The 71,764-nt window shown below is 37.1% G+C and overlaps 6 protein-coding genes across 6 annotated transcripts in view; 3 read left to right on the forward strand and 3 right to left on the reverse strand.

The window, feature by feature from the left end:
• Positions 1-7,487: 7,487 nt before the first annotated feature.
• On the forward strand, positions 7,488-15,816 carry LOC107802842 (uncharacterized). The gene is made up of 18 exons (XM_016626418.2): positions 7,488-7,890; positions 8,054-8,155; positions 9,421-9,503; positions 9,670-9,754; positions 9,844-9,930; positions 10,305-10,366; positions 10,496-10,677; positions 10,794-10,854; positions 11,216-11,393; positions 11,882-11,920; positions 12,013-12,074; positions 12,192-12,228; positions 12,755-12,804; positions 13,639-13,708; positions 14,173-14,245; positions 14,726-14,802; positions 14,887-14,955; positions 15,483-15,816. Exons 1-18 carry the CDS (start codon positions 7,804-7,806, stop codon positions 15,540-15,542), a joined length of 1,464 nt encoding a protein of 487 aa, XP_016481904.1. The 5' UTR covers positions 7,488-7,803; the 3' UTR covers positions 15,543-15,816.
• Positions 15,817-17,335: 1,519 nt separating this feature from the next.
• On the forward strand, positions 17,336-20,151 carry LOC107802828 (putative receptor-like protein kinase At5g61350). Its single transcript, XM_016626407.2, has one exon. It carries the CDS (start codon positions 17,475-17,477, stop codon positions 20,025-20,027), a length of 2,553 nt encoding a protein of 850 aa, XP_016481893.2. The 5' UTR covers positions 17,336-17,474; the 3' UTR covers positions 20,028-20,151.
• Positions 20,152-20,795: 644 nt separating this feature from the next.
• Positions 20,796-25,634, reverse strand: LOC107802840 (SNF1-related protein kinase catalytic subunit alpha KIN10). Its single transcript, XM_016626417.2, has 11 exons — positions 25,489-25,634; positions 24,849-25,036; positions 24,475-24,659; positions 24,155-24,337; positions 23,934-24,065; positions 23,647-23,832; positions 23,093-23,182; positions 22,685-22,768; positions 21,810-21,935; positions 21,507-21,734; positions 20,796-21,203 (listed from the first exon to the last, which is right to left on the reverse strand). The coding sequence occupies exons 2-11, from the start codon at positions 25,030-25,032 to the stop codon at positions 21,087-21,089; spliced, it is 1,515 nt and encodes a 504-aa protein (XP_016481903.2). The 5' UTR covers positions 25,033-25,036; positions 25,489-25,634; the 3' UTR covers positions 20,796-21,086.
• Positions 25,635-34,961: 9,327 nt separating this feature from the next.
• LOC107802827 (uncharacterized) lies at positions 34,962-35,948 on the forward strand. Its single transcript, XM_016626406.2, has one exon. It carries the CDS (start codon positions 34,962-34,964, stop codon positions 35,946-35,948), a length of 987 nt encoding a protein of 328 aa, XP_016481892.1.
• A 2,628-nt stretch (positions 35,949-38,576) lies between these two features.
• Positions 38,577-60,201, reverse strand: LOC107802831 (formin-like protein 20). The gene is given in 18 exon segments (XM_075251564.1): positions 38,577-39,503; positions 40,379-40,445; positions 40,546-40,614; positions 41,292-41,408; positions 41,485-41,556; positions 43,739-43,833; positions 52,158-52,239; positions 52,314-52,364; positions 52,434-52,514; positions 54,644-54,685; positions 54,815-54,913; positions 55,585-55,656; positions 55,945-56,074; positions 56,153-57,546; positions 57,548-58,489; positions 58,586-58,807; positions 58,890-59,596; positions 59,993-60,201. Coding segments are annotated over 18 exon segments (4,467 nt in total). The 5' UTR covers positions 60,066-60,201; the 3' UTR covers positions 38,577-39,351.
• Positions 60,202-68,161: 7,960 nt separating this feature from the next.
• The window catches only part of LOC107802839 (protein IMPAIRED IN BABA-INDUCED STERILITY 1), a 6,578-nt gene continuing 2,975 nt past the window's right edge, over positions 68,162-71,764 (reverse strand). The window contains exons 4-9 of the mRNA XM_016626416.2: positions 71,295-71,522; positions 70,787-70,884; positions 70,253-70,343; positions 69,530-70,054; positions 69,153-69,282; positions 68,162-68,814 (exon numbers count right to left, since the gene is read on the reverse strand). Coding sequence (XP_016481902.1) covers positions 68,795-68,814; positions 69,153-69,282; positions 69,530-70,054; positions 70,253-70,343; positions 70,787-70,884; positions 71,295-71,522 — 1,092 coding nt within the window. The 3' untranslated portion in view covers positions 68,162-68,794. The remainder of the gene's footprint in view (positions 68,815-69,152; positions 69,283-69,529; positions 70,055-70,252; positions 70,344-70,786; positions 70,885-71,294; positions 71,523-71,764) is intronic.

Here is a 71,764-nt window from a genome sequence, read left to right on the forward strand (position 1 = left end):
ATAGAAAACTCAGTATAGCCTGAATGAGCTCAAATGAGTCTAAGATTAGTAGCGTTTAAAAGAGTTGGAATGCTGCCTTGGTAATAGAATAAAAGCGTAATTATAATAGATAAAGGATGACGTTTGGGCCTTCGAAAGGGGAGATTTAATGAATTGTAAAATATTAGAATAACCATGTAAGTTGACTCAGAAGGGAGCTAAATTTCAGAAGACTGATGCTTGCGAACGGAGTTTCCAGGCATTGAAGGATAGACTAACTTTAGCACCAGTTCTAACACTCCCATAGGGAACCGATGGTTATGCTATCTATTGTGATGCTTCAGGCGTTGGATTGGATTGTGTACTGATGTGGCATGGTAAAGTTATAGCTTATGCTTCTAGACAACTAAGAAAGCACGAGAAGAATTATCCGACCCACGATTTAGAGTTGGCCGCGGTGATTCATGCATTTAAGATATGGAGACACTACTTATATGACATTCATGTTGATATATATACGGATCATAAGAGCCTTCAGTATATCTTTAAGAAAAAGGAACTGAATTTGCGCCAAAGGAGATGGTTGGAGCTACTTAAAGACTATGACGTTGATATTTGATACCATCCGGGAAAAGCGAACGTAGTAGCCGACGCCCTCAGCCGTAGATCTATGGGTAGCTTGTCATATACACAGCCGAGAAAAGAGGAGAATAGCCCATGAGATTCATCAACTAGCTAGTCTTAGAGTTCGGTTACTAGGCTCAGGTGATATTGGAATTACTATTCAGGATACGGCAACATCCTCTTTAGAAACTGAAGTAAAAAAATGCCAGTACGAGGATCCTGTGTTAGTTCATTATAGGGATACCACCCCTTAGAAGGAGAAGACACCATTTGAAATTACAGGAGATGGGGTCCTCATATATCGAGGGCGATTTTGTGTCCCTAATGTTGCAGGGCTGCGCCGGCAAGTTATGGGAGAAACTCACTATTCTCGTTATTCTATCCATCCAGGAGCAATAAAGATGTATCATGATATCAGGAAAATATATTAGTGGGACAGTATGAAAAAGGATATAGCAGAGTTTGTTGCTTAGTGCCATAACTGTCAGCAGGTTAAGATTGAGCATCAAAAACCAGGTAGATTATTGCAGGCTATAGAGATTCCGACTTGGAAGTGGGAAGTAATCAATATGCATTTCATCGTAGGCTTACCTCGTACCCAACGTAAGTTCGATTCTATATGGGTGACTGTTGATAGACATACAAAATCAGCCCATTTCGGCCTGTTAGAACTACATACTCCGCAGAGGATTATGCAAGGCTTTACATTAAAGATATAGTACGACTTCATGGTGTCCCTATATCTATTATCTCGGATAGAGGGGCTGAGTTTACAGCTAATTTCTGGAGGTCCTTCCAAAAAGGATTGGGGACTTAGGTAAGTCTTAGTACAACATTTCATCCCCAGACAGACGGACATGCTGAGTGTACTATTCAGACACTTGAGGATATGTTACGGGCTTATGTGATAGACTTCAAGGGTAGCTGGGATGATCATTTTCCGCTTATTGAGTTCGCGTATAATAATAGCTATCATTCCAGTATTTAGATGGCTCCATATGAAGCTCTTTATGGACGGAAGTGTATGTCACTTATAGGGTGGTTCGATGTTGGGTAAACTATGTTAGTAGGACCAGAATTGGTACAATAGGCAATCGAGAAAATTAAGCTTATACAGGAAAAGCTATTAGCAGCTCAAAGCCGTCAGAAGTCTTATGCGGATAATCGACAGCGAGACTTGAAATTTCAGGTTGACAATTGGGTATTACTAAAGGTATCACCGATGAAAGGCGTTATGAGGTTCGGAAAGAAAGGAAAACTCATCCCTCAGTACATTGGACCATATAAGATCATACGCAAGGTAGGCCAGGTAGCATATGAGTTAGACTTGCCTTCTGACTTGGAATCTGTACATCCAGTCTTTCATGTGTCTATGCTCCGTAAATGTATTGGAGATCCTTCCAGAGTTGTGTCAGTTGACGATGTTCAGGTCACAGAACAACTATCATATGAGAAAATTCCCATTGCTATACAAGATAGACAGGTTTGGAGATTGAGGACTAAAGACGTAGCTTCGGTGAAAGTACTTTGGAGATACAACAATGTGGAAGAAATAACTTGGGAGGCCGAAGAAGACATGAAATATAGATATCCTCACTTATTTCCTCTTCCAGAGAAGGATCCGACTGAGACATCACAACATTAAGGTACGTGTATGGATTCTTGTGTTAGTTATTACCATTGGTCTTATGTGACATTGAATTATTGGGTTTTCTACAGAAAAGGTTGACAGTAGTACTGTTACAAAGGAGACCCTGCCAAATTTATATGGATCCCGAGAAGTTAAACATTCGAGGATGAATGCTTCTAAGGGGGGAAGGATGTTACATCTCGCATTTTCTTACGTTAAAGTTTCCTCTTCAGATAATCAACGTAGACTCGAGGATGAGATTATCTTGAGGTTATAAGCATTTATGCTATTCATAATAGGCGATAAGTAAAGTGCCGTGAAGGTTAAAGGGTAAACGAATCAAATAAAATGAGTTTCGTTGAAGATTGTCGATTTGAGATAAAATACGGTGCGAGCTATAGTACCCGATATTTATAGACTAGTGCCATACAAGGTACTACATGACCATGATAGTAGGGTACATAAAGTGTATTAAAAGTAAGTAGTATTTTAAGTAATTTAAGATAATTCTTAATTATATGAATTATTGGTTAATGGGGGAATTAGAAAGTTAATTAAAATTAGTGAGTAATTAATTAACAACCTTGGATAAGACCAAGGAACCCAATGTGCCAGCCCCAAGTAATGAATAAGATTCATTACATTTAGGTGGCCAAATTAGAAGCCTTTAGGAAAGGTTAGTCATCCTAAGTAGGGCATACCTAAAGGATAAAAGTAACATTTCTAGTTCAAAATCAATTGCTAAGGAAAGAGTTTTCAGTAAATATTTCTTTGCATAGCAACGTTACATCTCTTAAGAAAGTGTTTCATCAAAGATGATTTTGCAATAAGCAATGTTATTGCTTTGAACATTTCATACGCAGACTACTTAATGTTATAGCAACGTGGGGTTTGCGATTCTAAGAGAATACGGTACAATCTTTCTCAAGAATATCATACGAATTGTTCCCTATTTCGATCCCGCTGTCACGAGTTTTGTTGCAATTATCGTGTGTTAGAAGGATTGTCTAAAGAACCGACTCAGGTATGTTAAGGTTATCCCTTCTTTCTTTTTGGCATGATCCAAATGATACAAACGAAATGAGCAAACAGACAGCTTTCATAAATAACTCTACTCATAGAAGTACTAGGGGTGTCTATATTCTTGATTCCCCACGTGACATATTATTATATCTTCTGTTCATGGGTCTCAGAAAAATACGTAGTTGATAAAATTTATCCGAAAGGTATATTGATCTTATTAACATATTTTTTTATGCATTTCATCCATTTATACATGCACATTGACCCATGACTAGATGACATTATATAGGAATATATTATATATATGTATATGGGATATGGGAAAAGGTTATGGCGTTATATACGCACCACCACCTGATCAGCTGGTACATGTTGATGATTTTGCCCACAGTGGCCGAGATGATATGATGGGATGCCCTCAGAGGCTTGATAATATTATGTACACCTATACCTATGCATGACACGACATTTATACGCACGTGCATAATATTACAAATGTTTCAGGATTTACAAAGTGATTTAGACTTACAGACGGAATTTTTTATTCCATGTTTCATCTATGTCTGTTATGTACGGATATTTATGCCTTACATACTCAGTACATTATTCGTACTAACACCCTATTTCCCGGGGCCTGCGTTTCATGCCCGTAGGTACATGTGGACGAGCTAACGGTCCCTCTTCTTAGGATCCTTGATCAGCGAGAGTTGGCATGCTCCACTTGATCTGGAACTGCTTTTGATTTTGGTACGATATGCTTATATACACATATGGGTATGACGGAGCCCAGTCCCGTCCTTGTACAGTTGTATATTCTATTAGAGATTTGTAGACAGTATGTATAGTTGGATAGTATGTGGCCTTGCCGGCTTTAGAGATCTGTAGACAGTATGTATAGTTGGATAGTATGTGGCCTTGCCGGCTTCCAGTTTTGGATATGTAGTTGTCTATAGCAGCCTTGTCGGCTCGCTCTACGTATTCCGCATGTATATGTACATATGTCTTTTGGACAGGTTTTTCTCACGCATGTTATTCTCGTAATTCAGCGGATATTATTCATATTTATATCTTAGACGCATGCTTAAGGGTGTTCGACAGGTAGGACTCGGGCACCCGTCGTGGCCCATTGGTTTGGGTCGTGATAATAACCAGTAACTGACCTTCTTGTGTTGGGACATGTTGCCATGTCTGAATCACACCAATAACATGCTAACTCCCATGTGTGATCAGAAGCCATTAAGATTCCCTGTCCCAATGCACCCTTTAAGTACATTACAACTCTAACTGCAATATCCCAATAAGACTTCTTGGGCCTTTGCATGAACTGACTTAAGGTTTTCACAACATAATTGATGCTAGGTCTTGCAATGGTGACATACAGCAGCTTGCCAACTAGCCTTTGTTTGGCACTGATGTCCTGTAATAGGGAATCATCCTTGACTCCATTTGCTTGATCATATTCCACTGAAGTGAGTTTTGCATTAGCCTCCAAGGGCGTGCAAGCAGGCTTAGCCCCACTTAACCCCATCTTTAAGATGAGCTGTAGTACATACTTCCTCTGGTTCAACAAAATGCCAGCCTTGGATCTTAGTACTTCAATTCTCAGGAAGTACTTAAGTTCTCCTAAGTCCTTGACTTTGAACTTTTGGTGTAGGATATCCTTGGCATGTTTAATCAAGCTTGCACTGCTTCCTGTGATAAGAAGATCATCCACATAGACTAAGACAATCACTACCTCTTCCTTGCTACTCAGAGTGAATAGGGAACAATCATTATTGCTTTGAACAAAACCTGCACTTAGGAGTGCTTCTGTTAGCTTGATGTTCCACTGTTTTGAGGCTTGTTTAAGCCCATATAAGGACTTCATCAATTTGCAAACTTTCCTGTCACCTTGTTGTCTAAATCCCTTAGGCAATTCCATATAAACTTCCTCATATAAATCACATTGCAAGAAGTCATTGTATGCATCCATTTGGAACATGTTTCACCCTTTTGAAGTAGCAAGTGCTATGATTGACCTCATAGTGACCATCTTTGCCACCGGAGAGAAAGTGTCATGATAGTCCAATCTTTCTCTTTGACTATACCCCTTTGCCACTAGCCTTGCCTTATATCTCTCAATGTCCGCATCTGCTTTATACTTAATCTTATATACCCATTTTGAGCCTACTACCCTCTGGTAAATCAACTATGCACCATATTTTGTTATTTTCCAAAGCCTTTATCTCCTACTTCATAGCCTCAATCCACCTATTGTCCTTGACAGCTTCTTTGAAGGACTGTGGCTTAACCTGTTGAGAGAACATGACCAAATAACATTGATAACTGGAGGACGTTTTGTCATAAGACAAATAGTTTGAAATTGGATAATTACAGGTAACAACCTTTTTTGTAGTGATGAAATCTTTCATCCATAGTGGCTCTTTGGTCTGTCTTGAATATTTCCTGCCTATGTTTGGTGGTACATTTTCATTTTCGTCTTCAAGTGATTGCTGCATTTCATTGTGCAACTCATTCTGAGCCTCTGCATCCTGGAATGTTGCATTGAAACTTTGAGCTTCTGCATCCTGAAAACCTGTTGCATCAGAACTATTAGAACTTGCCCTCTCAACTTCATGTTGTATATCATCTTCAACATCTGTGTGAGCTACACCTCCTGCTGTTTCTGGTAAGTTTGACCCACAATGAGTATTACTGTAATCTGATATCTTCATATGTAAAGGAGAAGACATAGACAATTCAGATTCCTTGCTCATATTAGTGCTTCCTTTGGCAAAAGGAAACTCAGACTCTTTGAAAACAACATCCTTGCTAGTAAAGAAGTATCTAGTTTGTAAATCCATAAGTATATATCCCTTATGCGTTTCAGAGTATCCCATCAAAACTGCTGCTTTGGCTCTCTCAGCAAATTTGTCTTCCTTGGGCAGATTTGTTGCACAACTATTGGACAACTCACTAACAATTGTCACATAACAAAAAGACACGTGACTAGTATATGTGCTATTTTATAAAATCCCATGCCTATACTTCGGAAGCTTCGCTTGCCTACATCTTATCCATGCCCTCTATCAATATGAGAAAGTAAATATCCAACAATAATAAATCCAGTATAATTTTACAAGTGAGATTTGAGGAAGAACCTTAGTCCTACTTTGTGAAGGTATATATGTTGTTTTTGATAGACGAAGAAGCGGTGGAAAACAAAAAGTAAATATCCATACTAATTCTTTTTATTCAAGAAAATATTTAGTACAATTAATATTATTTGTAAAGTTTTTTATGTTCATTTTAAAAGTTTTAATATCTTAAAAATATGCATAAAATGTATCTAATTTAAATAATTTATAGATGATATGAACTTAAACAGATGATTTCTAATTATAAAACAACCGGAAATGTTTACTTAACGATATTCTTTATCGCGTTCAAAAGGTAAATGAAATATACTAGTAATAGTAATAGGATGGCAAGTTTGCTATATTTTTCGAAATACTTTTGATTCCTACTCCAAGGAGAAAATTACATGGCAATTTCAATTGGCCACTTAAAAAGAGTTGTAGTTTCGATTTTCCAAGGTTATTTCCGATGACATGTTTGGTTGATTGCTTCCAAGAGAAAAAACAAAAAGCAAACAACACAAACATGAATTAATTCTCTAATATTTACATCATGCGCTTGTCATATATCAATCACCTACTGATGATTTCTCCCTCTAACAAATTTTACAGTATATTACAACTACTCAGGTACGTAAATAAATTAATGATTATTATTTTATACATTTAAAAATATAAACGTGGTTTATAATATTTAATATTTCAAGAAAATTATAATATTATATTTAAGCTCAAAATGAAACTTACACTATTTTACTCTTTCCATTTCAATTCATGTAAAGTAAGATGACTAGAGACACTTTAAGAAAGTAATTTTTTTTTTTAAAAAAAATTGCAATTGTCAACACGCCATTAAATTTGTGTGCCTATAATTTTTCTTATTATAATAAAAAAACAAACTATTTTTAAATATAATAAGAATATATTATCCTTTTCGAAACAGTTAATGAAAAAAATATACATAATCAAGATGGAGAAAGTAATATTTTATTGTGGATAAAATCATTTATTTTGAAAGGATAGAGTAGTTTCATTGTCTTTTATTACACGGCTGGCAGGTGCGGCTTTTGTGCAATTTGTGTCCTATAAATATGAATGGAAGACTTTACCCCTGAATCGTTTTTCCCCAAGTGAAAAGATTGGGCGTCCTTTATTCTTGAGAACGAAAGCTGTCTGAATAACGCCAAATCGTATACGATTGAAAAAGTTTCGTTTCTAGAGAGAGAGAGAGATAGAAGAGCAAGAAGAGGAAAGAGAGAGTGAAGGACCACGTAAACGAATACAGTCCATGTATGTAATGAAGGATTCTTGGGAGAACACGATACAACTACTTCAGTTCGCCTTTATACCCTTCTTCACCTGCAAATAAGTTTCTTCAGTTCAGTACTAGTACTTCTTCTTTTACAGCTCTCTTAGTTTTTCTTGCTTACAATGTCCGGCGACGCTTCTGCTTCTGTTTCTGTTTCTTCTTCTGGGTTTTGTTTAGAGGGGCTTGATGATGTTCAAGATTATCCATGGGTCAGTATTTCTCTCTCTCTCTCTCTCTCTCTCTCTCTCTCTCTCTCTCTCTCTCTCAATCCCAATTACAAGTCCATCGTTCTTGGGCTTTATTTCTTTTTGGTCTATTTGGTTGAGTCACTTAGATTCAGATACTTGTTCTGGAATTTTCTGATGAATGTAGGCGAATGAAGGAGAGCCATCTATGTCGTGGGATAGGTATAGTCATCTATACGATATTGTGCAAACGGGCAACAAAGCATACCGTGAGAACAGATGGGACGAGGTAAATTTTCATTTTCTTGATAAATATATTTTCTTTAGTCAATGTAGCTGTCCATTAAAGAATTGAGAACTGAAGATTTAGAACCAAAGAAATAAAAAAAGAAAGAGTTGTGCAATTTAACTGCCTTTGTTTTGATCGCCTTTCCGAAATATTGGAATTGGTGAATCCGAATAACATGACTTGTTTCCGTGGCGTAACATTAAATGGAATTGATTGATCACATAAACTATTCATCTCTAGTAATCTTGCCTATGTTAGTAGTGATCTCATGAATCTTGCCTGTATCTTCTCATTGCTGGAGGAAGTTTTCTGCTTTTCGTACCATACCCCCCCAAGGGCGGTTTGATATGGAGGAACATGTTTACCCTGAAAAATGTATTCACCTTGGAAGATCATCTTATGAACCATTTCTATCATTTGGTTGGGTATAAGTTGGTGGCATATGTTAATCATACAAGGTGGATGATAGGGCATGAGAATAGTATTTTGGTGATATTTTTAGCATAAAGGATCGAAACAGTGTTTATGTGTTGGTTGAAGCAAGTAATATGGACTTATGGAGTATGAGTGAGTGATACTTGGAAAGGAAACTGACCTCCGTCCATGATTTTGTGAAAATATTGTTTGGTAACTGAACACTAGAAAATGGTTCATCGTGGAAAATATTTTTCTCCATAGCAAAACACACCCTTGTCCTTTCATTTTTCATCTTCTTTTTATGAGGTATGGTACCTTTCTGTATTCTGTAACTCAAGATATTTATTTTGTTAGCAATCAAAACTTTTATGTTAGGCATTTGAAAGATGCATAAGATGTAAGCCGAAGTGTTTATGAACTCTCTTTCTCATGGTTTGTGAAGAATGGACTAGCTCTTTTTTTTTCTTTTTTTTTTTGCTGTGTTTCTTGAGGGTGTGAAGTTTCTCTGGCAGTTTGATATTCTAAAGATATGGATAAAATCTTGAGACTTAGGGATCTGAATTTAGTGCATGTGGTCCAATATCCTTCTATAACTACATGGCACAGGTAATTCAAGGTGGTTGAGGGGCTCTGGTTTGAAGTAATGTTCTTGATGTTGTTCTGACAACATACCAGTGCCTAGTCTATTGATCAAAATTTTTCGTTAATGTTTACCTCAAAAACTAGCTCCTTCCCAAGAATGATTTTCAGGCTATAATGTGTTAGTTGATCATGATAAAAAGGGCTTGTGTTCTTGCATAATTGCACTTCTTTTCTTGTGTTCTCAATAAGTTTATTTCCTTGGTCAGGCTATCAATTGTTACACAAGAGCTAACAACACTAGGCCAAATGACCCTATCATTCTTAGCAACAGATGCGCTTCGTACCTCAGGTAAAGTTTATTTTATGCTTGGTATTTCTGATGCATATTGAATGTTTAACTTCCATTTTGATTTGTCTCTGTTGACTTTGCCATCTGTATTCTGTGTTCTCTATTTGACTGCTTGCTAGTTCCCAAGTAGCTGAACTTAGTTTTTTTATAACTGAATTTCGTCCAGGTTTAGCCAATTTCTGAAAAGTAGAACTGCATCAGATTCAGAATACAGGCCATTGAGTGGGTTGGATCCTACAACACTTGCTGGGGTATGTCTGATTTTTGCTATAGTTTATGATTTCTACCTTCTCAGTACGAGGTTTTGCAGCAAATTTAAATTGTTTTACTTCAATGTCAGCTTGCGTTAAAGGATGCTGAGAAGGTGATGCATCCACAGAACAATTCAGTAAACTCATATATTCTGAAGGCAAACTCACTCATTTTGGTAAGGACATTATATGTGGTGCATCATTAACTTGAAAGCACATGGTTTCAACATGGGTGGACTTTGGAACATAGCCTAATTTTCTATTTCCTTATTTTGTTGTTTCCTAAACTCTTTATACTTTGAGGTGGGGGAAATAACTAATTTGGGTTTGTCCTAGTGTGTTAGGACCACATAATATTTGTTGTTCTATCATGAGAGCGGCAGATGCTTCAATTGTTATCTCATCAAATGCTTATTTCTTTACTTGTGAACTAGTTTGTTGTAACTGTTTGAATGTAGTGAAGGAGATTGCCATACTTCCAATCTCTTGTTAAATATTTGGTTGGCTGACAATCTTTTTGACACTCATCTCAAATTTCTTGAGTTGCCAGTTAGAAAAAAATGAGCTAGCCCAAGATGTAATCCGTTCAGGCCTTCAAGTGAATCCTTTAAGGTAAAGCAAATTATGGTAATAAGCATAACTACAGCATGCTTTCTCATGTTAGTTTCTGTTTCCCAGAAGCATTTTGATAAAGTTTGATTATGTGGTGAGTTCTTAATCGCTGTTTCTTCTGCGATGTAGCAATCCCCTTCTAAATTTGGAGAAATGGATCAAAGCTACACTTGGAACGAGAATCCACGGGAGACCACAGCGCAGTGATGATTTTGACTGTACTCTGTGCTTAAAGCTATTATATGAACCTATAACAACTCCTTGCGGACATTCTTTTTGCCGTGCATGCCTCTTCCAATCAATGGACCGATGTAAGTTTTAGATTTGCCTGCCTATCTACCTTGGCTTCTTTTTATATATTGAATTACGACCATCGTATTCTCATCTCCTTACTCTTGTTTTACCCTTTTGATGAATTTTTTTCTAGATAACAGATGCCCATTGTGCCGAACAGTTCTTTTCATTAGTCCCAGAACATGTGCAATCAGGTTAGTTGCTTATGGTACATCCTCCCATTGTACTTGTTTTACACTTTACTGCTGAGACTACAGCTTCTCTATTTTTCTTTTTCTTTTTAGGATAGTAATTGATCCTACTGGTATTTGTCATTCAGTCACATGCTTTGTTGCTTCCTCTCTTTTAATGCTATAAAAGAGACTGATTGTCTGGACCAAAAATCTTCTTGCAAAAGGAATAAAATATCGTGTCTGTACCTTTACACTCCTTGATGACTGTTCTCACTAATATTAATGAGTATTAGAACACATTTTGTCTCATGTGGCTAAGATTGCTTTATCTCTATTTTGTCTTGTGTGGCTACTGCCTCATTCTTATTTTGAACTTTTTCAGTGTAACATTGAATAACATAATAGAAAAGACTTTTCCTGAGGAATATGTTGAAAGGAAGGCTGAGAATGACAGTCTGATAAACCTTGGTGTTGACTTGCTGCCTCTTTTTGTCATGGACGTTATTCTACCATGCGAGAAGCTTGCACTTAACATTTTTGAACCTCGTTACAGACTTATGGTGAGTGCTACTTAACTATTATGTTCTTGAGTATTAGTGTAGAATGCAGTTTTGCCTCTTTCGCATGGTTGTCACGACCTAGATGAACCATCATTATTGTATTTCTAGATCTTTTCTTCTCAAAAAAAAAAAAGAATTTTATTGCCTATGGCCTCAATTATTGTGTCTTAGTTTACTAGATATATAGATTGAGAAGAGAACAAGGTTTGAAAGAAAATTTACTTTTGTGCTACTTTGACAAAATGATAAGATGAGGTAAAAAATGTGTGGATGATTGAACTTATCACCAATAGAAGTTCTAATTATTATAAAAAAGAAGTAGGATTATCCTATTTAGTTAATTCTCCCCCCCAAAAAAAAACAACGGTACTGCTCAATCTGTGAGGCCTGCTTACTTTTGCAAGAGATGGCCTCCTATTTTAGGCAACAGAGATGGCTTCTATTTTAGCTCTTCTTGCAGAAGTTTACAAATTGTTTTGTTGAAACAGGTTAGGAGGATAATGGAAGGAAATCGTCGAATGGGAATGGTAGTTTCCTTTGATTTCTCCTCAGTTGTTATTATTGCCTATTGGTTTTGCAGTCTTCACTTTTGGCTGAGGCTTCACCGTTAATCATGCAGGCTGTTGTTGATCCTACGACTGGTTCGATAGCTGATTGTGCTTGTGAAGTGGAGATTATAGAGTAGGTGTTTTGCGGGCTGTTCAGATTTTGGGGATATCTTTTACGTTTATTCTTCTAAAGATTCCATCATTTTATTCTTGTTTTATAGAAACTGATAACCTGCATCTCTTCGTGTAGATGTGAGCCACTTCCAGACGGGCGTTTCTATCTGGAGGTGAATATCAGCTCTTTGTCTCATCCCATCTGTTTTTTTTTTTGTTTGTAACATGAGCCTTCCTGTTAGCATCGCTTATTTACTACTTACGAGTTCATTAATATGAAGGTGCAGACTACTATATGAGGACTTGTAAGTGTAAAATAGTCAAGGTTCTTCACCACACAATAAAGCATGTATAATATTGCATCCATGTACAATATCCTCGGTGCACCTGATCGTTTGTGTCAAAGTGAACACTATAGCTACTTTTTGTGCCCCTATGAAAGTGAATGTTCTTCTTGAACACTTTGACCAACTTTCCCTTCAGCAAATTGAGAATTCTATTTCCTTGCCAAATGAACCCTGGTTTTGGTTGTTTCTCTCTTAAGGATGAAGTAAAAAAGCTGTTATTTCCATCCAGAGGTGGTGTCATGCCTAAATGTTCCACCATAAGAAAGCCGCAATTCTGCTGAATCTTTTCTTTCTTCATACAAATCTTCAAAGTTCTCTTAACTTGTATCTGATTTATCACAAATTTATGCAGGTTGAAAGTCGACGTAGATGTCGCATCGTACGATATTGGGATCAAGACGGGTTAGTTCAATTACCAACTCTTTATTGGTAGAGATGGAAATGGGTAGTTAAGTTTAAAAAGTACTACCTCCGTTCCAGTTTATGTGAACCTATTTCCTTTTTGGTCTGTTCCAAAAAGAATGACCCCTTTCTAAATTTGGAAACAATTTTGCTTAAACTTACAATTCTACCCTTAATGAGAAGTTTTTATAACCACACAAATACTTTAGGCCCTTTTTGAATTGTTTAGGACCACAAATTACTAAGTCTTCATTTTTTCTTAAACTCCGTGCCCAGTCAAACAAGTTCACATAAATTAGAACGGAGGGAGTAGTAAGAAGGGCACGGAAACACAGGTTCAGGTACCATTTGGTTGCCAAAGGAAAAGGAAAATGCAGAAAAATAACTTCTGACCTTTTCTGTGCGTTTATGCAAGCAGGGGATTTGTAGGAAAAGCAGTTCAAAAAGTTCACAAGAAAAATGTTTTCTCCATAATAAGTCCTGGGAAAAGTGTAGGAACTTGAAGGAATTGGTTTCCTCTTGTTTTGAACTTTCCTTTTCCTTTCATACAAACCTTTTGAAGAAGATGATTTCCCTTTTTAAATTATTTCCCAGAAGTAAATTCTATAACGAATAAAAAAAGCCAAGATGTGAAATTTTACTAAGGAGAGGGGATATTAGAAATCTCTGGATTGGTCCTTTTATTGCTTTGCGGTGAGTCAGGAGGTCGGATCCAATATGCCATCCCAAAATATTAAGCGCAGCACCAATGCTATTATTTTTCCATTGTTCTGCTATTTTATACTCTTCCTTAAGCTTGCTTTTTTATATTTTTCCTTGGCCATTATTATGAAGGTATCGTGTTGCTGAGGTTGAATGGATACAGGATATATGCCCAGCCGAAGGAACAAGAGAGAGGCATGAAGTAAGTTGTACTGTATTTCCTCTGAGAGAGATTTGTTGATCCATTTTATATAAGATCCTTATTTTTGTGGCATATGAATCTTTTCATCTTTACCTGCTAAAAGAAAGTTTCTTGTTTCTCGTGTCTCTCTGGTTGAGTATTTTTTGGGTAAAATGTTTTTTGGGGATTCCTCTGAAATTCAACTAGATTACTGACAGCCTTATATTTCATATGAGAAATTCTTTTCACTCTCTTACTGACCATTGAATTATGATGGAAATAGCTCATTTCCGTCTCTTATATGCTGCTTACTGATATATACTGTGTGCATTTGTGTGTATGTACTTGTATACTCTGTGTGCATTGGTGCCTTGCTTCACCAGGAACTAATTCATTGTCAACCACCTAATGCATTTCAAACTCTAGCTCGTCGCTCAAGTGTCTTAGCTTATAATGTTCAATTGTAATTTGTCAATTGCTGATAGTTACTGGAGATGGCAAATAAGGCGGCAGCATTTGCTCAACAGTGGTTGAGGAACGCACAAGAAGTGGCAGGAGGTAAAGTCATTAATAGAGTTTTCCCTTTCTTGTCTCCTTTGTGGCAAATGATTGTAATTGGTCCATTTGTGGGATGAGATTTGATGTTCTTTTTTTTTGGTAATAGCTATTTGATGTCTTTTGATACTTCAATACATAGCGACTACACTTTCATAGATAGATTTTGAAAGTAGAAGTACCACTTGCATAGATAGGTGTTAGATTTTTGAAGGCTGGATATACATGCTACCGCACTTCCGTAAATGACACCTTATTGGTGTGATATCAAGAACCTTTTGAACTATCAAAAAATAGTTTTATCAATCAAAATCGGTGAACATGACCTGGAAAACTTGTCGTCCTTGTCAATCTGGTAATATGTTGGATGGCATCAGGCAGAAAGCTGACCTTAGTGTTTCTGCTTTGTGTATTTAGTAGAGCTTAAATATTCTTTTGGTTAATATCCTTTTGGTAACATCATGACCTAGACTTTGCCTGCAGATCGTAGACGTGCAGAACTCTTCAAAGCAGAAGGATTGATGCCATCGCCGCAGGATCCTGAGCGTTTAAGTTTTTGGGTAACACTTGAATCCATGTTCAAGTTAAAAACAAGTAGTAGACATGAATTAGTAATTTATATGTTGGCGTCTGAATAAATGCAGCTTACAACTCTGACCAGTCGTAGACCAACAGAGAAATTAGACCTGCTTCAGATCAGAGATACACATGAGGTATTTGTTCTATAGCACTTAATTTAAACTATCTTTTTCTTGAACTCCTTTCTTCAAGAACAAGGTCTCACCACACAGTGGATGTTGCTTGTAGCACGCCATGAGCACTAGGCTAAAGAGCAGTTGAGCAACTCAAGCGAATTGCCTTAGTTATTCTAACATATAGGACAAGAAGGATTAGAAACGTACATGTATATACAGTCAAAAGCCAAGGGCGGATCCGGATTGTTTATCCGAACCCAGTATTTTCGACGCGGAGTAAGGAATTTTATGTAAAAGTCCACAATTTTATCAAATATTAGATCTTAACCCATGATTTTAATAGTACAATGAGTTCAGTGCTAAGAACATTAAAGATCGAACCTATGAAATTAAAATCTTGAATCTGCCTCTGTCAAAGCCATGTTTCTTAAGCACTAATATCCCTTGAATTACTTGAGGAGGCATTACAAGTGGAATGTTCTATATCTTCTTTCTCGATTAGTCACTTTTTACTATTTGTTGATTGTGCATAATTTATTCTGCAGAGGATAAGGCGAGGACTCCTATACATGAAAGCAGAAGAACAAGGATGCCGACTGCAATAATATTTGGTGAAAGGAGGAGGACAAGGCTGCCGGCTGCAATGAATTTTTGGTCGATATGTAATTAATTCAATTATTTGTAATATATGATTGATTGTTGTGTAAAGCTCATATATATAGGCTTATTTAATTTCAACATTTTTTGATTCTCAACCCAACTCTCCTCTTTCAGAGAGATGTATTGTTGACTTCAACTATTCTTTATTGTAAAGACCTGGACTGTTATTGACTTAGGTTGTTCTTTTGTTGTGATTTGTGAAACGACGAATTTTCACCTCACTGCTCTCTGCTTGCTTTTTGCTCTTATCTCAGCTCTTGATGCTACTTGTAACAATGCCTCTGAGTTCTGCTGGTTTGGAAGCTTAGTCAAGATCATCAGTAAGATATTAACAATTCCGATTGTCTATTTTTCTGTCTTTATTCTGATTTACTTGTGCTGCGTAATTGTTGTATGTTTAGAGGTATGATATCAAAGTAGAGGTATATAGTCCATGAGGTTGAATAACAATTAACAGGTATTAAAGGTGATAGGATCGTGAATTGAATTGTTGAAATTTTAAACATCACGGGCACTAAAGAAATTCAAAAAATAAAAATAAAAATACAAAAATGCAAAGAGAATTCAACATCTAATATGATACACATTAAAATTATTTAACCTTGTATATTCTAACATAGGACAAGAGGGGTTATTAGATTTACATGTAGATTGTCAAAAAGCCATGTTTCTTAGGCACTAATATCCCTTGAATTAGTTGAAGAGCTATTACAAGTGGAATCCGTCTGATTCTTTCTTGATTAGTCGCTTTTATTATTTGTTGATTGTGCTTAATTTATCTGTAGAGGATAAGGCGAGGACTCCTTTACATGAAAACAGAAGAATAAGGTTGCCGACTGCAATAATATTTGGCGAACATGTTATAGTTCCTTCACATGAAAGCAGAAGGACAAGACTTCCGGCTGCAATGAATTTTTTGGTCGATATGTAATTAATTCCACTATTTATACTATATGATTGATTTTTTTTATTTATTGGAAAAATGATTAATATTGTGTAAAGCTCATTCATATAAGGCCTAGCTATTTAATTTCAATATTTTTATCCATATTTCAGACATGTAAGGATCGTAAAAATTCATATAGTCGACCATTAATTTGCTTGGAATTGAGGTGTCGTTGGTATTGTCAGCTTTTCTTCATGGCATACAAAGGTGAATTTGAATTTAGTCCATTGAGTATTCGCAAATGGACTTATTGCTATGTTCATTCCAGCTACAATTTTTTGCTTGCAAGAAAGCAATTACCTTTCAATTCTCTTACTTTTTTCTCCATCACTTAGTTTATTTAGATCAATAATCGTTTAAATTAACCGAAAAAATCAGTTGATTAGAGAATTATGGACAATAAGAGAGACCATAATCCCAACTTACTTAACTGGCATTAGTGAGGATAAATTAAAATTCCTAAAAATTGGGTGTTTGGTCCCACAAGTTGCATAACCAAAGGATGATTATCTGATTTTGCTGTTGATGGTAGCCCATTTCCCTTGAAAGGTCAACCAATTAACAATCTTTTCTTTAAGCATTATATTCCCAGCTGGATACGCGCTATTGGACTTTTGTGTTTGTTGTTAGTTAATCAAATCATTTCTTAAAATTTAAAACTGGGGACTTAACAGAAAAAGCTTTCAAATACTAATTCTTCCCAGAAAAAGTCTATATTTTCAAACAACTATACAAGAAGGCACGTTCTATACTAACATGTTAACAACTAATGTTTTTTCTCTTTTAGCCATTTCATTAAGCTCACAATATTCTTCTTGACCTTTACAAACATAAACGTGCTACTCTTACCCACTATTTGCTATCCTTATGTCTATTCAAAAATTCTACTAGTAATTCTAACATCAATAATCTTTCTCTCATACAACAAAAGATGAGAGAAAGAAAACACCATTTTGTCATTTTTGCTTTTCTTGTACTGTTTTTTGCAAATGTAGCCACTTCAACTTCTAAAGGAAAATTTACGCCGGCTGATACTTATCTGATCAACTGTGGATCCCCTGATACTACATTGCTTGATGATGGAAGGACTTTTAAGTCTGATCCTCAATCTGCTTCTTACTTGTCTACTGATCAGACTATTTTAGCTTCTGTTAAGTCTTTACAAGAAAAGGTCTCTTCTTTTTCCTCTGAATCTTTGTTGTATCAAACAGCAAGAATATTTGAAAGTGAATCTTTGTATAGATTTCTTGTTTTTCAACCGGGCAGGCATTGGGTGCGTTTGTACTTTTATCCTCTTTCACATCCAAATTACATTCTAACAAGTGCTATGTTCAGTGTTTCTTCTGATAGTATTGTTTTACTGCATGATTTCTCAGTGAAGGATACTAGTAAACCTGTATTCAAAGAATACCTTATTAATATTACTTCATCTCAATTTACCCTCAAATTTTCACCTCAGAAGAAATCTTTTGCTTTTATCAATGCTATTGAGTTTGTCTCAGCACCAGATGATCTCATTCCTGATTCAGCTGCTGCAGTTTCCCCTGTTGGTGATTTCAATGGCTTGTCTCAATTCGCGTTTGAAGTAAGTTATCGGCTAAATATTGGAGGGTCAATTGTCACACCTAAAAATGATACATTGTGGAGGACATGGTTGCCTGATGACCAGTATATGGTATTTCCACAAGGAGCTCAGAATGTATCGGTTCCTCCTGAGACGATCAAATATCCGGATGGAGGTGCAACACCTTTGATTGCTCCGCGATGGGTTTATTCCACAGCTGATAGGATGGCAGATGCTGGTGTGGCAAACTCTAATTTTAAGCTAACGTGGGAGATGAACGTTGATCCGAGTTTTTCTTACTTGATCAGAATGCATTTCTGTGATATTGTGAGCCAAGGCCTAAATAAGTTGTACTTCAATGTCTATATTAATGAGATAACGGGGGTTTCTAGTCTTGACCTCTCAACACTCACTTCAGATTTGGCCACCCCTTATTACAAAGACTTTGTGCTCAATGCCACAGCCATAACCAACGGCTCAATCATCGTGCAGGTGGGGCCCGCTGCTGATATTCTGTCTAGCCTCCCAAATGCCATCCTCAATGGGTTAGAGGTCATGAAGATAAGCAACATGGCGGGAAGTTTGGATGGGCTGTTCTCATCTGGTGGACCGAATGCAGGCCTAGTGCCAAAATCTCGCGGTATGAGAATTGCTGCTGCTTTTGGATTGGCAATGGGGGTTACAGCAATAGTACTGCTTGTAATGGGCATTGTGAGGTGGCGAAGGAAACCAAAAAATGGTTGGGAGAGGCAGAAGACATTCTCCTCTTGGCTTCCTCTCAATGCCAGTTACTGTAGTTTCATGTCAAGCAAGAGCAAGACTAGTTGTTCAACAATCATATCCTCTGGCCTCAACTTTGGCCGGCTTTTCACTTTCAATGAAATCAAGATTGCAACAAAAAACTTTGATGAAAAGGCAGTCATTGGTGTTGGAGGCTTCGGAAAAGTCTACCTTGGTGAATTGGAAGATGGAATAAAACTCGCCATAAAACGAGGAAATCCATCGTCCTCACAAGGTATAAACGAATTCAGAACGGAAATTGAGTTGCTATCCAAGCTTAGGCATAGACATCTTGTTTCACTCATTGGGTATTGCGACGAACAATCAGAAATGATTCTTGTCTATGAGTACATGTCTAATGGTCCTCTTCGCGACCACATTTATGGTTCCACTTTGCCAACTCTATCGTGGAGACAAAGGCTCGAAATTTGCATAGGAGCTGCTCGAGGACTACACTACCTTCACACTGGATCAACTCAAGGAATAATACACCGTGATATCAAAACAACAAACATCCTCCTGGATGAGAACTTTGTCGCAAAGATGGCTGATTTTGGCTTGTCAAAAACTGGTCCTTCACTGGAGCAAACGCATGTTAGCACAGCAGTGAAGGGTAGTTTTGGTTACCTTGATCCTGAGTACTTCAGAAGACAACAACTAACAGAAAAATCTGATGTTTACTCCTTTGGGGTAGTCCTATTTGAGGTATTATGTGCAAGGCCTGCACTTGATCCAGCATTGCCAAGAGAACAAGTAAATTTAGCAGAGTGGGCAATGCAGCAGCACAGAAAGGGTTCTCTGGAGAAGATCATGGACCCTAATCTTGCAGGAACCATTAGGCCCGAGGCGTTAAGGAAATACGTGGAAGCTGCAGAGAAATGCTTGGCAGAATATGGGGTTGATAGGCCTACAATGGGAGATGTTTTGTGGAACTTAGAGTATGCTTTGCAACTTGAAGGAGCATCCCCACAGAGTGATCTTCCAGTGGAAAATGAGAACGAAAATTCAAAGCCAAGTTCTTCAGAACAACCTGGGATGAATCCGAAGGCCAATAAAGAGGATCAGCTAATTAACATCAATGATGATTCTGGAGTGGTGGTTGGTTCTCCTATGTTCTTAGAAGATTTTCAAGGAAGATAACTGATATTACACCAACTCTTTTTTTTTTTCATTTGATTTTCTGCTTTCATGTTTTTACTTTACTTCTCAAGCAATCTTGGGTTATCTGTGATTGATTTCTTGTTTAGTTCATGATGACTGGAGACATGCCAAAGTTTGTCTATGTAAGAGGAGCTAATTGAGTTTCACTTTTAAGTACTTGTAGCTATATTTACAGATTTATCTTCACTCAGGTGTTATTTTTCAATACTTTTTGTTGTTTTCCAATAGAATTGAGAAACCTATAAACTGTTAGATGGCAAATTATTGTGTTGAAGTTCCTCAATCTCCTTAATTCAGTTTCGACCCCCAACGTTCCTCGCCAAAGCGGGTGGTAATATGTCTTATGACATCGTGGAAATCATGATTGTTCGAAACTCCATTCTGATATCGTTATTCACATTTGACAGGAAATATGAGTTAATTTCATACTTCAGCCAATATGGGAAGCAGCATCTATAGATAATGGTTATACAACACTTCTTATGAACTAGATTGTTCTACACTTCTTACATTCATAAATTGGTTGTATGAGTTGTGAGTTGAAGCTTAATTTCTGTCATAGTCTGGTGCATAAATTGGATTTTACGCAGAAATAGAATTAATTAAAAGATGAAATTTTACTGGAATGTGTAGAAGTATATTTATAGAACTTTTTGTAGTATTTAAGATACTGTGGTGATACATTTCACATAATTAAAAAGCAGATAGAAGTATTAGGGCAGATTAAAAAGAAAAGTATGGCAAGAATTTGAGCGGAAGAAGTATATTGTATAATCTTAATTGAGAGAAAAAAACCATAACAAGTGAATGTCAGAACACTATAATCAGTAGGAAAGAAAGCTGAGAGCTCCTCACTTGTAGAGAGTATGAATCAGGTAAAGCTTACTTCTGGTAAAAAAAAACACACCCATATAAACATGAACACAAAATATAATTGTAAAAAACAACACTAGAAAACCAGTCACATTGATATGTACAACAAGGTTTCTCATTGTCAACAAAATACACAATTGCTCCAGACATCCTCTTTCTTTCCAATCATTGTGGTGTCTCCAGCTGCATAATGAAAACAGCACAGAAATCCAAGAAGAGGAACTGCGGACCGCTAATTCTTTGGAGATCAAGCAGGTATTTGTCGTCTGGAGTTTTGTAGAGCTGCAACAGTATTTACCCAAATCCACATTAGGGAGATTCAAATAGAACAAAACTAAAAAAGCTCCTACTAGTAGAATCACTGGTATTCCCTATTTGAATGGATTTTTCTTTTTTCTCTTTTTTTGGTGAACATGATTCAGCGATCGATGTAACTGAATACTAGATGCTAGGTCATAGACGATAGATTAGAACTGACAATCTTAAACAAAAACTGCTGTCCAAATTTATGCATCAGTTATCAAATTTATGAAAAAAACCACTATGTTGAGAGCAAAAGATTATGAAACAAAGAGATGATTATACCTGCATTTCAAACTTCACAGCTGTTTGTGGCTGTAAATGTGTACTTAGGGCAGTCGCATTGCTAATTAAATGATCATCATTCATATGATTGCTGGCCATGCTATGAAAATCAAGATCGTGACACCATAAACACTTCATATTAAAGTGCCCAATTTTTTTCCATCGAACATTTAGTTCTTGCAGAGTCCCAAGAACCTGATTCATGATCTCCCGTGGATTTGCTGGAGACTGACAAAGTAATAAACAATGAAATTGAGGAAATTCATACAATCTTTCCACTACATATACTGCAAGACAACTAACCTGAAGTCCAACTAGCCATTTTTTTTCTTTGGAAAATGGGTGTCTCAAATTCGCTTCTTGAGAAATTCCATTTCCAGTGGACAGCTGTAGATCAAGATTTGGAAACAATCCTGGGGAATAACCATCCTAAAGAAACACAAGAAAATAAATATCAAGGTCAACCTAACGAGTGTGGAATACTTGAGGCTATAGTAAATAGTTAAGTGACATTTGAAGAAGAATAGCTCTAAACTTAGGGAATAGACAGGAAAGTTACGAGGGGAATATTGTGTAAAGCCAGAACTGAACTACCAGTATTCTCAAACTTGTAATAAGAGTGACAATGTGAACCATAGTAGTGGATCTTGAAATTAGTCATATGCAAAAGAATATGACTCTTGACATGCTTTGCACCTTCATATTCTAGAAAGCCAACGGATTCAATCAAGCAAATATCAGGGGAACTGCTACCTCTTCCCCCAACTCCAAACACAAAAGAGGTTAGAAAATGCGCTAGTTCTGAGTTGTAACACTGCTTTTAGACTCTGATACGATCAGTAAGAAATTCAGAGATAATACAGAAAGCGCTAGGTGAATCAGAATTAGGATATAGTTGGAGAACTGCAGAACTTAGTAGCATCTCTTCATCCTAATTTGTGCAAAAGGAGAGCAGCATGTCTATAGTCAGAGTATCTCCATGTGATGGGATTTTCACAAATTAAAATTTTCCTATATGAAGTGACACAGTAACAGTAGGCAGAATAGTTCATGACGATCACACAACAGCACAACGGTTCTGCAGTTCACATACTCTTTTTGACAGAAAGGGTAATAAATAACAGCCCAAAAAATTTATGCTATGAAAAATAATGACTTTAAAATAAGAGAGAGCATACCATAGATTCCTGAAACTCAGCTGCTAGATAGCCACTGGAAGCCAAGGAACGGTTGTCGTACACCAGATAGTATGCAACAGTAGCCTGAGATAGACACATAAGGTATAAACAAGCTGAAATAATTAAAAGGTTGACTACATTTCATTCCTTTGCAATCAATTTGATTGAATGTAAGCCCAAACTTAAGTAGAATCATGTGCATACCCCCCCCCCCCCCCCAGGATAAGCAACATTGAAAAGCCTCAATTTCTAGGTAGAAATGTAAAATTCAAGTATATCTACAATTGCTAGATTTTTTCCCTTTTCCAATACCCTTAGTAAGCATGTGCAATGGAGAAAAACTACAAGAAGAAAAAAGTAGCATGCCAAGAGACAGAGTCGCAGGTAATGATGTAAGAAGCAACATACATCGTCTTGTATTCTCTTTTGCAAAGATTCAAGCAACTGGTCTCTATCAAAACCCATCCTCATTACTTGCTGGAGAATTTCTTCGTCAAGCTGCAGAGTTGAAAGCAAGACAGCTTACAGTATCAGCAGGAATAGGTAAAGAGAAAGAATTGCATACCTCAAGTATTTAACAAACAAATAATAATATGCATGAGGAATGAGATATATAGGATAGATGTGATAAGCTTTTGACATATCTAGTCAAACAAAATCCTCTGAAATGGCAGCAAGATACATAAGTTTTCCCTAATGTCGTAAAAGGAAGTGAAGATTGATAACAATGTTTCGATGTCAATTATACTTGATGATTCTTTTATGTTACCACTTGAATTAATACAGGAGTAACAAGTGGAGAAACCACAAAAACCAGCGTCCAGTATAAGTTACCAGATATGCAGCAGCATATTAAGTTGGATTTGAGGTAGCAGTCGACAAAAAAGGGGTAAAATCAATTGGAACCCTTTCAGCAACATACAAGATAAATTTTGTTCTTACCAAAGTAATGTCATATTTACCTTTTTGAGATGTTGCATAGCATCAGGTGGAGGGACGGCCAAATACCGAGGAAGATGAATTTTGAACCACTGGTGCTGACGAATATCAGTCATGGTTATCCGCTTCATAGGGTCAACAATTAGCATCCTTGGTATCAAATCCCTAGCTCCAGCTGATAGATGACTAGGAAGGGTGTAGAGTCCACTCTGAATGACACAGTGTCAACCATGTAAAGAACCACTACTTCAACTGTAAAAGCTCGGAAAATCTAGGGAAACCAGACAGAAAAGTAGAACAATGGGTGTACCTTTATTTTCTTGAAAAGGTTAGGAATATTCTCATCATCAAAAGGAAGTGTACCACAAAGAAGAGCATATAAGATAACGCCACAACTCCAAACATCTACCTCGGGACCAGCATAAAGTTTCCCAGAGACAACCTGCAAATAAATGTTGTCGATGACTTCAGCCTTCCAGCTAAAAAGAGAAATGGTTGTCTTAAAGATAACAAAATTGTACATGTTTCCACCTCAGGGGCTGCATAATTTGGACTTCCACAACTTGTCTTCAGAAAATGGCCATCTCGCATAATGTTGCTCAAGCCAAAATCTGCTATCTTTACATTGTGTCTTGCATCCAAAAGCAGATTCTCAGGCTTAAGGTCCCGATGAACCACCCTATTCCTATGGCAGTATTCTACACCAGCAATAATCTGTCCCCATTGAAACAACCAACCAATTATGATTTCAGTGAAAAAGAGAAACTACATTCATATCGTAAGACCTAAACCCACAGTTAAGACTGCCATTTTGCACCATCAAAAAGACCAAGATAAAAGATCAACTCTACCTGCTGGAAAAAATGGCGAGCTTCATCTTCCTGTAACCTGCCCTTTTCTACAATATAATCAAAGAGTTCACCAGACTTAACATACTCCATCACGACATATATATCCGATGGTGTCTCTATCACTTCGTAGAGTCGTATGACATGTGGATGCACAAATAATCTACATATTTTTATTTCTCTTCTCACTGCACAAAGATAGAAAATTTAGATGTCCCGCGAATGACCTTCTTAATATCAAATGAACTAAACCAAGACGTGACTCAGTTAAACTTGTTTTGAACTTCACGAAAATATGTTCATGGTGTAAAGAAAAAGAACAAACAGAAACCACATCTATTGATAACATAAAGATACCCCAGGCATGAGCTTCATACATTTTTCCTCCATGTCGGGAGTCTTCATTTTTCGACGGTTAAGGATTTTGATAGCCACTTTGTGCCCAGTCAGCAAATGCTCAGCAATTTTAACTTTACCAAAGGATCCATGGCCAAGAGTTTTACCAAGCCTGTAGTTCCTTAGAAAAGGAGTATCTGTAGTTCCACCACCTCTGCTACTCATTTGCCTATAACACACATGATTGACACCTCTAGCAATTTAGTCAAAACAGTTGGATATCTAGCTATTCATAGCATCAGGGTTTTGAATCACAGAGTAAATCCATTCTCTTCTCAAAGCATAGTTTGTACATACAGCAGATTAACTAAAGTTAACAACTTAAATTATCACATTATAAAGTTAGGTCAACTGAGCATCAAAGAAAGCAGATTTTAATTGAACATGTAATCCAATAACAGAAACTTCGAAAGCTCCGCTAGAGAAGTTATCAACTTGAGGATTCCGTAATCAATGATCAAGAAAAAAGATTAACAGCCAGATCAAGTTCAACTCAGAAACTGTAATTACTGATTCACAGCACGATTTTGCTCAACTTATGACAAAATTAATCACAAAACCAAGAATTTTGCAAATATGATAACTAGCAGAAAATGGAAGTAAAAGAGTTAGAAAAAATACCTAGAAAGTGAATGGATTGAATTTCTGACAGTGCATGCGCGAATTTTCCTCGGGAAAGAGAGGAAAAAAAGAGGGCGGAGAATTTTCAGACAGTGAAGGAAAGTGATTGGAGCTTTGTAAGTTCTCGGGTTTAGAATCTGACTCAGCAATACGTAACGGGATATGGACAAATTCGTTACATCTTTCCACTTTGTATCGAAAACGACAAAATTAGCCCAATTCCTCAATGAGGCCCATTACAAGGTTGTCCATCTCAAATAGTTTTGGGCCTAATTCGTCTGAACAATTTAGGCCTAATTCTACGGGCCAGTTCATATACAGATCCAACTGTTGTACTCCTTAGCATCTGTGCCCATTTTAAGCAACTTAGCTTTTTTTTTGGGTCTGAAGTTGACCAACTTTTCCCACCTTAAAGGTGACAAATTTAGTGTCAAAAGTATTATCACCACAAAGTAAAGCTTGTCTATGATATATTGCGTAAGTTGACTTTTATAAGTATTATCAAAAAGGCTTACAAACTAGTGATATCGACATAATTGAGTTTAAGTAAATATTTATGTGGCAGCCAATTTTGCACCACCCATTGAATTTGTACTCACTTTTTAGAAAAAAAACATTAACTGATATCCAACTTTTGAATAACTTCAAATACATACACTTTTGTATGTCTTCTTCTTGGGTGTTACTTCTTTTTTGTGCTTAGGATTTCTTCTTCTTCTTAGTTGCAAATGGGTTTGTTAAAATTGTTATTTGTTTTGACAATTTGATGATTAGGGTTTGTTCTTTATGATATTTGAAAGTTATGTTTCAGATTTGAGCTAATCCGGAGTAGATTTGGGTGTTGAGTCTTGCTTTAGATTGTTGAAATTCGAAGAACAAGTTTATATTTCTGAACTTAAGATTTGAAATCTGAAATTGCATCGAAAAAATTAAACTACTTAAGATTCGAATTTCTCAGGTTACATTTAAAAGATAAAAGAATTTCAGATTTGATTTTTGAAGTTGCATTAAAGAGATTGAACTATTTCAGATCCAAACGGGTACACTTTGTAAAATTTTGTGCGATGTGAATATAATTTCTTTCAATGGTGGCCCCAAAAAATAAATATATATACGAAAATGATCCATTTTAAGCAACTTAGCTCTTTTTGGTCTGAAGTTGATCGACCTTCCCCATTAAGGTGACAACTTTAGTGTCAAAAGTATTATCATCACATAGTAAAACTTGTTTATGATACATTGCGTAACGTTTAACTTATATAAGTATTATCAAAAAGGCTTACCGACTAGTGACACCAGCGTGATTGAGTTTAATTCTCAAACTCCCTTCTCGATTTCTTTTTCTTTGATCCCCTACCTAATAAAACATTGAAAAAATAATATGAAAATGATATTAAAATACAATATTAGTATAGACTAAAAAAGCGAGTATGCGAGTGATGGAATCATATAAAATGAAACGTCCTTTTTGATAGTTGTTTGGATATATCATAAGCAAGATTTGTCATTCATATCAAAATGGATACAGGTTTCAAAGTTCAAATTATATAGCACAAACATTATTGAGAAGACAAAGAGGAAGGAGCTAACCTATCATATTCTATTGTATAATAATAGCTTCTATTCAATATCCATCTACAAACTAATTTATGTGCTCATCCCTTTTCATATTTTCTATTTGAACCAATCAAAATAATTGATGGCCTACATATTTCTTATTAGAATTAGATAAGGTTGATGCTTAATATATACACACAGAAACACTCTACCGTCTTAATGGAAATATGTTATAATATTGAACCAACAATAATTAAACATTTTAAAAAAAGTCTTAGGTCAAACAAACAAATACTATATTGATCTTATTAATTTTCATTAACATATTAAGAAAAGTTATATTACTACTTTTTTTTGGTTAGCTAGTTATATTCACTTGATTTAGCGTGCCAGTTTATTTTTTTTCTCTTTTATTTCTACACCCACATTAATAGAAACAAGCTTGATGGATGATAACTTTTATCATGTCCTTTAACAAAATTTATATATTTGAAATTTCAAAATAAAGAAGAGTCATTTAAAACATAGTGAAGTAATGCAACAGCGATTTGTTTTTTCCATTAAAATATAAAAGGGAAAAGATTACGGAGAGGAGAGAAAAGTCATACGAACTAAACTTAGGTGTTTTCCAATTGTGAAATCCTTAAATCCATAATCACCGACAACCCCACCCAACTCTTTTAAAGAAGCTCTAATATATTAGTGCCATCAGAATATTTTGACACTTTGATAAGGTTTAAAGGCACGTAATTAACTACTTAAGTAGCTATTTTAATTTTGCCATATGCAAATTTAATAAATACTTACCCATACGGTGTGTTTATATCAAACTAAACAAGTTAAAAACTCAAGTTAACATACATGTATCAATTAAACATGGTTAAGAGCTAAATGCATGTATAAAAGATTACACATACTTTGCATTCGTTTATTTGGTATAAACACAAAGTTTGAATATATTTTTAGCTACGTATAATTCTATCAGAGTAAACTTCAAATGCAAACACAATTGTTAGTATACTTTTTTTTTTTTGGTTTGATTATAGCTAAGTTTTCCCTTGCTAACCTTTTCGTATAAAGTTAAACATAGATTTGATCATTGCATTACACTATTACAGCCATGTGGCTGTCCACCTATTCTCATTAACTTCCATTAATTAGTCTAATCCAGTACTTACTCAAAAAGCAATCACTTTAGCTATATTTGATAATATAATAATAGTTAAAAAGCGTAGAAATTAAAAGAAGAATTAGATATCTTCCAAGACCTTGGACCGTTTTAAAACAATAAAACGAATGCACAAGGTATGAAAATAAATAAGTTGTTGTAAGTTGGAATATTACCAATCTGGATTAGTTTAAAGGTTAAATTAGCTTTGCTTATTTTTCTAAAAGAATTATTACGTTGACTACACACCAAGAGAATACAATATGTACTGGTGCTACCAAATCTAAACCTCAAAGCTAAGTGGATTAAGAACTACTTAGGTTAGTTAGCAGCATCATTTAATTATATAAGGATTAGTTAACATGCAATATGAATTGATTAAACTATGGACTAATATGGGAGTGAGTGAGAACTAAGATCAATGTCAGTTAGGAGAAAAATCATAGGTACAATGACTGAATACCAATAGATGCACCAATAAAGGTTGTAGCGTAGCGGTAACTATTCATCCATTTTTAATCAAATGTCTCTTATATAAGAAATTACTTTTGGTAGGGAGCGCTTTACTCCAAGATGAAACTTTGTCGTGTGAATCGGGTACTAAAACGGATACTGATACTGGATGGGAAACCGAAAAAAATAAAAAGAATATCAATAGATGCAAGTCTGTGCATATTTCTTGCAACCTAAACAACAAGGATGGAAAATGGACCCTCAACTAATCTTATAATCAACCAACGTTCAAGTGTTTTAGGTTAGAAGAGACTTGGCACCAACTTCATAATGATGGCTGCTTATGTTAAATCATCATTTTACTACAATTTCTTTTCTTCCTTCGCTCCAGGCCCACTTACTACTGGTCCCCTTTTTTTCACTTAATTCTCTCTATATTATTTCAGAAGTCTGCACGCTTGATTAATTTTATTTTTCGGTTTTCAGTTAGGAAATTGATGGCAGCTCACACATCTGCTGATCTCGACTTGATCAACTCTTCTATATGGCCAACCAAGAAAATATATTAGTAACCTTAGTAGCGGAGCCAAGAACTTATCAATGTCAATGTCACTTGGTATTCAAATCTGGGATCTAAAAGTGACCTTTGAACCCTTTGTCACTATACTCAAAGGCGAACGTGAGTTAGGATTTGAATTTTATAGGTTCAAATTTGTAATTCTATCATTTCTGTCTAATTTATAGGGTTCAAAATTTATTATTTGTAAATATTTAGTTAATTTTTTAATACATATACATGGACTAAGCCGAAAGTTATGCGTTCAGATAAACTCATACCTTATTCATTGGAAACGCCCCTGGAGGCGAATGTAGCCTTGTCGTACTGGTTCATCTGAACCCAGTATTTTTTTACGTAATATATAAATTTATGTATAAAGATTCACTCAAATTGAAACAAATAGTAGATATGTATACTGTTGAAATCGAGCTCGTGGTGCATCCTAGCCTCCGACATGGTAAGCCAAGCTCGAGACATGACAATAAAGGACTGAAGATCGACCCAGACTCACCGCCATAAGCTGCTTCAGGCCCTGCTCTTTTGGATTGACATGTGTGTTTGCAGGTAACGTCCCTTGGGGACGATTATTCAGAGCCATAGATATCTGCCCTAATTGAATCTCAATGCCTTTTATCTCTGAGTCATGTGCTTCCACTTTCTCTTGCATTTTTTCATTGGACCCAATCAGTTGTTGCAACATTCCTTTAATTTCAAATAATCCATCATCTTGTCTCACTATCTGTTGTTGTTGAGGCTATTGATAAGCTAGCTGCTGATTTTGCTGATTATATCCCTGTTGCCTTTGGTAAGGCACAACTTGTCCCTGTGGTCGCATAGCTCCAGGATTGTTACTATTGTTGTACCGTTGTTGTGCTGGTCTATACTGCTGATTCTGTTGTCCCCAATTCTGTCCTCCATAGTTGGCCACATAGTTCATATTTTCTTGATAGTTCTGGTTGTCACTTTCACCACTCCACGAGCACACATATGGTTGGTTAATGCATGGTGTACATAAGACCCCATTAGTTGTGTCAACTATGTGTACCTGCTTCTGGCCTGATTCGTCAATCTTCTTGGTGAGGATACTCATTTGCTTCATCAAAGTGGCCATATTCTCTGCTATGGAATTGTTTGGGTCCAAAGCCACTGAGTGAACTACATGGGTGATTGTAGTGTCTCTTGTCATCCATCCTGAATTTTGAGCCATTTTGTCTAGCAGTACTTTATACTCTCTAAATGATTTGCTCAAAAATGCTCCTCCTGCTGAAGTATCAACGTTGGCCTTCAAGCTGTCAGCCAATCCCATGTAGAACCTTTATTCCAACATCTGATCTGGAATGCCATGGTGTGGACACTTAACCAACATACCTTTGAACCTCTCCCACATTTCTTGCAATGTTTCTGCTGGTTTCTTCCTGAAGCTCAATATCTCATCAACTTGCTTGGCAATCTTATTTGGCGGGTAGAACTTGTTCAAGAACTGCTTGACCAATTCCTCCCATGTGGTGATGGAATTTATGGGGATCGAATTGAGCCAAGTTTGAGCTTCTCCAGTCACTGAGAATAGAAACAATAACAGTCTGATTGCTTCAGGTATCACATTCAGCTGCCTTTGAGTGACACAAATTGACAAAAAGTTTTTCAAATACTGTTGTGGGTCTTCAATGTACGACCCTGAGAACAGTCCCTTGTTCTGCAGCAGGTGTAGCATGTTATTTGTGATTTGAAATGATTCCGCTTGTATCTGAGGGACTGCAATTACGGTTGCCAGATTTTCAGCGGTGGGTTGTGCCCAATCATACAAGGCCGCTTCTGGTACAAGGGGTGCCACACCCCGATTGTTCGGGTCGTTCACATTGTTCCGGTTATTTTGGTCGTCTATGACGTCACCCATATCTTGTTCGATTCGTGCAGTTGAGTTCTGTTGTCATTTGTCCTTCTTGTTTGCACGATTTAATGCCTTGAAAACTTTCTCAGGATCTGATAATGCTTCGAACAATTCACCAGTTCTTGAGGAGTTTCTAGGCATGCACCTGTAACACCCAACACTACAAACGTTAGAATTTCAATATAATTAGTTTGAAATGAAGAAAAATTGACTAAATTAAGAATTCTAGCACTTCTTTTAGCTGCAATTAATAACACCGTTAATTCCTCGGCAACGGCGCCAAAATTTGATCACGCCATTTATGCCTCCTAAGAGGTCTAGCGGTCATTGCAAATATAATTCGGTTAACAAGTCCGGAGTCGAATCCCACATGGAATTAACCTACTAATTACAGCCACTAGACTCATACGAATTCAAGTAATCAACCTTCAGAAATATTAAATAATGAATTGGATATTTACTAACTAAAAACCAAGCAATGAAAATGCAGTAATTGATAACTAAAGAAGGACAGGTTGTAGACAAGATTTGAAACAGTCTAAGATTATGATTTTCCCTATTGTCGAAATCCTCCCCGCTATATTTCCTATAAATTTGTCTAGGTATTCTCTACCGATCGTGAGTACTTTGAGTGTCGTAATTCTCTTCCGAGTAACTATCACAATTTACTAGACATATTTTTCCGAACTGCGCTAGCTAGTACTAGTTTACTGCTCACTAGGATCACACCAAGGTTTCATTATTCCTAATCCCACCTTTAAACCCTCCGTATTGATCCCTCACATACGTTAGGAGTGATGTTATTCAACAACTATCTAAATATTCATTCTCTTTCAAGCAATACACACTAAATAGGCATAGTCGATTGAGAGCTCTTCAATCAACCATAATGTAAACGTAGTTGAACAAATAGAGAAAAAGCTAAGGCAAATCTATATTAAATGTAATAGGAAAATCATCCTCCAATAGGTTCCATCAAAACCCTAGATTAGAAGTTTAGCTACTCATATTCATAGTAACAATTTTCCAAGTAATTTGCATAAACAAATTAAAAAGAAAAAATAAAGGAATGAAGAACTCGATGATTCTTTCCCCCAAAAGTTGTTCCATGTGCTATTCTTGCCTCTGGTCGCCAAAAATCCTCTAAAAATAATTTTTAATGACTATTTATATGTATAGGAAAAAGACCTAGACGAAATAACCAAGTCCAAAACCAATACCTCGAGCTCTACAGCGCGCTCCACCTCGCTATACACTGTGCCTCGCAAGCTCTGTCGCGCGCATCCTCTCGTGGTAAGCCTCGCGCCGCATGCTCTAACGCGAGCTACAATGCTCGCCTCGCCTTGCTCTATAGCGAGCCACAAAGCTCGCTTCGCCCGACTATTGCTTCATTTACATTTTTGACTTGCTTTGCCTAACTGTCTCTCGAAGCTTGTTGATTTTGAGTGATGCCTTCATTCTTTGATCCTTGTGTCCGACAAATGCATGCATTCATGTAAATATATATAATATACTTCCAAAATATTCACTTTGCTCACAATATCATATCCAATGTATCTACACATAAAATAACTCAATTAAGCACAAATATAGTGTAGTTCAGCATTAAAGCTCCTAAATGTATGGTAAGTAATGCACTAAAAATATATCATTACAGCCAAACATCACTACCCCACACTTAAACGTTGCTCGTTCTCGAGCAATCAAACTACACTTTATGTAGATACGATATTTTTAAATAATTCTTCTAACTCATCACACCAAAAATCTTTAAAATAGACTAAGCACAAGAGTATAACATCTTCACCTCAAAATTTGGCTATAATGATTTGGGTTATAGAGACTTCTAGTTGAGGAAAAGGCCAAGAAACCACGGTCATGAAAAACATCATAAGAAGATGAGCATTGAGCAAGTATCATGAAGGATATGAATGACCACCAAATATATATATATGACAAAAGAAAAGCACACATAAATTTGTCTATTTTGACAGATATTGCTAATTGCCACCTCTTGCTTTGGTTAAGTTTTTCACTTACGTTCTCTGTTCGTTCAGTCCAAGAAAGAGCACAAGTTTCATGCTCAGCTGACTGTGTAAAATTAGGTGATGAGCAAGCAATGACAACCAAAGGTAGCAAACAAACTGCATATATATTTGCCATTTTGTAAATCCAAAATGAGATTAACGACTTTGCCAGCTATCCCTCCTGTTTATGTCATCTATTACTCATCATACATCAACACATTATTCTACTGCATATAATTTGTTAAAAAAGTCAACCATACTGATTTTTAATTATCCTGACAAATTAAATCCTTTATATGAAATGAGAATTCCTTCATGAAATATAAGGAAATATATGCAGACATTGATGCACAAGTTGTTTCAAAATATTCGATTTGTTAAAAGATAAGAAGCACTTATTATTATTTTTTGAAATTCACGCTTACTGCTCAAATTAGTATAATGATAATTAAGTAAGACATTTAAAAAATATATTATTAGACAAACACTCTTATAATAAAGGCTGCCAAATATATCTTTTTTACGTGGTTGAGGGTCTTCCAAGTATGAAAAAATAACCAATTTTAAAATATGACTACACAGTAGTACGCTATTGTCTATAGACAGTGATAAAAAGAAACTTCAAAGGAATATGCTTTTAATAACAATTTTCACTAATAAATCTGTATGAAAAGAAACAGGTTTCAGAGTTACCTTGTTTTACAATTGTATAGTTGGAAAAGTTTTTTCTCATTTTAACATTTATATTAATATCGTGTCAATTTTAAGGGATCCCCTAAAAGAAATTCCTTTTTGGCACAATCCCACTGATATGATGGTGTTTTCAGAAATAGAAAAAAAAAAAGAAAAATAGTAAACTATAAAAAGGAACTAATAAATGCCCCACTTTACACAAATAATTCCTAAATAAACAATTGATGTTCCTACACGTTGAAGTAAATTCCAAGACAAACAAAAAGAAGTTTTCCTTTTCCTTTAGCAAGCAAGACATGAAAAGAGCCTAGATATAGCAAAGGTTCTCAAATGTTAATGATGTTTAAATATTTTTTCACATAATACAAAAGATGCCTTCTTTACACGCTCCTAAAAGTGCAAAAAGGAAGAAACAATTGGGTATCTTTACAAAATAGCCGGTAAGATTTATTGTTTATTTTCTTTTACTGGTATATATAAATTATATACTGATTATATATGTTATATATAGATTATACATATATTATTAGAGTAGGTGCTAGCCTATTAGGCGCGGGTTCGATCAAACTCAGTCACTTTCGCTTAAACATTGTAGTTATACTGGAAAATCATTAAATATATAAATATTTAATTGTGAACCAAGTAAATAAGACGAGTTATGGGTTCCGTGACAAATTCAAAACTCATAATCTTTAAATTATGGTTCTGCCTTTATATATTATACATTTACTTGCTATTTTTAGTTTAAGCGATTTTGAGGGGGCTAGTTAGGTTAATTCTTCAAAAATGAAATTTGTCCTGCTAAACCCAAAGTTAAGCCAACTATAACTAAGAAGAGGTTTTGGAGATTCCAAAGAGAGAATTCAGAACCAAATCCCAACAAACTCACTGGTAAAAACAAAGCAAAAAAACTCCACTGCTACAAACTCCTCTATTGTTTTTGTTATTTTTTAGTTGTTGGCCTATCCATTCCTTCCAAAAAAAACAACTCTCCAAACATTTTCCAAACAACCATTGAAGAATGAGATTCCCTCATTAAAATAGAGAAACAAACATCAATATATATATATATAGCTCATTTTCTTGATTTTGCCAATCATCTTCACATCAAAAAATACCCAAAAAAAAATGGAAGATTACAACTCCTCTATTCCAATGCAGAGAACAACCAAAATCATCAGAAGATCAATCTTTAGTTTTCTGCAAAACTATCAATTCTTCACAACAACAGCAGCCTTTTTTGCCTTCCCTTTTGCAGCCTCATTTCTTTTACTACAATCATTCATCCCCTCTTCATCTTTCTTCCCAATAATCTATGAGCGTTTGCATTTACTTTTTGATGCTGCAGGTTTCCCTTCTTCTTCTGAATTTTTCACCCTTATAAATTCCAAGATTTCTCAAACCATTGCCATATCTTTTCTTGCATTCCCTTTCACCATTTCCTCTTTTCTTTTCAGTAAAGCTTCAGTAATTGAAGCTCTCAATTACTCAAAACCAGCCCAAACTCCTTCATTTTTTTCTTCCTTTTTTCCCCTTCTTCTTACCCAACTCTGCAACTCTTTAGTCATCATTTCAGCAAATGCAACTTGTTTTACTGTCCTATTCTTTGGTTTTAATCTTGTTGATTATGGCTTTGGGCTTTCATCTCCAAGATTAATTCTTTTGTGTTCAGCAACTGGAGCTGTAATTTGTTCAATCATTCTTGCCAATACTTTAATTGTTTGCAACTTGGCTTTAGTAATATCAGGAACAGAAAATATTGGAGGGTATATGGCAATTCTCAAATCTTGTATTTTAATAAGAGGAAGAACAGCGACAGCATTATCACTAGCTGTGCCTGTGAGTTTGGCTTTGGCTGCAGTTGAAGCTTTGTTTCAATACAGAATTGTGAGGGCTTATTATCAAGAAAAAACAGACCTTTTTTCTTTAGCTTTAGAAGGAATTTTCATTGCCTATATGTATTCAATTCTGCTGGTTCTTGATACAATTGTCAGCATTGTTTTCTACAGAAGTTGTAAAACGGATGAAGGGAGAATTTTGCCATATCAAGTTGAGATTCAAGATAGAGATGAACATACAGTTCTGAAGATAAAGACATTAGAGGAGTTCTTTTAAGGTTGTTCAGTGATTCAGCAGATTCTGTTTTCTGATAATAAAAAGGGTCTGCTCTCTGCAGGAGTAAATATGGTTTGATCAGAGGAAGAGATGAAGCAATTCTTGGGATTTAAAATGTATTTTTGTAATCTGCAGAATATACATTGATGTATGATTTACAACCCCATATTCTCTTTTTATTCTCTTTTTATGTAATGTAGCAGCTTTTCTGTATACAGTTAGAAGAAAATCCGGAAAAGACTCTTTGCAAACTGTTTATATTTGGATTTACAATGAAAAGAGAAAAAAAACGTGAATTTCTGAAATCAATTTGATTAATGCAAGGCTTACAGTCTAGTGGTACCGATAGGGTCAGAGCTCATCTCGGAAAATTATACTTTGTAAGTAGGGTAAAAAAGTAGAATCTCTTTTTTTTTTTGCATATATATATGAATTGTTAGAATCCCTGTGATATAAGCGAACATTTTTGCAATTTTTGAATCTTCTTATTAAAATTTTTGGCTCTGCCAATGTGTACCGATGAGAGTATCTCACACTGTGTAGGTTCGATTCTTATTGTCTCCCTTTCCCTTCTTGTCCCCAATTCTTGATGTAGAGTAAACCTTAAATTTGGTCGGCTATTCGTGTAACAATCCCATTTTTTTTAAAAAGGTTGCTCAATGTAAAATTCAGATAGCTTTTGTTTGAGCAAAGTTGAAGGTGATTGCTTGTATTGTACCTAAAGTTGAAGGAGGTTTCACTTTGCACAACGTAGCAGTCAAGCTATGTCTCTGGTCATATATACAGGGCCATGTCTATACATTTGCACATAAGAGTTCTAGCCGTGCAAGTTAGTCAAGGTTTTTTCCTTTTCTTTTTCTTTTTTTTTTTTTGGGAGGGTGGGGGTGGGGTGGCCGGGGGGGGGGGGAGTTGGTTAAGGTAGGACAAGACTTTCTTAACTTGTAAGAGAATACTTAGCAAAATTGACCACGGACATCATTAGCTGATGCCAAGTGAGCAAAAGCAAAGACCAAATGGTGAAGGATTTGCAGTTAATAATCCTTGGACGATTTTATTTATTTAGTTTTGGGAGTATTAAGAACTTCTTTTCTTTCAGATTGGGGAGTTTGAAGATCCTTACAGGTCTTTGGCAAACCAGACTTATTTATTTATCTATTTTTTGACAACAAGACCATGATCACCACTTGGGTTAAGGCTTAATGGCATTCTAGGACTGGTTTGACCAACATGTAGTGTTATAATATATACCCATTATTATGGAATTCCTCCACGTTTGAGCCTTGAAATAAAGGATCTTTCTGTAAAACACGCTTTATCCCTCTACTCGATATGAATCTGAATTAATCGGTAAACATTCAAATACCAAATTGTTAAACAAAAAATGAAATTGTTATAATCTATCACCTAGGTTGTTAACCTTAACTTGAGTAAGCCAGAGCCCATTAATGTTAGTAGGTACTTTTAAGTTTAACTACTTCAAAGAGGAAAGAGGTTATGGTTAGTCATTTGTGGGTAAAGACCTGCCTCTTCAGAATAACTTGGGCATGCAGCCTATTTTGCTTGATTCCTTTTATCTCACGAAATTCAGTCATAAAGATGAAGTTAGTTAAGAGTATAAAAATGGGGAGCTGAGCATTAAATGTTTTTTTCCCCCACTGAAGAGAGAGTTGTTACTTGTTAGTCGTTCTTTGCTTCGTTTGGAGCTATGCTCCTTGTTACGTTAAAGGGGAAAGTGGCTTTCTTCCAAACTTTTACTATGGAATTTAATCTAATCTATTATTTCTTTACACTATTAACAAAAGACTAAAAGTCAGTCACCTAAACCTTGTTACATATGAGGTCAACTTTCCCCATAAAGCTCATACCAAAGTACACTTGTTGCTACCGTAACTAAACCTCCTCCTAACTCCACTCAACTTATGAAAATGCACCTCGTGAGCTCATGTTCTTGATTTGAGAGTTAACTTCGCATTATGATCACAGGAATTTTATCCGTTGTATCAACAGTGTCACAAAATTAGCTAGCAGTTATATTTTTTGAAAAATTACATGTAATTAGGTGATTTTAAGGATATGAAAAATAGTTTGATAACGTTACTGATATAATTCTGGGCGGAGCCCTTCCAATACAGTCGATCCATGTTTTGACGCTCCAAAATTCTCTCCATATCGTGTGAATTCATCAAATGTCGCCGATGGGACGATTGCCCCAGATTGAAGGGGTGTTAAAATGCACATCCCATTTGACAAAATTCGTTCCCTATTCGACACCCATTATTCTTACTGGTAAACAATAACTAGTGATTTTCCATAGAGCCCCCTATGTAAAGAATAAAATAGAAAATGCTTTTCAAAGAACAACTATTAAAAACATCAAAGATGGACATCTTTCGTCTTAAATTCGCCTTTTTGATATTGGAACCTGTATCCCCCTCCATCGACAAGGCACTTTTTACTGATAATCAACTTCCCTACAGAGCCTTAAGCTTGCAATGGATCCCTTAAATTGGTTTAAACTCGTTAATCCAAGCTCCTTAAACCAAGTAAGTGAAGCTAAGAAATCTTGGATTAGATAAGCTGCTTGAGCACAAAAAAAAAAAAGTCAAGACCTCAGATAACCAAGAGGAATAAGGAAATGCAGACTTCTCTGCCATTAATGAATGAAGATATTAGAACATTTTCCAAAACTTGAATCTTGGAAAGAGGGGAAGCTAATCCTACAGCCTGCATAGTGATATTTGATACATTACTATTGCTAAAGAACCTATCCCTATCTTCTCCTATGCTTTCTGTACAATCAATTTCGTGGTAGGTTCCCATCAAAAACTGATACAGCAGGGAACCCATTTTTCTATGTTACAATGAAAAGAATCAAACTTTGAATCTAGATACACTGGCTAGGCTTTATACAAGCTGACGTAACACTTTTAATTTACAGTTGACATGGCGTAATGGCGGTCAATGGTGAACGTTGTCATTGTGGCAACTACATTTTTTGTGCCACCGAGTCCATCATGTTCGCTCCATAATTGCATATCCAAATCCGTGGTCTTGATTGCAGCATCTGCTTAATCATGTAGCAAATCTCTCCAGATGGATAGCAATCCTGCCAATAATAAAATCAAGGGGATTGATTTAGGGAGCAACAGGCTGCTTGCATCATCCAAGAGCTCCGACAATGATGTGTCGGGTTCAGCTTCCTATCTGCAAAGCATTTCACTGCACTTCCAGGGGTTCACAAGCCTCAATATTCTTTCTTGAACCCAAAGAATGCCACAGCACTTGCATTAATTTTGGAGGCTTTTGGTCTGTCTTTGGAAGATATCCTCAGTTAACATGGTTAACCAACAGGCATGGATTGTTCGACACCCAATATTCACTGAAACAATGAAATCGTTCCCATTCACTTGATACCCTTCTTTGTTAAATTAACTCCTTTGGCATTCTCCATTTCAGCCTCCTTCTGAGCTTTCTTCCTTTCTAATTCAGCCTGCTTCAAGTTTTCTTCGTGGGCTTTGCGGAACAGTCTCACAAAATTTAAGAGGGTTGCAGTGACTGTACAGATTGTCAAACAGATGAACCAAAGAAAAAAGAGGAAAAGGTTAGCAGCCGAAAATCCAGAGCCATCAAAGGCAAAAGAATACAAATGAGAACAGGGAAACATGAAAGAAGCAAAGGTCACAGATCCATCAAATGCATCTCATTGAGGTAAAATGCAGTAATATATACAAGTTCTTGAGTAATCATCAACATAAAATAAAAAAGAGGTGCTTCATGCTTATTCATATGCTGGAAATAAGTCTTAAACCACCAAATGATCAAGGCTGATTACTGCAAGCCTCCACATGATATATCAAAAAATTACCTGACATCGGAGCAGTGAAAAATATAAAAAAACATTAATAGAGTACCGACATTTTTAGTTCACTATCAAAATTACAATTGGTGTAACTATTAAATCAAGATCAATCATAACAAAATAAAAGTTGAGTAAATTCCATCCAGTAAGTACCAACTCGTCAGAGGTCAGGCAGGTTAAACTGCTGGGTGTTATTGGCAGCTATTCATCACATTGAACCAAATGAAATACTTAAATCCCCACATACAAGATGCATAGCTTCATTGGATCATGTTCGATCAACCAATCTCATAAATTAGCATACTGATTAAAACTCCAGCTCTAACAAAGAGCTAAATAAAGGCAGTCATAACTTTCCATAAAATCATGGAGCAGTCTCTATGTCCAAGAGAAATAACACTGAATTAACTTTAACATACTTAATCATATCTTGTAGTTAGAATTGTAAATGTGAAGGACATTAATGAAACAAAGTATAGTTCAAAACTCTTGAAGGGGACAACTTTCATCCGCTCAATTTTTCCAGCACGGAGTCAAGGAAAGGATTAAAAATATATTGTACATATGTTACCTTGCTCAAACGGACAGCGGGCAGGATCCTCGCCGAAATATAGTGCAATTGCATCAGCATTTCTGCCCTGTGCATCAGTTATGACAATTAAACATTATGTAGACATATAGGAAGATGACTCTGCAGTATGATATAGCAAAGCGATAATAAAATGCAAAGGAAATTACCGCAACAGAATATAACTCCTTGACAGAACCAACCTCTACTTCAGCCACACCAACGAATTCCTTTAAGGTCTGATTTGCAGGACAAAAGAACAAAGTTGTAAGGACCAAAAGATTTTCTTTTTTCCACCTTTTCTTTGGGGAAGGTGAGGTAGTGCACTTAGTTTTCTAATAATGATAATAGCATGCTCCAGAGTTAAATGAATAAAAACAAAACCATGTATGCTGTTCCCTCAACCCTTTTGTTAAATGAATAAAAAAAATAAAGGAAAGACACGAGACAAACAGTAAAACAAAGTCATCCAATTTCCAGAGTTATAGAAGAGATGACAGAGGAATTCAGGCTCTCTTCATCAACAGGTATGTGGAATTTTACAGTGGCAGCTTTACGCCGTAATGAAGTTAAAATATATCTTGATTCACAATCTATCCATCAGATCAAGAAATAGTCAAATACCAAATGGAGATATTAAAACTCGGGGGAAAACATAAGATACAACAGTTTGATAAAAGACTAAATGGATCTTTTTCATTAAATTCTTAAATCTCACAAGACAATAGGAGGATATTTGAAGTCCTAGAAGTGCTGTTCAAGCTAGAAGTAATAGCTTAACCTGATTAACAAAGGAGTGCTCTACACATCCTAACACCATGTATAGTTGCATACATAAGCAAATAAAACTAAGACATAGTTTAAAAGAAATATGACCACCATTTTGATCAAAAACAAAATACAACCATCATAATACCTTACAAAAAATTTCAGACACAGGGCCATCAGTCTCAGATGCCTCCAGTTCCTTTTTAACTTTTTCCAAACCCTTGATGATTGCTTGCATTTCTTCAGCCAAAGACTTCAATTGTATCTGCAAGGAGAAACGGATTTCTAACCAACCTTGATAAATTCAAGGATATATCATCATAAAGAGATAAGACAGTAACCTTTGATGCAGCTTCCAGGCTTACAAGATCTACATGAAAGTTTAAAAGTGCTGGTGACTTGGCAGCAAGAACCTGAGAAAGAGAAAAATTACTAACACCACACTACCTGAGATGGTCATAACCGCACCTGAATTCAGGCAGACGGATTTAAGGAGGCCTTTATCAAATGGAATAGTATTCTCAAGTAGATGAACAAATACAACAACAACAACAACAACAACAACAACGACCCAGTAGATGAACAAATAAGTAAAGAAAAAAGAAAAAACTTCTCGTGACAGAAATGTCCAGACAACTAAAAAAAGAGGCATCTCATACAAGTGAATAAAACTAAGAATAGTAGGAATGGCAATGTTAAACCCTTCTTTACAAACAAAAGATTGTCTATAACCAATGTATAAGAGAAGAGGAGTAACCTTTTAAGTAGTGTGCCTTAATTTGAAAACTTTTTGACAATATTGTGATACATAATCACTCTTGCACCAAATAATGCCTAAAACTATAGAGCTTCGGCAAGACTCAGCTAACTATCAGATGATAGCCAAGGATCGTAAAGGTATAGTTTGAGGTTCATATTTCCAAAATATACATCTCAAGAAGAGCTTCTATAGAAAGTTTGATCACACTTGAGCACTTTTTATTTTTTGGGGTAAGGATCACACTTGAGCACTTACGTGCCGGAATACAGTGATATCAGAATCGTTTTTTAGTTTACCTGATAATTTCATTCAGCAGAAAAGAGTTAAATTCATTTATTATCTGTTATCGCCTATTTATATCCTTAGATATCAAAACAAAAGGCAGATATGGCGAAAAGTAAATGGATGGACCTGCACCTACTTGATAAAGAACACAGATACCTCAAACAGGCCATCATAATAAATATATGTTTCTTAAATAAAAAGGCCAAATCAAAGGTGCTCCTACTGAAGAAAAATGGACCACAGATAACCAGCTTCGGCACTTTGAATACATTTTTCTTTCATTGGCTTCACACAGGGGAGCTACCTAAAGAGCACGCCTTTTCAGCATGGTAAGTTACTTCAGTGAATGATGCAATGCTGCTTTTATTATTATGAACCAATAAGGTATACATATGTGCAAATACCATTCATAATCCCTGATACAGAAGTCCCTATATCACATCAATGGTTTTATTACATCCAGGCTCCATAACAGGACGTACTTTTCATTTCTGGAAAGAAGATACCAAATCAAATGCAGACCGTGGTGAGACGCATCTTGAACCAAAAAGAGGCTGTCGTTTGAAAAGTTGGATTTATTTAACCCCTTCATATTCCTTGCGCCCAGACAGTAAACTACTTAACTCTGTTTCCAAGAGATGCCATTCTGTAAACTTATTACTCCCTCTGTTTCAATTCAAATGACACACTTTCATTATTAGTCCATTCTAGAAAGAATGACACATTTCTATATTTGGAAATAATTTAACTTTAAACTTTTCATTTTACCCACTTTACCCTTGATGATAAGCTTTTATAGCCACAAAAGTGTCATAGCCCCACAAAGCTTTTGCCCCTTAAGCTTTTAGGACCACATGTTTCAAAAGTCTTCTTTTTTTTAAAGAATAACTACATCATCTAAATTGAAACGGAGGGAGTACTAACTATGAATAGGTATATAGCTAGATATAAAATTTATCCTTTCTGGTCTTTTATGCAGTACCAAGTAAACTAAGGACAGACCACCAATGTAATACTTCATTCTTTCAGTCCCACATCTACCATGTAAAATACTTGTAACTAAAACAAAACATGCATGACATCATTTTCAACTATAGAACCTCCATAGCAAGCCCAATAAAATGTATACACGCTCGCAAATACATAACTACTGAGCTTGACCAAAATAGGAAGACCACATATGCATCAAATTCATCAATCTTCTTGCGCCAGGTTTTTCACGGAGCATTTCTTACTAAGCGATTGGGTTAAAATGACAACATTTTCAACCATTGCTAAGAGCAGCTTGTAAGCCATCACAGCTTTTCAGACAATCTTTATGGTCCTCTGAAAATAATCTTCTTCCATAGTGCTTTTCAGATAGCAACCAGTGGAAAGGAAAATCAACGCATTGGAGAAGATTCAACACCAACAGTGTTTTCATGAGGTGATTTTGATGAAAGCATGATCCAAGGGTACCATTTTCAAAGGATAGTAATTGGAAAGAAGACTGAAAATGTATAAATATGCCATTAGAGACAACAAAAATGAAACCGAGGGTACATCCACACCTTACAAAGATAATGCATGAGTGTCATCTTGTTGTTCGTAGCACGTGTATCAGTGAGCTTCAAAAGACTGTCCAGCTTAAATCCAACGGCAGAACCTGAATTAAAGAAAGTACAACTTAGTTTGGAATTCTGTATTGAAAACTTCAAATTGCTGGACCACATACATTACGACATCCATAGTATGCGATGAGGTACTTAAGTTCCACCGGAACTATATTATATCTTAAAAAAGCTCCAATTGGAATAAGTAGCACAATAGATCCAAGAAGTTGTGTTAGATACTCCCTCCATCCCAATTTATGAGCACTATATTATATCTTACTGGGCACGGAGTTTAAGAAATAAATCAGAACTTTTGAAACGTGTGATCTAAAACAAATCATAGACATTTGTGCGGCTGTAAATCCTCTCATTAAGGATAAAATAGGAAGTTAAAGTTAAATTGTTTCAAAATAAGGAAGTATGCCATTCTTATTAAGACGGACCAAAAGGGAAGTACGACACATAAATTAGGTCAGAGGGAGTACAAAATAGTTGCAACAACTGAATTATCCATGTTAAGGCACAAAACATTTACTCGCTTTTAAGTAAGAACATATGCTTGAGTTTTCAAGATTCCCAAAAGGCAAAAATCATCTAGCTCAGGAGCAAAACTATTGAGCAAAATTTGTTAACACTCACTTCCATCAGATGATATTGTATTGATTGACGAGACGCGAGACGGTGTGAACGCGCAATTAGAGGTTTGGAGGCAGACCCTGAAATCTAAAGGTTTCAAGTTGAGCAGGACCAAGACAGAATACTTGGAGTGTAAGTTCAGTTGCGAGACTCAAGGAGGGGTAAGGGAGGTGAGGCTGGACTCGCAGGTCATAGGAGAGGGAGTTTTAAATACCTTGGGTCTATTATTCAGGGGGATGGAGAGATTGATGAAGATGTCGCACATCGTATTGGGGTGGGATGGATGAAATGGAGACGCGCTTCTGGTGTTTTGTGTGACAAGAAGGTGTCACCGAAACTTAAGGGTAAGTTCTACAGAGTGGTGGTCAGACTAACGATGTTGTATGGAGCTGAGTGTTGACCAGTCAAGATCGCTCATGTCTAGAAGATGAAGGTAGCAGAGATGAGGATGTTGAGATAAATGTGCGGGCACACCAGGTTAGATAGGATCAGAAATGAGGTTATTCGCGACAAGGTGGGTGTGGCCCTATTGAGGACAAGATGCGGGAAGCGCGGTTTAGGTGATTTGGTCATGTGAGGAGTACAGACGCCCCGGTGAAGAGGTGTGAGAGATTGACATTGCAGGGCCTACAGAGAGGTAGAGGTAGGCCAAAGAAGAGGTGGGGAGGTTATTAGGCAAGACATGGCCCAGCTTCATCTGACCGAGGACATGACCATTTATAAGAAGGTATGGAGGTCGAGGATTAGGGTAGTAGAGTAAGTAGTCTAGAGTGTTCATAACAGTAGTATTGGCATGCAGTCTCGCTTTCTGTTGGTAGTAGGTTTTTATGACTAACCGTTGTTTTCTTTCATTGTTAGATCACCTTACTGTCTTGTTTTTTTTTTCTGCATTTATATGGCTTTTTGGTACTGTCACTTCTTGTCTATATTTTCATTAATGTGGTGCTTATGCTTTCCTGAGCTGAGGGTCTATTGGAAATTAGCTTCTCTATCCTCACAAAGTAGGGATAAGGCTTGCGTACACACTACCCTCCCCAGACCCCACGGTGTGGGATAATACTGGTATGTTGTTGTTGTCACTTCTGATTAATGTTGTTGTTGTCACTTCCATCAGATAAAACAATTTGCTAATCCTCTAATTGCCTTGGGACAGCTAAACAGGAGGTAACATAGTTCATATATCAATCAAGGGTCCATTTGGTACCCATTTTAGCATTTTTATTCATCATCCACATAAATACTAAATAGTCTAAGCAAAACATTTCTGTATATATTCTGTAACAGTAGCCCCACAATTATGAATCTCTCAATGTATTTAAATATTTCATTTGCAAAATAACAAACTGTAACAACAATGAATGAATTTAATGACTTGCTTTAATAACTTGTATCCAGATTTTCATCACAAACACATATATTTTGGAGAAAAAGTTAGAAAGAGAAGGTCTGACTTCTCTCTAAAAACTTTTCTTTGGCTTTTTCAAACTCTTTTCAAAATGATTCTCTTTCTGATCATCTCTCCTTTACTTTATTGACATAGTTGGTAATCTTTTCTTTATTTCTAGCGAGAAATCTTTTGAACTAATCGACATTGGCGAAGGTTATGACAGGTGGTTTTCTTTCACGGAGCGCAGGAGGGGTTTCACTAGTAGACTTACTATTGATGGGGAAAATCTGCAATGGGTGTGTGATGCCATGATTCAGGCCTCTAAGGGGAAAGGGAATCTCGGAAGAAAATGGGGGAGGAAAATTCAAGCATACTCATACAGAGTTTTCCAGAACTACAACATTCATGGCAGATTTTTAAGGATTGAAGCCTGGCTCGGGGTTAAAAGGGATGCTATTATTATCCCAGAAAACGATTACAATCAGGGATGGGGTGATATTGCTAATAAAATACTTCGTTTTCTGGGAAATTTCTCGGATTCAAGGTTCAACCTGGCATGTCAGCAGGCCAAATCTTATATGGAAGCAGCAAAGATCCTTCAATGGCCATCTGGTGATGTTCAGAATGCAGCTCAACAGAGAATCGAAGCTTGTCCCTCATCAGAATGTGTCAAAGCTCAATTCCTCTCAAAGTGTCTTGTTGGTGTCTTCAATGATACCTTTAATATAAGCCCCAACCCTGAAGTGATTCAGAAGTGGTTTATAAACAGGTGGAAAGTCACGGCAGGTCTCAAAGTTACCCAGATAAATCACAACATGTTCCTATTTGATTTTCCCTCGAAGCAAGAGGCGTTTCGCATTAAAGCCGGTGAATGGTTCAGGAACGGTAGACACCTATCTCTTGATCGGTGGTCTCCAGTGTCGGGTTTGGACATGGCTATCAGAAAAGAAGAACATACTTGGGTAAAAGCTTTTGGGATTCCACTTCACGCATGGTCTCAAGATTTTTTCACCATCATCGGCGACCTCTGTGGTGGCTTTATAGCCATTGATTAAGATACAAAGGGAAGAAGTCATCTGTCCTGGGCCCGCATATGTGTCAAAAATACTGCCAACGATCTTCCTCGTATACTAGAATCACCGGTGAGTGAATGGACGTATGAAATTTCGATAATTCCAGATGCTCGTGCGAACTGCGAAGAAATCCGGCAATATATTGAACTCCGGCTTCGGTGTTAATTCTATTTCGATGGCAAAGGGAAAAAGTGTTGTTGAGATGACTGATGGGTCAGGCCCCTCAAGCCAACAAAAACCTATTCCAATCCCATCTTGTAACCAGCACGTGGTGGGCCCTGTGGCTACTTTAATTTCAAAAAGGGGCTGTAAAACAGGGTAAAAAATTTAGGGGCCCCTCAAATTTATTAGGCCAGCAGACAGAAAGATTCTATAATGAAAAAGGCCCAAAAAAGAAGAAAGGGCATTTAAATAGGAGTCAACCCAAAACTTTTTGGAAAGCAAAAGGGTTTTTTATATTAGGGCCAAGGATTTATCTGAGGCCCCAATCTTAAACTCAGAGATTATTCCAGAACATCCCAGTAGCTCTCTTTTTGATTTTGCACCGGGTGTCCGAGTCTCTTTGAGACCCGACTAATCCCGGGGGTGCACAGGCCCTCGGCAAGGAGTTTCCCGCAAGTGCACCACGGTTAATTCAGGTTTTACCCAGTCCGATGGCCCTCAGAAATTGTCTGCACCCAGTGGGTTTCGAACTTGAGACCTTGAAAGGGAGCAAACCCCAAGGCTCAAGTCAATTGCCACCAGGCCAACCATGAGGGTTTCATCCCAGTAGCTCTCTTATGCTCGATACTCTTCAAACTACTATAGGAGACCCCAATTAGAGCTCAGATGCTGACGACGAGGCTGACCCTCCAACAAATTTCAGCATAATGCTTCACCAACAAAATTTGATGTCACAACCACTGCATGTACATGATTATGAATCTGATTTCTCGTCTTCTTCACTTCCTCTACTGCTCTCATGGCATGAGAATGGGTCGACTTCAACACTGGTTATCGAACCGGCAGTGATAGATACATCAAGGTGGACAAAGCTGATAATGGTGAAGGCATGCAAGGCTTTTGGGGTGAATGTTGCGGGATTGGAACACGAGCTGCTTGACATCATCTTAAGAATGGAGGAAAGAAGGCAGATTCAGCTAAAACACAAAAACTTATCAAATCCTGTTAAAAAACACAGTAAGAAGAAAGGGGAAACAGAAATAAACAAGCTGAAATGTGGGATCAATTATGAAAGGATGAACAAAAGAGATAGGGGGAGGCACTACAAGGCTTTTTCTGAATGAAGCTCAAAATCTTGAGCTGGAATGTGAATGGGTTGAATGATAACAATAAAAGGGGTACTCTTAGCTCATCGGTTCGCAAGTGGAAGATTGATATTCTTTGTGTGCAAGAAACAAAAATAGAGGATTGGTCTGTTAATCTCTCCGGACAGATTTGGGGTAACAGGTGGGTTGATTGGGCAGAGCGTAAGTCGTGGTACAAGGAGGGGCATCATAATACTATGGGATAGAAGACGCTGGAATTGTTTGGAGGTACACCATGGGACTTTTTCTATTTCAAGCATATTGGAGAGCACACAAAAAGAGTTCAGATGGTACTTTACAGGGATTTATGGTCCTCACTCCAATCAGGAAAGAGAGGACATGTGGAATGAATTGGCTGCAGTTAGGGGTATCTGGAGTGAGAATTGGGTGGTAGGGGGAGATTTTAATGTTTGCAGATATGAGAATGAAAGGCACAACTGCATTAGAAGATCCAGAGCAATGAGGGGTTTCTCTGATATCATTCAAGACCTGGGAATTATTGATTTACCTCTCCAAGGTGCCTTCTACACATGGTCTAGGGGAGAAGACATTTATCAAGCCTCTAGAATAGATAGATTTCTTATATCCCAGAGTGGAATGAATGCTTTAAGGATGTGAAACAAATTGCCCTTCCAAGCGTTTTTTCTGATCATAAACCTTTACTTCTGGAGTGTGGGGACTGGGAGGTGAATCCATCTTACTTCAAATTTGAGAACATGTGGTTAAAAGCAGATGGTTTCATGGAGAATATTGAAGAGTGGTGGAAGAGTTATACCATACATGGGAGTCCAGACTATATTCTAATTCAGAAATTGAAACTATTGAAGAAAGACATTTCCTGCTGGAATAAGGAAGTTTTTGGCAAGGTTGAGTCAAGAAAGAGTAAAGTTTTAGATGAACTTTTAGTGTTGGAACAAGTCACAGAGAATAGGGTTCAAACTGTAGAGGAAAAAAGCAAAATGTTCGCTTTAAAATTAGAATTTGAGCAAATAGCAAAAGCTGAGGAGATTTCATGGAGGCAGAAGTCCAGGTGCCTATGGCTCAAGGCTCAAAGAAGGAGATAGGAACACCAAATACTTTCAACGAATTGCGAACTCCCGTAGAAGAAATAATTGCATTGACAGACTTATGATTGATTCTGAGATTATCGAAGATAAGGAACAGATAAAAGGGGAAATTCTGGATTTTTACCAACAACTATACACTGAGTCTGAACAGTGGAGACCCACAGCCAGTCTTGATGATCTGGAAAGAATATCAAAAGAAGACAAATCATGGTTGGAAATTCCTTTTGAGGAGGAGGAGGTCCTTTCTACTATTAAAACATGCTCTCCAGATAAGGCTCCAGGGCCAGATGGCTACACAATGGCATTTTTCCAGAAAGCATGGTTGATCATTAAGGAGAGGTGATGGCTGCCCTGAATTGCTTTCATCATAATTGTCACATGGTGAAGTCTTGCAATGCCACTTTTATAGCCTTAGTTCCCAAAAAGAAGGGAGCCATTGAAATCAAAGACTATAGACCAATCAGTTTGATTGGTAGTGTTTACAAAATAGCAGCCAAACTACTTGCAGAAAGGCTCAAAGAAAGTGGTCGGTGGTCTGGTTTCTGGACATCAGAATGCCTTTATAAAAGGCAGACAGACCACTGATGCAACCCTCATTGCAAATGAAGTATTAGACTGGCAATTTTATGCAAGCTAGATGTAGAAAAAGCCTTTGATAAGATGAATTGGGCATATCTTCTAAATGTGCTTAGGAAGATGGGATTTGGTGACAGGTGGATTAAATGGATAAAATTTTGCATTACCACAGTTAAATTCTCAGTACTTGTCAACAGAAGGCCATTGGGATTCTTTTCCCCTCAAAAGGGACTTAGACAGGGAGACCCTCTCTCTCCTTTCCTTTTTATTCTGGCCATGGAGGGCCTTAGCAAGATGTTGGACAAAGCGAAGCAGCTACAATGGATTAGTGGCTTTCAAATGGGCCTTAACACTGGCCCATCTCTCTCAGTATCTCATTTGCTTTATGCAGATGATACTCTGATCTTCTGTGGGGCTGAAAGAACCCAAGTGCTATACCTTAACCTAACCTTGAATCTGTTTGAAGCTATTTCGGGTTTGCACCTTAACATGGCAAAAAGCACTATCTACCCTATAAATGAAGTCAACAATGTGGAGGAACTAGCTGGAATTCTATGTTGTCACACTGCTACATTACCTACTACATACCTCTTGGTCTACCTCTTGCAGCAAAACATTTGAAAAGAAGCTAGCTTCATGGCAAAGGCAGTATCTTTCAATGGGAGGAAGGCAGACACTTATCAACAGTGTGCTAGATAGCATCCCAACATACCTGATGTCCCTCATATCAATCCCCAACAAAATTTTAAAGCAGCTTGACAAGATCAGGAGAACATTCCTATGGGAAGGAGGCAGCAAAATTCATAAATTTCATCTAGCCAAGTGGTCAAAGGTAACCATGCCAAAGTATTTGGGTGGCCTAGGCATCAGAGATCTTTCCATCCCAAACAAATGCATGCTGATGAAATGGCTATGGAGATACAATCAAGAGGAGAACTCACTATGGAAAGAGGTGGTCAAGGCCAAGCATGGGTCCGAGAATCATTGGTGTACTAAGCTGTCCAAAAGTCCATTTGGGGTCGGTCCATGGAAGAACATTAGGAAGCTTTGGAGTGAATTTTCCGGGAACTCCTACTTCAAATTGGGCAATGGCAATCACATAAAGTTCTGGAAAGATAAATGGTTTGAAGGATCCATCCTGATGTTTGACTTTCCTAGCCTTTATCGGATAGCTCAGAATCAAGATTCCACTATTTCTCAAAATTGGCAAGACAATAGTTGGCACATTCTTTTCAGGAGGGATATGCAGGACTGGGAGGTTCCACAACTTCAAAATCTGCCGACAAAATTGGATGGCCTCTCCGTCAAAGAAAATACTTTTGACAGTATAAGGTGGGCGAGTTCCAAGAATGGCCTTTACACCGTTAAAGCAGGCTACACTTACTTTTGCTCCACCAATGAAATCATTGATAGATGACCTTGGAAATACGTCTGGAAGACCAAGCTACCTACAAAAATCTCATGTTTCAATTGGATAGTCCTAAATGAAGCATGCCTAACACAGGACAATCTCAGCAGAAGAAGTTTTCAACTGGCCAACAGATGTTATATGTGTTTGCAGCAGCCAGAATCCAACAGGCATCTCTTTCTTCACTGCCCAGTTGCAGCAGCAGATATCTGGTGTATGTTCTTTGCCATCTTTGGTTTAAGCTGGGTCATGCCTCAGAACATTAAGGATACGTATGAAAGCTGGTCTTCATGGAAAGTTGATAAATCCATCAGTAAAGTATGGCAGATGATCCCTTCTTGTATTTTGTGGTGTGTTTGGACAGAAAGGAATCGCAGATGTTTTGATGGGATATCAACTCCAATATACGCACTTAAGGCTAGATGACTTATATGGTTATATAGTTGGCAGAATTTAGCTCTTGTCAATTGTCCTATTAATTTTTTTGGACTTCGTCAGCTCTTTACCTTTAGCCTAATTTTTTGTCTATAGAGCTGACTATGTCTTTATGTATCTCTCTTTTGTACTTCTTGCATCTTCTTGATGCCTTTAATAAAATTCTCTTACTTCATCAAAAAAAAAAAAAATTGTATCCATGATGAGAAAACCACCACTTTAGGGTAAAAGCACGTAACCAACTCATTTCGAAATAGAAAACTCATAATAAACAATTGAAACCTCTAGTTATGGTATTTCTCCTTGTTTATCTAGTCGCGCAATAGTGTACTTAATTTATAAATTTGAAAAGCCGCAAGCTCCCAATGGAAGCAATTGAGTTAGTCACACATGATATTCAAACTTTCCAGCATTAGTTCATATTAAGAAATCTGAGATTACAAAGAACTCAAGAGGAATGGAGAAATTCCAGCTACAAAAAGTCTTACCTCTAGCAGTTCCCTGGTTCAATGTATTCCCTAAATACAATATTTTCTTCAGTATTTCCTTCAATTTGAGAGAATATCGGACCTGCTACAAGCACTGAGTTATACTAAGATAAATAGGAAAAGCAAAGAAGAGAAATATAGAACCTAGAAAAGTACCTCTTCGCAAGCAGAGTTCACAGTGTTTAAGCTTTTTTTGAAGTCCTTGACCTGAGATAAAGCTAATCTCAGATCATACTGATGATACTTATTTCAAAAGATTACTAGATACAAACAAACCTGAGAGTTGAACTGGATCTTGAAGAGAAAAACTCTTAGTTTTGACTCTACTCGAGGCACCTTCATCAGCTCCAGAAAAAACTGAAAGACAAACAATATCAGACTTACCACCGATGCATTGGGATTCAGAAATATGGTATCATATTACCCTGAAAATCAGTTGTCTTTTAATCTTAAAGAGCCAGCAAGGCAGGGAAAAGGCACCATAGTTACAAGAATGTTCTGAAAATTGATAATGGAACTTGCAAATCTATCATCAACAAAACCAACAGCACTCAAAAATATTCTACAGCTAGACGACAATAATATAACAGGGTACAAGTCATTATCATGAATATCTTACACGTTCCAGCCTCTCAAATTAGTTCTCTGAGACACTGAATATTAAAAATGCCATCACTTCTCACCCTGGAATAGTACAGGGTATCGTGATAATCCGCACAGAAGCCAAATTTAGCTTGTGCTTCATTTGTTTGGTATGTTTCACAAATTTTGGTTCTTGTGGTGGTTCTTTAACATATCAGACAGAAACCACCTATTTGTAATTAAATATTAATAAAAGCATTACATAAAGTGGCACAGTGATAAACAGGTGATAATCGACAGAGAGATACAAGGTTGAGACTAAGTAAAAAAGCAATTTTATTCCTTCTTTCTTCTCCTTTCTCTTCAGCATTGTTTAGAAACCTTTCTTTTGTTCTTCACATGGTCGAGGATGTTGCTACATTTTTCCAGATCAGCCAATCCATTTTCGCTTTCTTCCTTAGTTCTTTCCCTTCTTATCCAACTACTCATAATCCAGCCAACCAATTACATCAATGTTGTAAGACCTTTTCTCATCTTACATCCCCCATCCGCCTCTTTTCTCCCTTCTATCTCCTCTTCGGCTCTTCCCCCACCCCCCCCCCCCCCACACACACACACACAAAAAAAAAAAAAAAAAAGGTTTCATAGGAAAATATCCCCAAAGGAATATATATCTCCACAGCTACCATAAGATATCCCAAGTCTTCCAGACACTGGTGAAGATATTATTTTCGGGCACAGACAAGAAACAGCAGCACATTTTGAGGCTAACCGCTGGAACCAATAACAGCTAAGATTCAAATTACAATTGACAGGATAAAATGTTCAGATTTTACAACCAAAAAATTGGAATTTCCTATCATCTATTGTCTGAATTTAAAACTCAGCTGTGAATTCTTTTGAAAAGAATCTGGTACAAGTGTTTCAGCAAAGTTGAAGCTAAAAATGTAAACATCAAGTCAAATTGAGGGACAGGTTTTGCGTTACTTGTTTATTTATAGCTCAGCCAAAATTCGTTAAACTGGAATTCAGTTGCCACACTATATGGGTGAGAAGTGACAATACCAGTAGAGTTTTTTTTTTTTTTTTTTTTGGGGGGGGGGGGGGTGGGGGGGGGGGAACACCCTCAACCGACACAAGATATTCAATATTCCACCCTGGTTCACCAATCTTTCTCCTAAAATCTGGAAGAGCCAGATCCTTCCTCACTCAGCATTAATTCATTCCTCATCTTGAGCATTGCGCTATTAAAGACAGTCTCACATGCAATCAACAATATCTACCTTCCATGCTTTCTTTATCAAATAGCAGAAGATGGTGAACTCCAATTTCAGTAATTAGTAATTACTAAATCATATACCAAAGCCAATTTGCAAATAGGTCTACCAAGGAACAATTCTGCAGTTAAAAAATTCTTAATTTGTTGGGTTAGGTATTCTGCAGCTAAACATTGTGAAGGAAGCGTATTTGTCCTCTTATGCTTTTCTTACCCACTCCAGTTCCTCTTCAGCCAAAACAGAAGCAGAAGGGATGTTTGCATTTATTGATGCTGGTTAATGGTAAAAGAAGCCTTTTGTTAGTCAGAGTGCACCACTTTAAATTGTAACACAAGGGCAGTTACCTTGGGTAACGCAAAATAAGACTTATGTAGTAATACTACACCATTTAAGGTCCACGCATCAGCTAAAAACTCACATGCACTATTGGGCATCAATTTTTAATTGCGAAACACGGGTTCTGCAAAAATAATCTGATATTTTCCCTGTTTTTTCACTACAACAAAATACATATGGCAACATATCACCGTAAAGAGAATGGAACTTGCAAATGAGGATTATCTAACAAGAAATAGAACTACGATGTCGTGGGACTGGGGAGACAGCAAGAGAATATGATTAGCTAACCTGTTCACACTTTCCCAGGAGCTCCCTGTCACCAGTGTAATTCTGAGCAGTTGTAATAGCAAATATTCAGAAGAAATAAGAGTGGAAAGATCAATTAATAGAGACAGGAGGAAGAGGAACATGAAAACAAAGTTGCAGCCACTAGAATAGCCGCAGATTGCGTAAGCTCACCTTGAGAAGTTCCATCTCATCCTTTGTAGGACAAAACTTGATAAGATTCTCCACCTGATCAGCATCTAAAATTGACTCATCCATTGCGAGCGCAGCTGCCTACAGACCAAAACCAACAACCTCACTTCATTTTTTTGATAAGGTAAGGATAGGTAAACCAACAACCACACTTTAATGGGTGAGCCGATAGCAAGCAAGCATGAGAACCTTTAGAACATCAAGCAAACTAGCAAGATTATGTAGAATAAAGATATCACTTAGGTCAACCAAATATGGTACATTAAGAACTAGCTGCTAGATCGACCAAATATGGCCCAGTAACTATCCACAAGGAACACCATATGGAAAAAAATTTCCTTATTCATACTTCTGCGGTCATTCTCACCCTAACTTCAGGTTCTACAAACCTTTGGCTTACCCAGACAAAGAACAGGCTCTAACCGGCAATTTTCAATATTGTTTATGATCTGCTAAACAGAGCCAAAAGAGAAAGCAGAAAAATGCAGGTAGCCTAACAGCTGAAAGGAAAGTATCACAAGGTCTAAGCACCTTTCCTTGTGTCCTGGTAAGACTACAAAGCATCTCAGTTAACAATGTGTAGCTGAGGATTCCAACAGCATTAGAAATTCATTTTCTTTTTTTGGATTGAAACAGCACCAAAAATTCTCCTTGTCTAACTTCCGTTGAGAAAGAAAAAATAAAAAAGACAAGCCTCTTTGAGAAGAAAAGCAAAGGAGAAAGGAAGATTGAAGAATAGCACCAAAACTCACCATCATGTCAGGCAGTGGCATTTTCACCTTTGTGAGCATAATTTCAGTATTATTCGCCCTCCTTAAGTCAACCTACCAAACAAAAAGAAAAGAAAAGAATTACTTAAAAGGAGAAACATTAGTAAACTTGCATATAACAAGGAAGAAAATATAATTCCTTCTACCATCAAAACCCAATACACAGGTAAAGCAACTACAAGCAATCATCTAGCAGGTATCAAGGCACAGGTAAAAAGAAACATGAAATGAACGGGCAAGTAGAAGCCAGAAAGACCACAAGAACAGAGAATTGGGTCCGTATCACTCAGAACTCTTTACAAATGGCCTACTAGAAACAGGATATTATATCACATTGATTACCAGGTGAACTCTATCAGGTTTAGATCCAACAGACTTCCTTCGGCCTCCAGATTTGCCACCCGCATTATCTGACTTGGGGACATTAGCAGAGAAAAGAGTCTCAAGTTCTGATACATCAAATTCTGGTGACCTGGATTTGAAGCAAAAATATTAATAATTTAAGACTCAAGTACAAGCAATAACAAACTTCAAAAAGCACGAAACATACAATTGAGGCTCTCCGTTTCTCTGCAGTTCATCCCATAAGCTTCCTTGCAGTGCCCTAGTTACCTTGCTCCAATGCAAAGGCTTTAAGTTAGATCTTCGAGGAGCTACACCACCAGCTGTGCGTGAAAATCCCTGTGTTCTCCCGGGAGGAAGGCCTCTGCCAACTGCCCCAGGTCCTTTAGCGCCAAATGGTGGTGGTGGGGGAGGTCCACCACCTGGAGGTCTTGGAGCTCCTGGAGGAGGAGGTGGACCAGGTGCGCGTCCTCCCGGAGGGGGTGGGGGAGGTGGACCGGGTGCGCGTCCTCCTGGAGGGGGTGGGGGAGGTGGACCAGGTGCACGACCTCCAGGAGGAGGTGGAGGAGGTGGCGCTCCCCGTATTGGAGGAGGTGGTGGAGGAGGGCCAGCGCCAGGAGGAGGTGGAGGAGGTGGAGGCCCCCGTGCTCCAGGAGCTGGAGGTGGAGGGCCACCTCCCGGAGGAGGTGGAGGCCCCCATGAAGGAGGGGGTGGAGCTCCAGGCAATGGAGGAGGTGGTGGGGGTACAGAGCCACGCAAAGGAGGCGGTGGCGGTGGTGTTGGTGCTCTAGAGAAAGGAGGAGGGGGTGGAGGAGGTGGAGACGGTGCAAATGGAGCGTTATATAAAGGAGGCGGAGGAGGGGGAGGGGGAGCATTTCTGGAAGGAGGTGGGGGTGGTGGAGGAGGAGCATTTCGCAAAGGTGGTGGGGGTGGTGGAGGTGGAGCAAATCGTGAGGAATGTAGAGGTGGTGGTGGCGGAGGGGGAGGTGGTGCTGAAGAGCCAAGTAAAGGAGGAGGTGGTGGTGGAGGCGGAGGAGGAGGAGAATAGACAGCACACATAGGAGGTGGAGGGGGAGGAGGTGGTGGTGATGGTGTGGAAACCCCAAAAGTAGCCAATCTTGGTACAGTAGATGCATATATAGGTGGAGGTGGAGGAGGTGGAGGCGGCAATGAACTAGATACTACTTCTGAGGAAGTTCCACACCCTCCACTTGACCAAAGGGGTGGTTGGGGGGGTGGCAAGAAGACCCTACCAACATTTAATACACTGGATGATGTGGGCGGAGGTGGAGGAGGAGGTGGTGGTGGTGGGATAGGAGAAAAGTCAGCCATCGGAGTCATCCTCAAGCTAGTTGATGGCGGAGGTGGAGGGGGTGGGGGAGGTGGAGGAGGAGGTGAAAAAGACTGGACATTACTTGAAAGAGACAGAGATGGCGTGCTCAGAGGTGGCGGGGGAGGCACGGTCGGAGCTGGTGGAGAATTGGAGGCTGGCAGAGTAAAAGAAGCTGTCAAAATATTGCTTTCCAGCAGAGACAAAAGTGGAGTTGCAGAAGCTGATGATGAATTAGTTCCTGCTACTTCAGCATCAGGCGTTTCATGAGATGAAGTGCTTGGCGGATCGAGAAGATGGATGAAGCTGCAGGGCCTGCCTGTCAGCTAATTCAGGAGCAGAGACTGTAGCAGGACATGAGGAGTCTTTACCTGGAACACAACCTGCTTCAGCAGAAACTATAGCTTCTGAAGAAGCTCGAGGAGATGGTGACTTTGATTTAACCCCAGATTGAGAATCCTTGGCGAGAGCAAGCACAGGAGGAGCACTGTTATACCTTGATGGTGGATATGCTACATGCATTGAATTAGTGTAAGAACCTTTGTTAGGTGGGATCCACCGGGACACTGCATTTGGCTTTGCCTGTCGTGAAACAGTGCCCTGGGGTTCCTGCTGTTTCGATTTATTTTTTGGACCAACGCCATCAGCAGAAGGTTTTGAGTTGCAGAATGATTGTTTCTTTAGAGATGAGACTGTCTTATCACTTTTTTGTTTATTAATATCAGCACTCATCTTCTGTTGTACACCTTCCCTCTCCAACTTCTTTTGTTTCAGAGTGTCTTCCTTATCTTGCTTTTGCTCCCCATCTTCTGATGGGCCACAATCACCAGACATTAGCGGTTCTGATTCCATCTTGCTAGAAACATTGGAAACTACAACCTTGGAGGCTATAGAATTGTCTCTACCTCCTAAAATGTTGGTTTCTGATGCAGACTTTCCTTCTTGCTTGTGATTTACTTCGTCGGATGCACAATCTTGAAATGCATGATGTTCCACCTCCTCTTTCCAGATTATTTCGATACTATCATCATCCTCCAAACTTTCCTTAACAATGTGGGGTCCAGATTCCCCCCTTCCATCCTGTCCATCAACAGCGTTGCTGAATATCTCTTCGACTTCAAAAAACTCCTCAGGTGAAGCACCTTCAGTCCCATTCTCATCCTCACTTGGCACTTCTTCAGTGGATGGAACAGCATCAGGATCCGAAAAGAGCACCTGGTATATATATGAGTATGCTTCAACTCTGACAATATCATGGTAAACATTAAAGAGGGGAAATAAGATCCAAAGTCAGAGAAAAAAATACCAGACCTCTGCTTTGAACCCTCTAGGAAATTGGTCTTTCGCATCCCACAGGACATCAACTTCATCACGCATTAACATCAAAACATTTGAGCGAATAAATGTGGTGTGGAACATGACCCTGAACATCATTTCTTCCCTTACTAGGTCATCTTCCAAATGAACACACTCGAGAACAACATCTCCTTGGACACGACAACGGATGTCTATTTTCACCAGTGAACACTCTTCCTGCAGTGAGGAGTTAGCAGACAACTTCATATTTCAGCTAACTTCTTCATAAAAGTCCCACCATTTTAAAGTTGGGGATTACCTGTCGGTAGAAGCGGGCATGTTTTTTTGTCTTTGAAGTTGAAAAGAGTAGCTTAGAGCTCCTATTAGAGGTTGTTGAAGCAGGGTCCTGTCCATAAACGCGAGCTACTGGTCGGCAGCCTCTCCCACCATCAAATAGAGGAGGAAATCTAAGTATGATGCAATCTAAAGAAAAAGGTGTATCTGATGGCAGCCATTCCGAGCCAAAATTCTTTCTGGAGATGTACTGGAGATATCTAAGCTGAGATGGTTGCGGATTCAGAGGTGACAAAAGATGGAGAAGCTCCCTAGGAGCTTGCTTGTACACCATTTCAAGAGTCTTATGCTCACCAGTGTACTGTTTTCTGTACAAAAGAAGGCCAGCAAGCATAAAAGCAAGTACAGGCCAGCCTCCCCTCTCACAGTGCATTAACAGGACATTTTGCTGGCCCTCAAGTGAAAGCCAGCTCTCACTCGAGCGCAAGAAGTGGTGGATCATCTCCAGAGGCAAAAGTGGACACCCTTCATATTGCCGAGGATAATCCATCACAGTCATATCATACTGGGACAATATGTCAGATATTTGGCTCCTCCTATCACCTTCTCTAAAGTTAAAAACCATGAAAGAAGAATCTGCATAGTGGTCCTGCAGCTGAGCTACAATCCCTCCCATATATGTCTTGTACTCATCTTCATCCAACACGTCCGTGGAGAAGCAACAATCAAACACTGCAAGTACGGAGTACAAACAAAAAGAAGACAGAGCGTCAATAATTACACTATCAACCTGAAGAAGCTATTGCTCTGACGTACTGCCAGTAATATGGTTCGTGAAGCACAATAGCGGCCCAACTTAGAAAAATAATATACTCACTTCACCTTCTAAGCTAACTTAGGCTAAGAACAAGGTGAGACACTAAAATGTAGGGTACTAGGTTTAGACATTTTTCACAGGAAAGTCTGTAATTACAAATGTAGCTAATAAGTGACTCCGTAATTGCAGAGAAATGTCAAAATGGTAATATGCTCGACCAAAGTAAGTCCAAGTAAAATGTAGAAACAAGTATAATACTTGAAGCACGCACAAAATTATAGAATTCTGGGCGGAGAAAAGGAGGAGCTTACCGTAGACCCGCTCAGAGATCTCAAGAAGCCGATCCGGCGGCTTCCTATAGAAGAAGCGTCTGAACAGCGCCATTTAATGGCGCTGTTTCTCCCCCGGTCCGATCCAAAACCCCCAATTTGATATACCTCCACTCTTCACTCCAGAGTACCCAAATTGATACCTACAACGGATCTCTATAAAATTCCCAATTCAACAGCACAATTGATCTCACAGTGGTAATAGTTTAACTTACTTCAAAAAAAAATCACTTAACTAAGTACAAGAGTAACCAGAATGCAAATACAGGTGGGTCTCTTTAGCTCAAAGCAATTTGAAATGAAAAAGAGCAGAATTCTCTAGAAAACTCCGAGATTTAGAGTAGAACAAGTGAGCAGTAGATGAAGTGAAATCCAGGTGAAAATGAGTATGTAATTTAGGGTTGAGAGAGGTAAAACGAAAAATCAGAAGATTTAACGGGATTAGATGAGAATGCGGGATATGATCGTTGCCATTGTTTTTAGGAAAGTCACATGGAGAGAGAAAGAAAAGCGAGAGGTGGGGGAGAAAGAAACGTAGTGGACTGAAAAGTTAGAGACTAGTCGTAAACATACAGTAACTGTTTACTCGGACCCGACCATTAATTATGACCCGAACTTGAAACTGGTTTCGACTTTCGATTGTTGTTGTTCCTTGAGGAAAAAGCAGTATAGGGCTAGTGTGTATGTACACGTGGCATATATGGACACACAAATGCCGACGCAGAAAGAGAGAGATAAGGATTTGGCGCGTACGAGTTCGGACAAAAGCCAATTTTAACTCACATGCGTCACAAAAAGTCGAAAGTACCGACCCGACTGAATCGGGTCTCTTTTTCTCTTTGTCTGAATTTGGGTTATTCGTTTCCTTGTGAATTTTTTCTTTTCCCCATTATTTTAGGCTCTCTTCTTCAAATTTGTAACAAAGTCTTGGACAAACGGCTCGGATATGAAAGGTAATTTTATGGAATAATTTCAAATCTTCGTTAAGGATCCTTGTGATTTGACTTATTTTTCTTTTTCTTTTTTGTAATGAAGCTGGCTCAATGATAAATTTAATATATATTGCAATTATCCCTTTTGTAACCTTAATTATTGTGACAGTCACTTGAAATTCCAGAATTGATTTAGATTTCAGAACAACAAATATAGGTACTGACAAAAAAAATACCCATTTGATAATTTGACTATTTATCAGTAATTGTCCTTAATTTAAAATTAAATATTATTGTTATAACGAAATTAAATAGTTGAAGTTCAAAACCTATTAACCTTGTAAGCCCACTTTTTGATTAGTTTCTGGTGCGATCTATTTATTTGTAGGGTGCTTTGTTTCTTCTTTGGTTATATAATAGACTAACGTGGTAGTTTGATGAGTTATGTATTCTTACTGTGTTATTACAATAAGTTATATAAGACACATATATGACAAAAACTATAATGAGTTAAAATAAATCGCAAAAGTAAAATAAACTTAGATTATGTGACACGTTGTACAAATATTGTAATTGAACTCGAATAATTTAGTTTCGTACAATTTAAGTTGACATAATAACAATTACCAAAAGAAACTGACAATATAATGTAATAATAATATTACAAATATATTTCAACAATGACTAACTTGACATACAATATTAGCTTGTCTGTTTAAATTACAACATATCAGTCAGAATAATTAACCAAAAAAAAAAACAAATACAACACCAAAGAAATCAAAGTAGCTAGCACGACTATCGAAACTAGCAGTTCCAAAGTATTATAGAATCCCCACGCCAAAGGTAAATTTATAAAAAGAATTCTCTGATCTAAATGCTCTGTCACGTGATAAATCTTTTCTTTAGTTTTTTTTTTTTTTTTTTTTGGCGACAGCGTGAAGCATGTTTGTTAATACCTGGCGGTATTTTTTTAAGCATATAAAAGAAACAAATGAGAAGATAAAATAAAACAAGAGAAATGGAAGTGCTATGCGAAACTTCGGATAACAATACACAAATATTCCTCGGTTCCAACCATTAATAAAAGGAAAAAATTACGCTACACTGTAAACATATATATATTATATTTATAATTTGTATATAATTATATTTTAAAAAAATTATTATTCGGTACGCTTTGAATTTTATAGCAAATTCATCTGTAGTACTAAAACAAAAGATCAACTGTTTTAAATTGAAGGAATAGAGCAATAAGCTCTCCTAGCCTACTTGTTCAGAGCACCCGCTTAATAAGCGGAGGTCTTGAGCATGACTCTCGATGAGAGCATTCTATTTTTCTGTATTTTATCTTGGTTGTACTCATTGCGTAGACGAATATAGTCGATACAGGTTGTATCCTTTGTATATACCCATGTATTTCGCCTTGGTTGTATTCACGGCGCGAACAAATACAGTTGATACATGTTGTATTCGGTGTGCGAAAGAATACAATTGACACATGTTGCATTCGTTACGCGTCTGAATACAAGCTATAGTTACGAAAGGCAATTAGACAAACTATAGTTACGTATGGTAATTAGATTCTATATCGTAGTATTTTATAAAAATTCCTGATCATGATATTTGAGACGGTCAGCAAGGTTGACATCCAAGAAATATCAAGTTAATTTTTGAAATAATTAGCTAATAGTAAAATCATCACATAAAAGTATAAATAAGATAGCAAAATGGATTAAAATTCTTGAAAATTGCAAAAAATATACTCCAACATAATAATAGTGGAAAAATGTCAACCATGCCACGATTTGAATATCAAATAATGTCATATAATTAGGACATGCGAGTAAGTCAAAACTCAAAAGGGTTACAATACGTTTAATTTTCTTTTTGAGCGACAATTGAGGTGCAGAAAATGATTAGGCTTTGATATTTCAAGAAGGGAGGAGAAAAAGACAGGAACGTACGCTAGGTTTGGGGTAGATGTGAAGATCAAACAAAAATGTAGTGGAATTTACAACAAAGTCATGTGTCCATAATCCGAAAACGGATTTGGGACTTAATGGAAGCCCAAAATATAGCCCAATTCCCAAGGCCCGTTCATCATCGGATACCCAATTTTCTTGGAGCTTCAGTTGCTGCTAATAAGGTTCACAGATTACCTCTTTATGTGTTGTTTGTAAGAAAACTGAAAAGGGATTTTAAATAAAATAATTAAGTGAATTGTTTAGCTAATTTTATATTTTATTGTTTAATCCTTGACTTCTTGATGGATTTATTTTTGTATATTTTGACTCCCCTTAATGAAAACCTTGCTCCGCCACTGTTGGCTTCTACCTCCGCCTAGTAAAATGCAAAGCTGAAGGTGGGGTTGGGTAGAATGAGTGGACCCACCACGTGTTTTGTCATATGCTAATAAGTAGATTACAAACACAATTAGTGGAATATTGTGGAAGATGATGATGGTATAAGATTAAATTAGAGAAAAGGAGAATTGCGATGGTAGATTATTAGTAGTAAAGATTTGACAAAAGGTGGTAATCTTTTCAAATTTCCAGAACATTAGAGAAGTATATGTCGCTGGCATCATGTGTTTCCTAATTATCAATTTTGCCTTGTGAATTCCCTTTTCTATTATTCTTCTCGTTGCAATTTCTATTATTACTGATACTTAGAACATCTATTAAAAAAAGAAAGGAATTTTCCTTTTATTTCGACATACTCTAGGTTGGATAACTGAAGCATTGCAAGGAAATAAGCAATATTTTTATAAACTTCATTTGAATAGATCAAACTTTGTTAACAAAACTAATAAAAGATTGTTTGTTTTGTAATCAATTCACATTCACTGCAAGTAAATTAAAGTCGTTCAGAAAATTGCAACTCCACTTAATCAACTCCTTCGTTTTACATATCACATAGTTACGGTATTTTCAGAAACTCTTTTATGCCGTATTTATCAAGTGTATATGGCTCTTTATTACGCATTTTGGTTGAAGTAAAAGGGGGAATTAATTGGTGAGCGCTATGCATTTGCTTCTTCCAACTCCCAGGGAAGTGAAGTACTTATGAAGCCTACGGAATGAAAAAAAATCATATTCTTTCTTTAATATACTTTATACTGTGCTAATTTGGATTAGTTGAAATCCCAACGTAAAAATCAAATAGAAAATCTAAAATACAATAGTGCTAACTTACAATTAGGTTTTATCAACATCATCATTAAGCTTGAGGAGGGTTAAAAAAGAAGACGACAACTTTGTAGAGACCTGTAATCGTTCTATGACTCACTTTACTTTAACTTCCATTTACCCCCAAATATCACGACTCAATTTCACTCATAGGTCGTGATGGCGCCTAACACTACGACTAGGCAAGTCAACTTAATAAATTAAGCATTCATTGACAAAATTTAAAACCAAGAGAATTAATAAAATCCAAACTCTACCAATGTGTGTGCCAAGACCTGATGTAACAAGTGTATGAGCATCTAGTAGATTATACAAAACCTCAAATACTGTCTGAAATAAAAATAGACAGGATGAAAAAAAAATACAAAGAGAGACACTAGTAGCTGCAGAACGGATCAGAAAAACAGCTCACCACTATGCCCCTTGATAACGTGGGTGTAAGACGATAGGTCTCCCACTAGTATTTGCCTCAGTTCCTGCACAAAAAGTGCAGCAAGTGTAGTATGAGTACGTAAACAACGTGTGCCCAATAAGTATCAAGGCTAATCTCGAAGTGGTAGAGACGAGATGGCCGACTTTGACACTCACTACGGGTCAATAATAATAATTGAAATACAACTATGATATTTAAATAAGCATGATTTATAGAATTTAAAATAATTTATTTAATCAGCGAAAATAATCAAATTCCTTCAAATGCAACAATTCTCAATATATTAATTAAATTCCTTCAATTCAATTAATTTTCCAATTTATCAATTAATTATTATTTACACGAATAACAATTAATTCTTTAACAAACAAGAATAATAACTCATTAAATTCCAAGGATTTCTCAATTTATCAATTAACTTCGCAAGCTGAAATAAATTATTAAAATATCGTATAATTATTATTATTATTAAGCACGATTTCTGCCGAGGACGTACGACCCGATCCAGAGTGTCTTGTACACTATCGAGGGACGTGCGGCGCGATCCATAGATGCATCTATCCTACCGAGACGTTCGGCCCGCTCCACAATAAAGGAGGACATTTTTATATGTACCTCCGGAAGGAGAGTATATTTATTATAAGATAAATTTGGGAAGAAGAATAATTTTTTTTTAACAATTAATTAATTTAAACAGAAAATCAAGCATATAAATTTTTCATCCTTTAATATTTTTATCTAACAATTCACAATATATATATATCAAATAATATTAATTAAACAAGGAATACAATTTACACAAGTAATTCATACTTTGAGTCCTAAATTACCCGGACTTTAGCATTAATAGTAGCTACGCACGGACTCTCGTCACCTCGTGCGTACGTAGCCCCCGCAATTATCAATAATTATTCAATTTAATCCCTATGGGGTAATTTTCCCCTCACAAGATTAGACAAGAGACTTACCTCGTCTCAAAGTCCACTTTTCAATTATTGCGTCGTGTAAAATTCTCGATTCGATGCGGAAAAATCCGAAACTATCCAAAAGTTATATAAAATAATTAATATATGTTCAATAAATTCGACCGCAGTTATCAATAATTATTCAATTTATTCCCTATGGGGTAATTTTCCCCTCACAAGATTAAACAAGAGACTTACCTCGTCTCAAAGTCCACTTTCCGATTATCGCATCGCGTAAAATTCTCGATTCAATGCCGAAAAATCCGAAACTATCCAAAAGTTATATAAAATAATTAATATATGTTCAAAATTCATCTATTAAATAAATTACCCTATCCAAAATGGTAAAATTTCTAAAATTCACCCCGGGCCCACGTACTCGGATTCTGGAAATTTTCGGATGAAAACATTACCCATAATCTCAATAACTTGAATATATAATTTCTACCCAATTCCATAACTATTTTCGTGGTTAAAATCTCACTTTTATAAAAATTTAGATTTTTCATCTAAATCTTTGATTTCTAAGATTTACTAGTTATAATCTATGTATTTAACTCAAAGGGTGTAGAATTAACTTACCTCAAAGTTGTTAGTTGAAATCTCCTCTCAAAAAGCTCCAAAATCGCCTAAGAATAGAAGAAAATGGGTAAAAATGGTGAATTCCCGTTCTTTTAAGCTTTCTGCCAAACAGGTCTTTCGCATGTGTAGACAGTGTACCGCACCTGCGGCTTTCGCACTTGCGGAAAAATTCTCGCAGGTGCGAGTCTCACTAGCCTTGGCCAAACTCGCTTCTGCGCACACTGCTTCGCACATGCGCGATCGCAGGTGCGCCAAAATTCTGCAATTGCGGCGATGGCCTCCCCTTCCCTTTTCCGCTTCTGCGAAGACATCTCGCATCTGCGAGTGCCGCGCCTGCGAGCTTCTGTAACATCTGCGAATATCGCACCTGCAACTGGCCAAGCGCATGTGCGATTCTGACAGTAGCTGGGAGCTTCAGTTTTGGCTCCCAACTTCCAACTTGGTCTGAGCCTCGTCCGATTGACACTAGGGGCCCCCGGGACCCCGGCAGAACATACCAACAAGTTTAAAATCATAAAACGGACTCGCTCGAACTCTCAGAACGCGTAAAACGATATCAAATCTAAGAATCATACCCTAAATCAAATTGATTCAAACTTAAGAATTTCAAGTTTTTCAATTTACTTCCAATGTGCCGAAATATACTTAAACTACTCAGAATTGCACGAATTTTTGCGTGCAAGTCTTAAATCACTATACGGAACTATTCCCAAACTCGGAATTCCAAACGGACTTCAATTACTCAAAATCCTAATCCAAACCAAATTTAAAGAATTTTAAACCTTCAAATAGTTGATTTTTACTATTAAGCGTCAAAACGCTCCTAGGTTATCCAAAATCCGTTTCGGACATACGCCCAAGTCCAAAATCATCATACGAACCTATTGGAATTGTAAAATCCTGATTCCGGGGTCGTTTTCTCAAAATGTTGACCGAAGTCAAACTTTTCCATTTAAAGTTAACTTAAGGAACCAAGTGTTCTGGTTTCAACCCAAATACTTCTAAATTTCGAACCAACCATCCCCGCAAGTCATAAATCATTAAAAGCACATACGAAAAGTTTAATTTTAGGGAATGAATTTCTAAAAGTTAAAATGACCGGTTGGGTCATTACACCCAACCGTTAGAAATGTGGGAGGAGAAAAACATTTTTGTATGTTACAAATGCTGACCCTTTATAATGAAAATACCTGTCCAAATTCAATTTTATGAATTGATATCTTAGTTGGTGTATATACGAAGTTAAATATTCTTTGGTGTAAGATATTGTATGTATGTCAAAAATGTCTTACTTAAAATTTTAATAATTTTGCGGTGTTGGGCATAAGTGTAGGTCATATTAGTAGGATATTTAATGGGGGGGAAGGGATAGGAGGGAGGAGATTGTGTTTTGATGGTAGTTCTGATAGCAAAGATTGACAATAATATTTAGATGATGCTTTGTGCTACCAAAGTAAGAAACTTTTAGAAAGTATTTCTGTTACAATTCATGTGACATACTTTTATTTTATTTTTAGTCTATCCCAAAGAAATGATATACTTTTATATTTAAAAATAACCTGGAGCCAAAAAGACAAAAGAATGTATTAATCTCGTATTTTCGTATCTTTCTTATCTGCATATTTCTTTTACTATATATTATTTCTTTCGCTTCGGTTATTCTATCATCTTATCTTGCTATGACTTAGCTTTGTATTCTCGTATTATTACCAGTCTCTCTACCTTCACAGGGTATGGATAAGATTTGCGTACACTCTGCCCATCCCCAGACCTCACTTTGTGGGATTACACTGAGTTTGTTGTTATACTTTTTTCTTTTTTATTCAATATTTCTTTTTTGTATTTCGATTATCACCTCGAGTTGAATACGCACCACTGTTTTTCTCCTTTCGATAAAAAAAAAATTTCTTTCTGGACATAGTTTGGCATCCGCGTGATCAAAATTACAGAATGCATAATTAGTGTCGCCCAAAGTGAAAACCAAACGGTCCTTGAGACAATAGCCCATTGGACCATTTTCCAAAAAATATCACAATGGTGGAGCCCAATTATCAAAACTCACATAGCAATGATTTGATATCATATCACACACATCATTATCCTCCAGCAGAATGTGGTCATGTGGTCCTATCAACATTACATACCTAATATTATCAGCTCTCATATAATCACATTCTATATCTCTACTATTTTGGGGGGAAAATATGCATCTTTTTCCTAGTTCTACTTGGATTTTCTTGGACAATGACAATGGTGTTCTCTAAACATGACATGCCGGGACTCTTAACTCGGCCGCCTTGAAACAAGTATATGTATCAGCAAGGTACAAAATACACTCACTACTCTTGTGATGAAGGGTAAACATGAGTGAGTGATTTTTGACAGCTAAGAACTATACATTTGCCGAGAAATACTCGGGGAAATTGTTTTCAGGGCCTTAACAAATTGAAAGAATGAAGAATGAACAGCCCTTATTATCTTGAAGCACTTTCAGCTCTTGAATAGAGTTGGTTTTTAGCGTTGTTAGTCACCAGCACACTGCTAGGGATCGAGATCAACAGCTCCCTGGATTCGGCTACTTCAGAGTATATGACCTTGTTGTTTGTTATGAATCCTCACCGTCAAAATTCATGTACCTGATTTCTTTTTTGTATACCGTGTGAATTGGGAGCACCACGCAATCAGTTTCCATTTTTCCTCACTGAAAAGGAAAATAAAAATAAGCTCAGTCGGGTGGTTGGTGATTATAGCTAAGCAAAGGCAAGCTGATTTCCAACTGTATGAATGGAGTAACAATCCATGAAATTCATACCACCAACAATATATTAACAACTGATTAGCAATATATTGAAATGTATTGAAATGTATTTAAAAATCATTGTTAGCAATTTGCTATTACTCTTGTTAACTTCCAAATCTAACGACAGTAGCAAGAAAGTTAATTGCAGGTCACTCTACCGAAACATATAAATTCAGAGGCCTAATATATTATACATGTAGTGATTTACAAGGTTTTTCCTAAATAGTGAAACATTTTACCTCTTTGGAACCATGATCGTCGAACAGCTTGGCGGATCTGGCGCTCATGTCTCTCTAGGAGTTCGTCAACCCTGTGTGATTGAGATAGCAAGGGTCCCGAGAATTCAACTTTGTCCCCTTGATCCTGAATCTGTTCAAAGTACAATTCCAAAATGATCAATATAAGCCCAATGATAAAATATGCAACTCCATTTCTTGACTCCAGATTCCAGAGGTTTGTAATTGGCTATACTCTCTGAATGTTTCAGTCACAAACACGGCGTTTTAATTATTCTAAAGCACAGCGACCAATTACTTTATTTTAAGCAGATGTTAACAATGCGAAGAGAAAATGTGCATTTATTATATTTGAATCCTGAGAAAATTTTTTGACTAACCACATTGATCCTCTTGAAAGCTGTTTCCTCTTTAAGATAGAGAGCTAGAGACAGTTCTTGTGAGTGGTAGCCATCAGAAGCATCAAACGAGTCTGTTTGCTCTAATTGGCTCCAATGTTGTTGCATTGCATGCTTGGTGAATTCATAGGTGTCACGGCCCTTGGAATTGGTCCGACTTCCTTTTGTAGCTTCACTGTCTTGTCTTTTTAGCTCCAGGCTATTTTTAATATGAAGTGCACCTGAAGGTTCAAACTTTAGGCTTCTTGAACTTGATTTACTCCTCGATCTCATTGACGAATCATCAAAGCGTCTTTTCGCCCATGCAAAACCACTTGATCCAGAAACTTGAAGAGGACCTGAAAAGGGGACATCGCCTTGAGATGCATTCTTGATGTGGGAAGCCTCGCCCATTGAATCAACTGATGGTTTAGGTCGCGTGAGACCTATAATAACATCTCCTTCTCTCTGAGCACACAGACTACTGCCGTTAGTTTTATTAACACCTTGGTTTTGGACCGGTAACTTCTGCAGAGAAAAGTTTCATTTAGTTCTCTCTGCCTATAATATGCAAGGTAAAGAAAAAATGAACTTATAATTTTTTTCAGGAAGGAAGAAGAATCCAAGCTGTATATAGGAAGAAAAAATGAACTTATAATTTTTTACAGGAAGGAAGAAGAATCCAAGCTGTATATAGGTAGAGAAAGAGAGAGAGAGAGAGAGGACCTCTTCAGGTGCCAGTTTATTGGTTGCATTATGTTTTCTAGTTGACTTTCTGGTTGTCTCGGGTCCACGGGCTCTTCCACTAGGCTTCTTCCTGAACATTCTCATATAATTAAATTGTAACTCAGGAAGATCTATGCAAAAGCTAGAAAATGTAGCAAATGCAAGAGCTTGTGCCAGCGCTAAGGAGCAAGATAGTGACCTTAAACATTATCATACTGTGGAAGTAATCAATCTATCAAAACCAGTTTCGCCATTTTAGTCAGACAAGCTTATACTTCTCTTTAATTGTCATGGTTTTAAGAACATTATTGACCTGATTTTAGCATAATCACACCCTTATAAAATGACGGATGGAATGCTTCCTCCTTGTCTTTTTGTTTAGGGTTAGTTTTTTGGGGGAACGGGATACAAAGGGATCTTGGACAGGGTATATCCTTTTTGTCCAACCATTGTAATTATCTGTTAAATGTAAATATAACCAGAAAATTATTAAAACAAAATCTCTTTCATGCATAATTATTATCAGGTTCTTACCTTTTTGCTTCTTCGCAATGTTTGGCGTCAATCTCTTTGCTTGGTGGATACTTTGGCAGGCTTGAAGGATCACAAGCATGAGGCTTTGTCTTGAAGTACTAAAGATAGAATTTGGAAGTTACGGAATTAGAGATTTTGAAATTTATGCATTTGTAAGATATAAGAAAATCATTGCAAAAACAGTACACATGTTTATAAAGGAATATGGAATTATTTTTTTAAAATAATTCAATTTATAAGATACAGACAAACTTGTTTGTATCATTCATTAACAATTAACATGACAACAACCACTCTACCTTCACAAGGTAGGGTAAGGTATGCGTACACATTACCCTCCCAAAACCCCACCTGTGGGATTACACTGGGTTTTTTGTTGTTGTTAACAATTAACATGAGCAGAACCAAACCATAAAAAAACTCTTACAGGCTAAAGAAACTAAAGTGTATGATACGATAAGAGAAACTATCATTACTATATAAACAAAAAAGAGATTGAAAACAATACCTCAGATACAAGGGCAGAAGAGGCAGTTCCACGTTTATGTGGCTCCACTGAAAGAAGAGTCTCTATGAGTGAGACTGCACTTTTGGTTAGATCTTTAAAGGTGTCCCAAAGACAGCTCTCATAAGGATGCTGTGGCTTAAATAGAGTTGCGTGAGGAAGTTTAGATTTCTTCCAGTAATCATCTGGTGGAGATCCACAGAGCTTAAAAATTTTATGCAGCTGTTCAACCTGTAGCACGAAATAGATTGTTCTGCTGTTACTCATACAGCAAAATACTAAAAAGTATTCAGCTTAATTGGCTAGTCATGGATCAGTTCAATGAGAAACCTAACTGTGAAGTTTGAACTAGATAGGTACATTGCATTATTAAGGAAAGAGGAGGATTGAAAAGTATTGAGCATTAAACTTTTTACACTATAAGGTTTCCAGATAAATATGTCATTAATCTACTATTCAAATAGAATAGCGAG

The sequence above is a fragment of the Nicotiana tabacum genome, chromosome 4, assembly GCF_000715075.1.
Source record: "Nicotiana tabacum cultivar K326 chromosome 4, ASM71507v2, whole genome shotgun sequence".
Taxonomy (NCBI): Eukaryota; Viridiplantae; Streptophyta; class Magnoliopsida; order Solanales; family Solanaceae; genus Nicotiana; species Nicotiana tabacum.

What these genes read in the sequence shown, in the direction of transcription:
- LOC107802840 (XM_016626417.2), bottom strand. Translation starts at nt 25,032, where the DNA reads ATGAGTAGCAGAGGTGGTGGAACTACAGATACTCCTTTTCTAAGGAAC. An exon ending in ACCTTTTCAAGAAAATAAAG is followed by an intron (nt 23,833 to 23,933) that starts GTACACCCATTG and finishes TGTGTCATTCAG; the next exon opens with AGTGGACTCTACACCCTTCC. An exon ending in AAAAGAGAATACAAGACGAT is followed by an intron (nt 22,769 to 23,092) that starts GTATGTTGCTTC and finishes TGTCTATCTCAG; the next exon opens with GCTACTGTTGCATACTATCT.
- LOC107802828 (XM_016626407.2), top strand. Translation starts at nt 17,475, where the DNA reads ATGAGAGAAAGAAAACACCATTTTGTCATTTTTGCTTTTCTTGTACTG.
- LOC107802827 (XM_016626406.2), top strand. Translation starts at nt 34,962, where the DNA reads ATGGAAGATTACAACTCCTCTATTCCAATGCAGAGAACAACCAAAATC.
- LOC107802842 (XM_016626418.2), top strand. Translation starts at nt 7,804, where the DNA reads ATGTCCGGCGACGCTTCTGCTTCTGTTTCTGTTTCTTCTTCTGGGTTT. An exon ending in TGTGAAGTGGAGATTATAGA is followed by an intron (nt 12,075 to 12,191) that starts GTAGGTGTTTTG and finishes CTCTTCGTGTAG; the next exon opens with ATGTGAGCCACTTCCAGACG. An exon ending in ACGGGCGTTTCTATCTGGAG is followed by an intron (nt 12,229 to 12,754) that starts GTGAATATCAGC and finishes AAATTTATGCAG; the next exon opens with GTTGAAAGTCGACGTAGATG.